Raw genomic sequence first — 72,089 nt, forward strand, 5'->3', positions numbered from 1 at the left:
TTGTTTGTTTCAAAACTTTGAGAATCTGTTGAAATAAATGTGACAATTTCTTCCTAAGGTTAGTGCAGCTGGTGGAGTTTACCAGTGTTGTTTCCTAAACTGATAGGTGCTCCTTATGTTTTCAGCAAAAAATGAAAGTATTTCAGTGTTTCAATCCATACAACTACAATGTTTGAAAAATTATTTTGTTTTACATGTGCTACTGATGTTCTGAAAATCTTAATTGTTGCTGTTGAAGTAGTTGCTTTAAAATTCATAGTGTATTTCAATTCATGGTTGAACTACCTAATCTTTGTTTGACATGAAGTATATTTATCCCCAGTCTTCTGTCAGCGTATGAAAAATATTCACTCTATTGCACAGAAATTACCATCATTATGTGTTTTTTTTACTCTAAAAATTACATTGTATATAACATAATAATCCTGAGGTGCAATTTTTTTATAGAATTGCTCATTTTTAATTCAATATTTTGTTTGCTCAGAAGCCTTGTCTATCCAAACTTACAGATCAAAAGTATAGAATGATTTTGTTTTAAGGCCGAAATAACTTATGACTAATCTAAACAGTTTTGAAAGAAACTGAAAATGTATTGTTTGAAATGTTTCTTTTATTTCTATACAGTATGGCAGCCAGCACAGTAGGTGAGTCTTTCCTATACTGTGGACACCTTTTGTTGGTAGTGGTGGTTTTTTTTTTTTTTTTGTCTGAAGAACAGGTCCAAGAACAGGTTTTCAAACCTTTCTTAAATTTAATAAATTTTATTGTAGCTGATTCAGATGCATTTCTATTTCTACTACCCCTGGAAATAGGAGAGGTACACTATTTCATAAATCAGCAAAGGCTAATTAATTTAAATTCTGGCTCAGTTTCACAGTTGTGAATTCTGCAAATAAATTCTAAGGAGGTGTTTGATTTATACTTCCTGTACCTGTTTGGCTTATTTGTCTTTTTCTCCCCCACTTCTATGAAATAACTGTCATATTATGATTGTATAAAATAAATGTATTCAGTATTTCTATTCTGCTTTTATCAATTTCCTGTAAACTTCTTTCAAACTTCCTATGAAGACATTGTTATGCTTGCACAATTTTTTTTCATCTTTTTCAGGATTCTACCTGTTTCTTTTAAGTCTTTAATGAAGTCAAATATTTGGAGCTAAAGAGGAGACTAATGTAAGATACACAGACGTGTATTAAGGGGTTTAATGACCCCTCACAATGTCTTCTCCAGTTCATCTGAAGTTTCACATGGGGTGAGAGGATGGAGTTGAACTCAGTATTTCACAAAAAAAAAAAACCAAGCAACCCAGACACCTGCTATTTTGTTTAGGCAGAGGAAGAGCTAGACTTTATAAGGCTAGTAGATCCCTAAGTTTGTCTGCTATCAGATTTCCAATAGTACCTGGTACCAGACGTAACTTACACAAACATTCGTAATCCTATTAGTATTCTCTCTTCTAGTTTTCTTGATAATATAATTGCATTAATATCTTTTCTACCTTGAAGTCTGTAAATGCATCAAGAAGCTGCCTCCAGAGAGTCTCTCCCTTTAATTGAAGTCATAGTTTCTAGCATTTGATCTCTATATCAAATCATCTGCTGCTAGTTGTGAGCTAGAATTTGGTGTCAACAACAAAAGAGAAATGAGAACAAGTTCTGTCTTGATTTTTTTTTTTTTTTTTTTTTTTTTAAAGGAGATATGTTGAAGATAAGGCACTCAGAAGAAAATTTCTGTGCTGCAGGATGTGATTTTTGGTGATGGGTAGTGGATAGCACAGGTTGGAGTTGGACATATTGAGTATCTGGAGCTGATACCTTTGTGAAGGCAAGCATAAGTCCTGGCTTATCATCCCCCTCTGACTTTCATGCCCAGTGTTTGTAAAAGTTGTTCTTGTGGATGCCCCATCCCTGGAGGCATTCAAGGCCAGGCTGGATGTGTCTCTGGGCAGCCTGGTCTGGTGGTTGGCAACTCTGCATGTAGCAGGGGGGTTGAAACTCAATGATCATTGTGGTCCTTTTCAACTCAGGCCGTTCTGTGATTCTAAGAAAAATGTGTTCTCAGTTATTTTAGCCAAATTTGAAGACAGATCCTGAAGATTAAATCTACTCTTTCTTCTGAGGAAAGAGATTTCATTTTTTCTTTTAATGTTGCTAATGTAAGAGTCTCTTTTACCTCAGCTCTATTTGCTTTTGCATGAATGCCTGAAATGCATATATGTATTCACCATATCATTTGGAATTGATATGCATAAAGAAACCAAATACTTCACCTTCTGAGTATGTTACTGATGTAAATGGCTTGAGGTTAGTAGGTTTTCTTTGTGTAGATTGATGTGTCCATCAATCAAGGACTATCATTTTCAAGATTAATATTTTGATTCAGCCTCTTAATCAATTTTTATAATGTATTTTTATATGCCAATATCTGAGGATAGCAGAATTAATGAAACAACATTTTCTGCTTAAAGATTAGAGTGACTTTATTAAGTACATGAACTCAAGATTTTGCATAACTATTTTCTCAGGGTGATGAATCCTTTTCATGTATTTTCTGCAATAGAACGTGAAGCATTTCATTCAATGTAAATGATTCTCTGAAATTATTTTAAACTAAACATTCAGAACTAGTCTTTCTTAAGTTTTTATGTTCCCTCTGTAAAGAGAAACACTGAGTCCTATTTGAGCGCTCTACCTGTAGAATTTAGCAAATAAGCTTTAAAATATTTTAAGATTTATGATGCTCTAATAAGATACTTTTTCCTAGTGAAATGTCTTGAAGGTATTGCACTCCCTCAAATTATCACAGTCTTTTCAGTGGTGTATGAAATTTCTGCTTTTCCTCATCTTTATTCTTTCCCCTTTTGTTATTCTCACTATAGTTTTGTATATATATGTATTTTATTCCAGATAATTTTGTAGCATATAATATATGCTATCTCTACATCACTAAGGGTGTAGAAGTAGCTGAAGTTTGTCTCTTGAACCAGCTGTGGCACTGCAGGATTAGTGATGGGGGAAGAAATGCACTCAAGCACATAAGAAAGTTGGGGGAAAGTTTCACAGTGGTTTAGCCACACATCTGTACAATGCTCTGGTAGTGGGACAGATTGGGCCGTGGTCAAATACTAAACAAGAAATCTTTGTCTACATATATGGAAGGTTTATGCTGGCTTTTATGTGAGACTACCTGTATGAATTCAGCCTGTCAAAAATATTGAATATATTTGAATTGCAGAATGAGTTTTGACTGGCTCAGTGCTTTGTAGCATGTGGCTGTAGCACCTTTGATTTGGGAACAGCAAGGCCTGCACCACTGAAGCACGGTGTGAGGCTGAGCCCACAGCAACACTGGCAGACCCTGTGCCAAGCCCTTTGCTGCACCCTGCTAGTAAGGAGCTGTTCTCTGTGTCTGATTGAGCCAGACCTCATCTTTTGGAGTGATGTAAGGAACAAAAACATGATGTGCTGGTACTGCCTGATGTAGTTAGCTACTGTATATATTGCTTCCAAATTACTTTTCCCTATTCATTACTACCTTGTGCATGTTTTGCATTGTTTACTCTCTGACCTTCCCCAGCTTGGCCTGTACTATATTTTGCTCTGTACCATCTCCTTTAAAGTTCCTAATCCACTATTGTCTTTGTCAGCCTTATCCAGTCATTCTTCTCTTTCATTTAATAGCATTTGAAATTATAACAACCTGGCTTTTCCCAATTGCACACTGAGATGGGGCCACATGGCTACCTCTGCTGCATGTTGCCTGGCCAGGGCCTCAGCACGACTCAGCCCCGCACCTGCTTTAGTGTTCTTTCCTTTGTGCTATTCCCAGTCTTATTTTCTCTCTTTAATACACTCCCCCCATCCCACCCCCCTTCTTTTATCTGTTCAGTGCACATTGCTCCATGAGGCAGATTCCATCATCTAGCTCTGCACTTCAAGCGATGCCACATTTTAAAATATGTTGAGTATCTACGTTGGCACTGCTGTGTGTGGATGGGGAGAATTCTGTTATTGGCAGAAAGAGTGACGTAGCGTCAGGGGCACAGACAGGAGGAGGAAAAAAATAGAGCAGACTTGTATGTTTAGGTAACAGCAAACTGTCCTTAACACAGTTTTCCTTTATGTTGAGCCTACAGCCTGAGAGTAGCATACATGCGCATGTCTCTAAATCATGAATTGGTTATTTACAGCTCTCTTCTAAAAATGACTGAATAATAATACCAGCCCTAGCTTTTCAGTTTTCTCTAGAAGAAGAAACTGAAAGAAAGTTGTCATACATCTTGAGTTCAGTGTGAGCCCAGAAATCTGCTGAGATTGCCTTATTCCTTGGAGGCACTGTGGCAGGTCCAATTAAGTAGCTCACAAAATCTCCACAGTAAGGGATATACAGCAGCAATACACATATCTGGAGGTTTTTTCTTTTTTTCATGCTAGTTCCTCTGCTCCCATGTTTATCTACTTGATTTGGAAGGCAGGTGAGGAGGAGGGCCTCCCTTGTCAGCTTCAGATCTTTTTGCTGTAATGAAGGCAGCCTGCTCTCCCCATGCTGTGTGGAGTGCTCGTCTCACAATTCTGGAGAAGAGACTGACTGTGCCTGAGCCAAAAGCATGGTGCTGGTCAAACATCATTTACTCTTCACCTTCAGTTCTGAAGTTCAGTTCAGTTTGCAAATCAGAGAGAAACCTCTTGTGTTTTCCACCTCCTGCTGGTGGGCTCAGCTGCCTCTGCTACAGTTTTGGGCTCTGTTTTCCATCACCTGTGTGGCATATGACTCAGGGCTCCTGCCTGGCAGAAAAGGCTCTGGGTGTGCTGATTAGCAGCTGGCTGAATGTGAGCCCACAGTGTGCCCACGTAGGTGAGTCAGCAGCAGCCTGTTGTGACTCAGAAAGGACTGGGAAAGCGATTGTCCTCTTGCACGTGGCACTGGTAAAATCGTACCTTGAGTACTGTGTTGTTTTGGGTCCCTCATTACAAGGACATTGGGTCACTTGAGTGTGTACAGAGAAGAGCAACAGAACTGGTGAGAGGATTAAAAAACAAGGCATCTGAGTGTGACTGAGGGATCTGAGGCTGCTTAGTTTGAAGGAGGTTGGGGGCATCTCACTGCTCTATCTGAAAAGAAGCTGTAGTGAGGTGAGTATCTTTCAGTTGACGAGTGATAGCATGAGAGGAAACAGCCTCAAGTTGTACCAGGTGAGGTTTGGATTAGATATCAGGAAGAATTTCTTCATACACACGTTGGTTGGGCATTGGTACGGGCTGCCCAAGGAGGTGGTGGAGTCCTCATCCTGGAGGTATTAAGAGATGATGTATGGGCACGACATTGAGGGACATAGCTCAGTGCTGGGACTTAAGTTGATGGTTGAACTTGACAATTTTGAAGGCGTGTTGACCTTAATGTTCAGACCCAATATCAGTGTTATTGAATGTGTGTATTCAGTACTGCCCCACAACGAGTGGAAACTAGCTCCAGAAGAGGGTTGAGCCATAATTTAAAGAAAATATTGATTCAGTATGCGTGTCTCAATATCCAACTAGATGACAGCGGTATTTCTATGTTTTCTAATGCTATGGTGGGTGGGTGAGGGCTCGCATCCCGCCGGCTCCTGCCAATTCCGATTTCTACCCGGAGGAACAGCAATGGGAGCTGGAGAGAAAAGCGCGGAGCCGCCCCGGTCCCGCTGCCCGCCCGCGTTGCCGTGGGAACGGAGTCGCCGCGGCGGCCGCCATGAGCGCTTCCAGAGCCGGGTCCCGCGCAGCCTCGGCCGCCCCTCGGCTCGTTCAGGTATCGGCCGCGGGGCGGCGGCGTCTGCCGGAGTGGGGAGGGCTGCGAGCAGTGGCCCCTCTGGGGTAATGCAAGGCGCGGCTCTGCTCGGGCGGTTTTGGCCGAACGCCTTTCTTGTGTCCGGTAAATGCGTTGGCTGTTTCTATGGAGAGGCGCTCTCCATAGCCGTAAGGCCGGTTGTGAACCGTTCCTACGGGTTATCTCTTCAATTATAAATTTATTTCGTCTCGTTCTTTTCTTTTAAACAGTTTCTGCAGCTGCAGGGCTTTACGTGTTGGTGGGCACGTGCTTCGATCCCACCTCCAGCCGATCGTTAGAGCTTATCTTTCCAAATTCAAGGACGAAAGTTTTCCTTGTTAAGTGCTGCAAAGGGAGGGTCTGTCACGGAGCAGGAATTCACGGTTATCTGGGAATTATTTCTCTGTGTTTCTTAATCCTTTGAAGTTGGTTAGCTGGCTTTGATGTAGGTTTAAAGGAGACGCTCCAGGATACGGCTTGGAAAGATCCAGCTCATTCCTACTGAGGATACAGCAGGAAACTTGCAGCAGTTTCTTATTCTGAAGGGACAGCTGTCAGTGCACAGACAGCTCAGTATATCCGAAAAGCAGAATGGCAATTGTGTGGTTGTACCACATTGTTCTGAGGCACGGGATCAATACACACAACCTCTGTTATGTAAGATTGACTGCTGTTCTCTTCAGTAGGATTGCTTTGACCTGATTGCAGAGTTTTTGTTAATGCTGCTTAATTTTAGAATTGGCAGTAACTCCATCGTGCATCCTGCTGAACTGAAGTCAGGCAGGCTGTGAAGGTAGTAATGCCTATGAACATAGTAAATAGTTGGTGCTCAGAAGTGTGTTGGTAACTATGTATTTATTAACTGTAGGACACAAACAGCAAATAAAACTGCAGCCCTCATCCATCTTGACTGTGTTTTTGTATGCACATCTAAATGTATCTCATCCCATGTTTGGCTTCTTCTGAATGCTGTAAAACACAATAGGTATCAAGAGAGAACTTGAAGAGAATAGGTATACCAAGAGAGGTATCAAGGGTCACATTTGCCCATGGTCTGTTTTTAAACATTTTTTTAGCAAATCTTTTACAAAAGTCGTTTACCTTTATTCAACATTGGTGAAGTAAAAGCAGTAGAACAAGCAATCTATGAAAACCACTGGATAAGCACTTAGTTTTGTTATACATTATTCTCCCCCTCTGTGTGTTTTTTTTGTTGTTGTTGTTGTTGTTTGTTTTTTTTTTTTGTTTTTTTTTTTTTTTTGCATTAGCAATTACCATTTTTACTATTCTGAGATGAAATACATCACCTTCTCCTCATTATTTGCTTTGGGAAAGCAGTGACATGAAGTGTCAGGAGAGACAAATTTGTCAATTTAGCTATGCTGCCAAATGGCAAAGTAAAAAAAAAAAAAAAAAAAAAATCTTAACGTATTAAATAATATTTACATCAATTGATTTATCTCTCTCTGCCTTGAGGTGACTGCTCTCTCCTGTTATAATTTGTTTTGTTTTGTTTAGATGCAAAGTCACCTCACTCCAACACAGAAGAAAATGAAGGATAGACATGCTTTAACTGCTGCTGCTGGTAGTAGAGGGTAAGGCTGCAATGTTCATCATCTTGCAGCTTTCATTTGAGCCCATTAATCAAACCTCCTCAGTAGAGAAATAACCCTGGACAGTGATTTTTATCTTTCAGTAATACCTTTTTAATGATTACTGCAAAGGGAGGAGGATAGGGCTAGGCAGTACCCTTCTGAAAGGAATTTAGAAAATCTCTTTGGTGATTTGTTTGGGCTGTTCAGGACAGTTTAGTTTTGCATGTTTCTAGAACAGCGCACCAGTGCGTAAAAACTCCACAGACATAACCAAAAGAGAACATGCACACCTCCTAGAGCTCAGGTTTTTAGAGTTGCATACACAAACTTCAAGCAGGGAGTTGAGCTCTGTTACAAGAATAAACCAGAGAAAGCAAAGAGGTCTTCATGGAGTGGGAAGTGATCAAAAGTAATTGGACATTTCTTAGATTTTGGAGAATATGAAGGACAGAGTGACAAACTGGAAATAGTTTTGAGTCATTACTTGTAACTTCTAAGATTGATGTTAATAAAGTGTTACTAATAGAAATATTTTGTGATCTCTGAAGGCAAAGCAAATTGTGCAAAGTGTTACTGAGAAAAAAGTTAACTTTTTTTTTTTTTCTTCCAGAAAATTAAGGATTAGATTCTGAATGGCAATAAAGTTTTAATATTATGTTTCCAACTGTAGTTGGAACAGATACAATCAAATAGCAGCCTTTAAGCTCTTCTTTACAGCAGCTGAGCCCATGAAAAATGAATTCCTATTATTCCTCTTTTGAAGGGAGCTTTACTCTCCCTCTTTTCCAGTAGCAGGTTTGGGACTAAAGTTTCCTTGTGATTTCTTAGGGAGTTACATTTGGTGTGGATTTTCTTTTCAACTTGATATTCATCCCAGCAATTTGTATTGGATGTTATCTTCATTCTGGTTGCAAGAAATAATAATGAGCTGTGCTGCTGTTATGAAAATGCATTGCATTTCCAGAAATTAGAACAATTTTAATACCCCCATGAGTATAATTTTGTATTAAAAAGAAATATTACAGATTCAGGGTTTATTTTGTTTCATAGAAAATGAGCTGTTATAGTATTTTTCAACCTCCATTGTTTTTTGTTGTTGTTGTTGTTTTGTTTGTTTTTCTATAGAAATGAAGGAAGAACAGAGTCCACAAAGGTTAGTGAATTGTTATTCACTTTTTTTTATGCTACCGCAATGTGAAAAAGAAATCCCAGCCCTGAGTGCAGTGCCCAACAATGTGGGCAAGAGGCAAGAAATAGGCTTGGCAGATCATTCAGCAAGTGGTCAGTGGTTAATTCTTGAGGGCTTTCTATTTTGGTGGGACTTTTTTTTTTTAAATTTTTTAATTAAATATAATTTGAGAAAGGGAAGCAGTAGTAGTAGTGTTTGCAAGGATTGAGATTAGCTGTATAGTGGGAAAGGATGTTGTTAATGAAGAAAAGCTGACAAATGCAGAATTGGAGTGACTGACTTGAACAGCTGACTGTTTTTGAAGTGTAGGGGGAAGTATATATCTAGTAAATGTTGAAGTTCTGTTGATTCCAAATAAAGAGAGGTTTGCAAATTACAGGCCAGGTTCTAAAATGGTGGAAGAAGCGGTTATCTGGTACAAAATGAAAATGGGGTAGAAAACCATAATAGCAACAATGTCCTTATGTTGTTTGTCTTCTGAGGAATTGCTAATGAAGCCAAAGGTCCAAGTAGCTACTGATCTTCAACATTGTAAATATAGGTTTACGTTCTGTTTAGCACTGGAAGTGAAATGAAAACTACATTTTCTTACAGGTAAATGGGAAGAGTTCAAAGGAGTCCATAATGTGAATGAGAGAAACACCCCAAACCCAGACTTCTTGATGCTGATGGAAGTATAATACTTGAAGGCTTTTTCTGTCCATTGCCTCTTATTCCTTTAACACTTTGTTCACTTAACTGTAATCAGTAAGTTATAGTACTCATGAGTTTACAAATCTGAATTTTCCAAAGAGTAACAAAAGCTCCACATGTGTAATATAAATTTTACTCCTGTAATAGTGTCATGCCCGATTAATTGCATTGTGTTGTGTATGACTAATAATGAGATTTATATGTAGCTGCTGGCAAAACATAGCTGTGTACTTAAATATTAAAATATGCATGCTCCCTGCCAAAAATGTTATAATCATACCAGCCTTTTGAGTGTGATGTCACAATGATTGGCTTCATATTTGCTAAGGCACTTGAGAATGCAGAGAACTGTTTCTATAAATCTCATTGGAGCAGTACGTATGAAATAGTAATTCAAGTTGACTTTTACACCTGACTCACTTTAAAACTCTTTTAAATCCTTCTTGGATTATGTGAATTCTTGAATATGTGTCTTTACATCTTTAACATGCTAATTATCTTAAAGATAATTGTGTGACAAATATGGGATTCGGAAATTTCAGCTCTAATGGGCTTTCTTACATTGATTATTGCTGATGAACAAGACTCTTCGTTCTTCAACCTTGCTCTGCTGTTTTGTTTTTTTTTTTATATGAGCTGTTTTGAATTTCTCAGAAGTGACTGTGTTTGTTTAGAGAAGAAAATTTACATCCATACAGCAGTGTAAACAGCAGTGTAAGGATAGTTACTTATATAAATAATATAGTGTCACTGTCTGCAAGCTCCCTCCCTGGTTTTGGAGCCCTGCTATATTACAGAAGAAAACAAAACTTGGCCTCAAAGGATTTCACCTGGTTGTACAGTGTGAAACAGTATGTGGATAAGGTGGTAAGACAAAGTAGCAAAAAAAGATGGTACATGCCTTGCTTACTCCCTGAGAACTGTGATAATGTGTTGAGAAAATTAGGAGCCCTTTCATCTCAGAGATTGCTGGCTGTGTGTGACCATGAGCTGTTTTGCCTGTATCAATTTGGCTTGATGAAAGTGGTGACTCGTTTGTGAAACAGAAGGGCTGAGCGTCCTTAAGGAGATGAATGTGATTAAACTTGATGGATTTAACCCAGTGTCTGCTACTGAAATGAAGAAAGATTAAAGAGTTGACCATATTATAAAAGATAATCCAAAGTAGTTTATCTTCTGCTGCAGTCTGAACTAGTAGTTTTGTGTTATTCCTCAGGGAATTTTGTTATGTTTCTTGATAAAGGGTTATTTTACTACATGGTCACCTGTTTAGAAGACTTTCTTTTTTTTTTTTTCCTGTTTAGAATGGATAGGAACTGAACTTGCAGTTTATCTCATCCTGGAAATCAGTGTCAGTGTAGAAGAAAGCAGAAGGGCTACATGTCACACTTTTAACTTCAAGATAATGTGTGCAAGAGTTAACCTCTGGTAAACTCTGGGTGCTCCAGGCTTCTGGCTTAATGAAACCTTAAAGAACTTGGAACTTTCTTATCAAGCTATCACATGGCTGTCTGCATAGGCAATACATTGCCAAAGCTGAGATAAGGAAAGGCATCTGAGCTACACCCTACTTGCTTTAAGAGAGGAAACTGCTGACAGGGAGTTCTTAGGAAGAGCTCTGTAACTCCATAGGGGACAATGAAGTTGAAGTAAATGTTACTGGCCACGGTATGTAAGCTGTCAAGACTGCTGCAGTACTTGAGAACTGAAGGAAAGAAAATGTGCTATTTTTTGTTTTGTTTCTCTTGAGTGTTTTTTTTTTTTTTTTTTTTTTTTTTTACGGTTGAGAAGGCTTTGAAAGTGCAGTGTTGAGTAGATACCCTGAAACACTGCCCAGAAGTTTCTGTAAAGTTTTAATAAGTTGTAAGCTCCAATTGTCAGTTTGTATGTTTTCAGATTTAACATGTATTGTTTTCAGCTAGATACACACTCTATTAATCAGATAACAGCAGCTGCTGATTATATCAAGCAGCTGGCATTTTGTGTATTTCCTAGCAGTCAATTGTGACAACTGTTACATGGTCGATGGGAAGTTAGCTATGTCAGCAGAATGTGTACTTTTCACACTTCCTGTAGATTTTGTTTTGGGGAACTTGTTTTCTGACAGTTGAAAAATAAGAATGAGCAGGGTTCCTTATCCAGTGTCATCTTTGTGTGTTATAAGGAATTACTCATCTTGCCCAAGGAGGTTATGGATGCCCCATCCCTGGAGGCATTCAAGGCCAGGCTGGATGTGGCTCTGGGCAGCGTGGTCTGGTGGTTGGTGACCCTGCACATAGCAGGGGGGTTGAAACTAGATGATCTTGGTGGTCCTTTTCAACCCAAGCTGCTCTGTGATTCTGTGATAAATGAGAGCTGTGCATTCTCTGCCTCCTTATTTCCATTTTGATCAATGTGCAGTTGTGATAATCAGGAAGCTGAGCTCTTTAATTACGTTATTCCCAGGTTACTGAATAAGGTTTTGCTCTTCCACCTCTTTTTCAGAACAAGGTTTAAAAAAAAAAAAAAAAAAGTAGAGAAAAGAAAGGGAAAACATCAAAACAACTGGTGTGAATTAAGCCAGGAGTTGTCTCCCTCTGGGACCTCAGACAGCTGTCTTTATCCCTGTCATTCTTAAAATGGTTTGTGGTTTAGTTTGTTTTCTATTCATGGTGTCTGTAGAGTGTACAGGAGTGGGAACAGGCTGTTTGTGAGAAAACAGTTCAGGCAAATTGCTAATGGTGTGTGCTCACTTTTTTTGTTGTTGTTCTAAGGTAAACTAATTCAGCTTCTGTTTCAATAAGGGTTATACGTCTTGTTACATAGTTCACTGAACAGCAACACTGCTTAATTTCTTTCTCAAAATTGAACATTTTTGTGAATTGTTCCTAGTTGTTTGTTTGTTAGTCTTTAGAATCCCAATGTTTTTAGGGAATGACACTCAAAAGTATGGCTTTTTTTTTTTTTGGTGTATATGTATGCACATATGTGCCTCTGTGTGCTAATTAAACTCACAGAGGTTTTGGAGACACCTGATGAATCAGATCTGTCTAGCTTTTCTCTGCTTCACCTGCCCTTTAATACAACATTTGGTTGTATTCTTAATCATATCCCTCATCGTTTTTTTTTCTGTTGCTCATTGGTGTTCATCAGGGTAGGGGTAGATTTGCATTTTACAATGCATACCTGCAAGCATTAGGATTGCAATTTTGTTTCTGTCCTGTGTGGGAGCTGATGAAATAAAAACCTCTTGTTCTGTCTTCTAATGTGTGCTTCCAGCGTCACTTAATAGACTTCTGTTCTCAAAATGTTAAATTACATCATTTGTAGTCATTATCAATTGGGGGGAGGGGGAAAAATCTAATTAAACTCCTATCAAGATCTCAGGTCTAAATTACACCTTGAAAAATTCAAATAACAAAGGCTGAGAAATCCACCATGGTTGTGCTCTACTTTAGAAGAGCCATGCAAAAATGAAAAAGTGTAGTAAGAAGATTCTAAAAAGCACAGCAAAAAGAATTGAATTCTTGCAAGTGAATGAGATTGAATGAGATTGTGTTGGGAGCACAAAGCCAGTGCCTACTGTCTGTTAGAAGGATGTAAGAATGGATGAAGAGAAGTCAGTGTGGTAATGGTGATTGCTGGGGAAAAAACACCAACGTTGTTCAGAAACCTGAAATTATGTCCGAACTTGATGGAGTCCAAAAGGACCTTGGCATACTAGAAGTAAGAGCACAACTGGGAAAGCCAGAAAGTAACTTTGAGAAGATCAGGATAAGGCATGGATTTGTCAACTTGGTAGGGAAGCAACAGAGGTAAGATATGAATGAAAGGCGCAAAATCATGAGGTGAAGACTGGCCTTTGCTTTTTGTCACCGTTTCTTCCAGTATAAAAATTAGAGAGTATGCAGGATGACTTCAGTCGGAAAACAAAAGTGGCTCTTTGTACAAGACACTTGAGGACTCTCTTGTCAAACAGTGTTCTGGATAAATGCTGACATGGGTCAAAGGAGGAATGAGAGAGGCTTGTAGTAGAGAGATCTTCAGAGTGTAGTTAGCTCATGTAAAGAACAGAAAGGCCTTTCTCTGACCAAGGGTACTTTTTTTGAATTTAAATATTAATCTTGTAACGACCATGTGAATGACTCTGCTGATGTACTCTGTACAGTTTAGAAAACACTGAAGCAAAAATGTTTAAAATTGCAATGTTTAAGAGATTGTCTTTCACACTGTCTTCTCAGGAGTCTTGTGATCGCTTTCTTTTGGATATTCCTGTCATCAGAGAGCAGATGAACCACTATCGAGCTGCAGCAGAGACTGCTCAGAGTGAACTAGCAGCACTAACAGTGAAGTATGACTGTGTCCATTCAGAGGTATACTTGAAACTATCTCCAAATGCTTCTCCAGATCTGAAGATTTTCTGTAGAACACTTTTGCAGAGAATAGAAAGTTTACAGAAAGTACAAAAATTCTTTGTTTTCTTACAAATTTTTTGTAGCACCTGAACCTTAAAAAAAAGAATATCAATGAAATAAAATATATTTTACCATAGTTAGTTGAGTATGGGAAATAAGAGCATTCAATACTGCAGAAGAATGAATTATTAATACAGTGTCCAGTCAGAACTACAGGGATGAGTATCCATCAGCTGAGCTTGTATTTGACCAGTTGATCCTGAAATTACTCCAGAGATCCTCAAAAGTTACCCAGGGTCATTTCATATTTGAGAACACATACAGGATTTCATGGTCACATAGAAAGAAGTTCTTACTGGAAATCTTGAATGACTTTAGTTGCCAAGATGACTGACTGATTTATAGACTCCTTCAGTGCTGTTCTTGCGAGGCAGAAGAATAGGCAAGAAGCAGCTGTTCATACTCTTGTTTAAGACCTTCATGACCCAGCTGAGGTCAGAGCCCAGTTATGCTGAATGCTCTTAAAATTCATGATATGAGATTATTCTTGTTTTTTTTCTTTCTTCTGCTATTGGAACTGACCACAGGGAGAATAGACAGAGTAAAAAAATATCATATTTGGCAAATGAGGAGTTGAACTACAGAGAAATGTTAAGGTTATGAACAATTTAAGCTACCATAATTGGTCCAGTTGCCAAATAAAGCAATCCTATTGTTCCTTCAGCTGTTCATTTTCTTCCCTACACCGCCCCATCCCTTGCTTTAGTACAAATGTCTGTGTTGTGTTGTGGTGCGCTGGTATGGGGAGCTGATCCAGCAGAAAGATGAAGCCATTCCTTCTGGGTTGTTTTTCAGTTGGATCAGTTTCCTGATCTATTTTACCTCATTGCCATGTGAATGTCCCTGATACTGCAAAGAAAAGAGCAAATTACCAACGTGAAGCCAATGAGATGGGGAAGGGACAAAGCTGCTCTTCTCAAAATCAGTGATGGCTTATGCCAGCTTCAAATGCAGTAACTGTTCAGCTGCCTTACCAGCTGGAATTTTACTCTGAGCATCTTGGCTTTGCTCATACTAGAAGCTTTTTTTTTTTTTTTTTTTACCTCTTATACTGCAGCTAAATGTCATAAATATTCACTGCCTTAATTTTTTTGCCACATATTTTAACAGAAAGAGCGTTTAATGTGGTTTAATTATTTGCATGCTAATCTTATACAGTAGTGCTATATGCGATATATTACTGCTGAGAACTGGAATTGTCAGGAGCTGAAAAAATTCTTAGCGCCTCTTGTGGCAAAATTTTCACTGTAAATTGTGTTAAATTTAACAAAGTAAGACAACTGAGCTGGTTTTTTATGTACCTGATGCATGTGCCAGAAGCTCAGTCCTTTAGAGAAGTTTGTAGCAGAAATAATTCAGTGGAAATTGATATTCTACCAAAATTGGGAAAGGAAGATAAAGAAAAACGAATGAACTACATGAGATGCTGGGAAGCTTCAGCATCATCTCTGGAACAGATTCTTGATGTTCGATTGTGGTCTTTCTCTTCCTCCTTAAAAGACTGTCTTGCTGTTTCTCTGTAAGTCTAGCTGTATTTCATTGAATTATCTAACAAAAACAGTAACTATTTGCTTAAGCTGAGAAGAGGTTGCCTTAGAGCACAGCTCTCAAAAATTATCTTTGCATTTGGATATGCAGCAAGTCATCAAAAGGCTCCACCCTCGCAAGAGAGGATAGTGTTACTGCAATAGCTTTCTGCAATGTAGACAGAGTAATTGTGCACCAGAGTTGGGAGCAGGGAGGAAGCATGCAAAAAAAGAGGGAGTAGTGGTGTTAACTGCTGCATTGTATTGCATATGCATAGATGAGGTGGGTTAAGGTTATGTGGGAGAACTAAATACAGGCACTTTCTAAATTCTGATTTTGTTAACAGATTTATCTAACAGGCAGAGATTAATGTGAGAAATTGTATGTGACATGACACAACAGTGACTTTTTATTTCTGTATATTCTAGTGATATGAAAATAAAGTTACCTCCTTCCACTTAGTCTCACGGTGGTGGAATCTTTTCTCACAGGACTGAATCTTTTATTCCAGAAGTATTTTTTCTTGTCATGTTATTGAAATTTTAATGTTTGTATTTTTCAGCCTGTACGAAATTATTTTTCCTTTTAATGAGTTTTCTCGTTTTCTATTTTATAGCTTCTTGAACTGAGGTCCAGAATGATCTCAAAAGAAACCTCCTTTAAAGAGCTGAAGTCTGAAGCTGAAAGCTACAGGGAAAACAATGCTAGACAAGCATCTCTCCTCTTGTCTTTGCAAACTCGAGTTCGGGAGACAGAAGAAGAGTTGAGTGTGCTTGTGGCTACTAAAAAACAGGCTGAGCTGACAGCTCAGGCAGCATCGAAGGAAAACTGGGAGCTGAAGGAGAAACTTCATGAGCAAAATGCCAGACTTAAGTAAGGTTAATGTGAGATAAAAATTTCTGATGACAAAAAGCTGCAATGGTCAACAGAAATTAAGGTGGTGGGCAGACTTAATTGCAAATCTGAGTTCTGTTGTGTTGCTTCGCAAAGCAAATCTGAGTTTCTGTTGTGTACTTGAGTGTGATTGAAGGTATTGAAATTTATATCTTGGTTTGAGTTGTTAGACTTGAAATGGGGCTTTGAGAGTTGTGTTCTACAGAGAAGAAACGATCAAATGAGTCAGCTTGGTTAAACCACAGTATTTACAAAAAATTAGTGTGGAGGACTGTTCGGATGCAGCAGAAGCAATAGGTATAGTTTCCTTATTCAGATGTTTCCAAGTGTGGCAGTGAGGAAAAAAGGCTCTCTGTGCCTTTCGTAGCACAGCTGTGATGTACAGTACCCTTAACTAAAGCTTAGTGCTCTGGCCTATCCTCATCATGTGCTGCATTTTGGACAGGTTACCTGTCAGGTGCATGGGCCACGTAGTGATGAGTGGTGGTGCTGCTGCCCCACTCTTGTCTCTTTCCCCTCATCTGTGTCATAGCTGGAACTGACACAATGCAAGTGAATTTCTTTCTCTGTATACAGCTGTCTGTGAGGAACAGTGTAATGAAATTATGGTATATTCTTACCTATACCATAACAGGGTAGGGTATATCTATTTAGATATGTGTAACTTGAAGAAGTTACATATTAACATATAATTACATAATTAACATATTCCCTTCAACTTTTAAATAAGACTACTTTCTTTGTCTGACTTTCTTCCTCCTTTCTGGATATTACATTAAGAGCTAGAAAAGAGTTAACCTGATGTCTGTGTTTCCCAGACCAGTATTTTGCACAGTTCTTCTAGGCTTTATGAGTTAGAAGTGGATAACTAAGTTATTTTAGTATCTAGAGGAATCCAGTGCAGTACGCTTGTCTATTACCAGCTGAATTGCCAAAAGATCTTCCTGAAGAGTGCTAATGTTGGTGGACAAAGACTTCAGATAGAATTCCAATATAAACAAAGAGATAGTAAAGCCAGAAAGCATATTAAGCAGTTTAGAAAACACCACAATCTCTAAGAATATAGTTGTTAAGATTCTTCGAAGAGTGTTTTTTCTTGTTTGCCTCACTCACTAGGAGAGATCTGTCAAAATGTGTCAAAATTAACCTGTCATTGCAGTGATAGCGTCAGTTTTGTGTAGCATAAACCTGTTCTGTATCTCCCAGTGTGGTCCTGTCATCTAGTTGGCTGCTCTCTTTTGCCCGTGTCACTTGTACCAGCACTTCCATTTGTTTTGCTGCGTGGTTGTCCAAAGGGTCTACTCCAAGAGAAAAATAAACTTAGTATAAAAAGCTTAATTTCTGGCTCTACCAATCCCAGGTCTAGTTAGCTGCACAACTTGGTGTACCACCAGACTGCTGGCACAAGAGAATGGTCAAGGGGAGGGTGAGTCTGTTCTTCCAGAAGGAACAAATGTGTTGGATAAAACTGATTGTGAATCTAAGCTTTCAAAGCTTTTTCTCATCCTTAACTGATGGTTGCAGGTGCCACTTAATACCAGTCAATGTATTAACTGTAGTTACTTATTCTGACCACTTTGGTTAACGTGTAGCTGTTCAAATTAGATGTTCAAGATTTTAATTCAAAACCACAGGTAAAAGGAAAGAGCAAGCCAGTAGACATGAAATACACATTCGTATTTTATACTTTTGGGATAGAGTTGTGTTTAATAAATTGTGTAATCAGCTTTCAAGATGTACTCCCTATTAAAAATGGTACTTTTCTGCTCAACATGTGTATTGCCAAGGTATTTTTAGAGCCTGAACTGTGAAGAGCTTTTTTCTTTCCCCTCCCCTTCTCTATGCTCATTAGTTCTGAAGAGCTAACAAAACTGTGACAGAGCTGTGTTCTTTTTTTACCTGACTGCCTGTCTTCTAGGTGCTGCCACCTTTAAGACTGTACCGAAGATAATTAGGCTATTTGTAGAGTTGTCAAGTATGTGCTTCGTACTTCTGATTGTTTATTTTTAGAAGCAGTCATAGTTTTGATGATGATGTACTTTGATTTATGGAGGGTTGGCATGGTTGGTAATCAGGCTAGTACAATATTCTAATATGAGCTCTGCTCTTGAATAATGCCTCCTATTTTATTATGTTGGCTCACAAAGTTAGAGGTGGATGTTGGTGGTATAAATGCAGAGGTTGAACCTTCCTGACAACATTCTGTTACGTTTTGTTGCTGTGTGACAGATGGCAGCAGAAGGGCAGTCTGACAAAATGGTGTCCGTCGTGGAAGTATGTATGAAGCAAAGGTGTGTCACTAAGTGGAAAAAATGGCACCCAGTGACATTCGTCAATGCTGATGGAACATTTATGGAGATCAAACAGTGGCTATCACCACAGTGAGGTGGTATGTTCTGTGTTGCAGCAATAGTGCTGTCCTAGCAGCTATGAAACTGTGAGTCACTTCAGCTGGTGCAGATTTTTATGAGAGATGTTGACAGCAATTGTCAACAGCTGATTTCCCTCCTAAGGCTCCAGTTCAAAGTTTTACAGCCATCTATAGGCAGTTAATGTGTGTTTGCATTCATGTGCTTTCTTTAGATGTCAATGCTGCTTTTTGATTATGGAGTGATATGAGTGATATTTTGTGCCTGTTTCTTTCTAGAGAGGAAGAAATTAGAAATATAGGAGGATGAGCCCAGACGTGGCTGACATGTCCACCTTAAGAACTTAGTGCAGAGCTTTCGTAGGTGCTTAACAGGTTCAGTAAAACAATTGCTTTAGTCAGCTTTGGTGACGATCATATCTTGCAGTTTGGTGATATATCTCGTTTTATTCCAGTGTTCAAGTCTTTGTGAAGACCTTGCTGTAGAAAGTACCTTGTTTCTCACCTGGAAACCTGATAATTTGTCTCTTGCTCTGAGAGTACTTTTACCACTGATTATCTCTCTCTCTCGGGTGTAATTGGAGAGTGAATCTGAACTGAAAGTTGTCAGTGTTGTTTCTATGTTGTATGGCATGATCTCTGAATGCTATTGTGATTAACAAGTGCTGTGGACAGCCTGATAGCAGTTCTTTCCTGCAGGATCTTTTGGCAGGTATACTGAGACTGATGTCCCAGGTGTGTAAGCTGTTCCTCCTCCTAATAAAAATGGTACAGGAGTTAATATTTGGACTACATAAATTATCATTCTAAGCTTTTGGGGGGGGATTATTTATGTTAGTTATTGTCTTTCTAGTTCTACAGGAGTAGTGCTCAGTGTTAACAGCATCATGAGCAAGATGTAGGTCTACATGTTTGCTATCTATGGCAATGCATGTTTTCCAAGCTGGTCCCCAACTCTGGCAATGGGAAGAGTATAAACAAACTTATGCTACTTTGTGAGCTGTTTCTTCTTGAAGGGAACACTTAGAAATGGATACCTGCTGGTGTTGTTGCTACCTTTAGCAGTAGGACAGATACGCGTTTCATGTGGGGTATCCATCCAAATGGTAGGCATCTTCTGAGTGCAATGAAACTGAAAACAAATAACTACTTTTTTGGCATAGTTTTGTGGCAATCCCTTTATATTTTCTTTCTTTAATGGATGTCTAACCTGTGTCCAACCTGCATTTTTTTCCCCTCTTCACTTGCTATTTACCCTGCACTTGTGGGCAGAATTCTCTGTGTACATTAAGGCAGTCTCTGCTTTTGCCAGTGATCTTCCCCTCAGAAGTCTCTGGATGTCCTATACTTCCCCTGCTGTTTTTTTTTTTTTAACAGCACAGTCAGTTTCATTAGAGGCAGATATGAAGTGCTTTTAGCGTATTTTTACTATAATTTGATTGATCTCTTCTGCTTTTTCTAAGCATTTGCATGCAACCTCCATTTCTAATATTGTGAGGGCTCTGTTCATTGATACTACCTGGTTCATGTCTTTTATGAAATTCTGTACTGAGAATGCAGTTGTAGAAGATGCTTTAAAGTGCTAATCAAATACAATTATAAGAAGTGTTCACACACGAAGCAACTAACTAAAATTATTTGTATTAATGTATAGAGAGAATTATATACCATGTAATTTTCATTTTGCTCTGTATGAAAGCCAGAAATCATCTTGGGATATGTTTGCCTAGAATTCTGTTTCAGAGAACATTTATCCTGATTTTTTTTTTTTTTTTTTGGTCTAATTAGCAAATATTTGAATGATTGTGAAGAAAGCAAGACAGAATCTTATAAGATGAGCAGGAAGTATGAAGAGCTTGTTACACAGCTTTCTGAATTCTTGGACACAGACATCAAAGAAAAAGAGAAACCAGAGGAACATTTAATGTTAAAGGTGATTATATGTAGGCAAGAGTTTTTGTCATACATATGGACAAGATTTATTAAAACCTTTTACTGTGTTTTAGGAACATATACAGGAATAACTAAATTAGCTTAATTAAAAAAATGGCCTGACAAACAGAATTCATCCATCATAGAGAACTAATAGAGGAATATTTGGTTATCAAAGAAATAATGCAAATGATGAAGATGGGAATTTTTGTGTTAATATCATATCACTTAAGACAAGTTTTTCATGTTGGTCTGATTTTTGAAGGTGCTGAATACTAATTGACTTCAGTGAACTCAGTTTGGTCTTATCTGTAAAATATTTTATCAGCCTATATTTCCTAAGTATAACCTTGATTAAATATATGGTTGAAAGCTCTTGTGAAAACAATAACAATGGAAATCACTAGGTGACATGTAAATTCTACTGCTTATTTTTAACATCAATCTCAAGCTGTCATACCATGAAGTAGAAACATCTGAAATGGTACTTGCTAAGACAACCTTAATCATACCCTTTAATGGTATAAATCACTACATGGTGTTTTGAAATGTGAGCATAAAACTATATTATTTCTTTTGAGAATATTTCTGAAGTTCTGAAAACAGTGTTTCCATTTAGGAAAATTATTTATGTACTCTTTCAACTCTTCTAGATGCTGTTGAAGGACAATTTATCTTAGTTTTATTATTTTTTCCTATGTTCTATCTACTCTCTCCCTATTTTTCTTCACTTGGAAGCACACTAGGTATTTTGAGAATTTCTCTTTCATTAGATTCATACTGTACGTGTTCTGGTTATAAGGATCACTGAATGAATTAAGACTATCTAAATATGTGTCACAATGATTTACTATGGTCCTTGCCCTCATAATATTGCAAGCATACTCTAACTATAACAGTGTAATGAAACTTGCGCGGTTATCACCAGAGGCAAAGATATTTGTATAAAGTTTTATCTCTTACATGCTTCAAATTAATCAAATAACCAGAGATTTTTAAGTATATATTGATTTCCCCCCTTCCCCCCCCCCCCCCCCCCCCCCCCCCCGATGTACTAATAGATTTAGTTGAGAAATCGATTTACAGCTCATTAGGAAAACTTAGCTACCAGTCAAGGCATGTTTTTTTTCTGTATGCAATCTCTGAAGTGCCCACACTCATCTTTCTTAGAAATGTACCGTGCATAATGTACTAAAATAGCCTCAAAAATCTTACTGGAACTACTCTTTTCTCCAAGGGGCCAGTTGTTCAGCACTGCAGCCCAGCAGGTATTTGGCCCTGCCCTTGAATATGCTCAAGAAATAGCTGTTGCTAACTCCAATTGCCCTTTGCCTAAAGCGTTTCAAGCCTAAAATACAGCTTTCAGTTTCCTATTCCAAATGAGAGGCATAAATCTTAGCAATCCAGACCAAAACAGTCTGCTCTTCACATGAAGATGGTTATATGATCTGTTTTCATTTTCCGACCTGCTCCACGTCAAGTGTGGATACTCCTAAGTGTCAGTAGCTCTCTACCCTTTACGGACTATGTGGGAGTAAAGCTGAATTACATTACACTAAACAGATGTGGGTTTCTGTTGGAAATATGGACCTCCATTGTTTTTCTGCTCTTCTACAAATAAATAGTAATAAATAGAACAGCACAATTATAAATCTGTCACAGGGGCCTTGGAAACACTGTGTCTGTATTAGGATGATTAGGAGCTGTATAGTGTGATGAATAAACATCATTGTTAAATGCTTTAACAAAGTTACCAATTGCTGAATTCTCTCTCTAGGCTTGTGAAATATATAAAGAAAATCTGGCACTAAAAGCTCAGGTTGCTGCCCTTCAAGATGACATCAATGGCCATGAAATGGAATCCAAGGCTAGTAGAGAAACTATCATGAGGCTTGTTTCAGAGGTGACCAAAGAGCAGAAAAAGGCAGCAGGATACTGTGAAGACATGGAAAAACTTAGTAAGGTACATAACTGAATGATGTCCATGTTTGTTTAATTTGAAATTTTGAAGTGAAAACTAATTTTTGATAGGTGTTGCATGAGGAAGAACTACTTCTGATAGATTTTCAGTGATGAAGATCTATTCAAATTATTTTTAAGGTTATTCTCAACTTTTTAAAATTTTAAGGATATGCGGAGATTAAACATCGACATGCAAGATAGGACTAACTTAGATTTGATGTCTCCTACATTGCATGCAAATTGAAATTTTTGCTTTCTTTCTGTTGTTGTAGCCTTCATTGCTTGCACAAAAATTAAGCAGATGCTTTTCCAACACAGTGTGAATGTATGAGTATGAATGTATGTAAGGCACAAGCATAGAACAGTGGAATAAAAATGCGCTTTAAGTAATATTTAAGTGACATTGCAATTTTTCTGAGGATTCTTTTACTCCGTTTCTTCAAAAATTCTAATGATATTCGAAGGAATTAATAGTGTTCTATTTTATTCTTCCTATTTCTCTTAAGAGTCTGGAAGTAAAATGTCTTGGCTTTCAGACAAGCTAGATTATCTCATTTCACTGCATAATAAACACATATTTCATAAATATTCAGTTGACTCATGCTCAGTAGGTCTCTTGTAGAAAAGCACTTATTTAGTATGAAAAGCCCACAGAGGAAAACCATTCAGTAGGAATGATGCTGAAATGAGAACTGTAAGTGAAGTTGTAAGTCAAGTACTTACTGAATTCATTTAGGTACAATTTGGAAAGAAAAGGATGTGATTTAAGGCTTTAAGTGCTCCAAGAAAACTTGCCATTAAAAATTTTGGTTCGTTGTGAAGGGTGGATGAACAAAGTGAGCTACTGCAGCAGTTTTCTTTAATGCTTTGTACTTTGAGTGATATCTGCAAGAACAGTTCATTAAAACTATAGTGAAAACTTCTTGCAGGTACTAGGGCTAAAGCTGATGACCAGAACTTAAGAATATAAGATGAAAGGCTAAAGCTGATAAATATATAGCTGAGTTGTGTAAATGAGTTTGTAGAGGTTTCAGCATAAATAAAACCTTGTGCAAGTAAGTTTTCAAAATTAATATACATTAACATTTTCTTCATCCCACCATTTTTTTTTTCCCTGAAAAAATGACCACAATCATACACTTTAAAGGATAAAGTGTTCTGATTTTGCTGTAGGCAAAATACTTAAGAGATGAAACAGAGCTGAAAGCATGCTTTTGAGAAGAAAGAATTTGTTGTAGGGAAGATAAATGCTAAGTACCACGAGGGTCATAAATTTTACTTACTGCTGAAAGTGTTTCTTAACAACCTATGTAAAACTTCCTAAGACTCAAATTGCAATGAGAGTGAACCTGGACTGAAAGCCTAACCAGGCCATTCTGAGAACCTTTTGTTCCCGTATAAAAAAAGGGGAGAGAGAGGTGTGTGCTTACTAGGTAAGCCAGAATGGGGAGGCACTCTAAGCAAGGATGAGGCTTTGTTTATAATTTCTTTTGCAAGTTTGCTCTGACTGCCGAAACTTTTCCAGAGTTGGATCAGTTAGCTGAAAAATATTTTCCTGTCATTACTGTGTGTGCCAAGCGCATAATTTAATCCATTCCTACAGAAATGTCCTGCTAAATTATTAGCATTGCCTTTCAAATGAAGAGTGTGTGATCCTGGCTTACTGAAAGGTTGCAGATTCCTACAGTGCTTTTTCAGTTTAGCTGCTTAAATTTGCAGATACTGAGCAAATCTGCTGAGAAGGTTTTTGTATTTAAAAAAAGTATATGAAGAAATTCAGTATGAAAAACTACGCGAAACCCAGATTTTTTTGTTTTCATATGTGAGAGTGCATATAGCATTCCTGCTTCTTCTGAAGGTTCTCGTTATAAAATCATAGAATCATAGAATAGCCTGAGTTGAACAGGACCCCCAAATCATCTAGTTTCAACCCCCTCCTGCTGTGGGCAAAGTCACAGCGTCCTGTGTTATAGGAAGAGCATCCTCAGTGGTATAGAGTAGGTCTGACTTTTTGCTTATTGCTTAAATAAGTACATGGATAGAGTTGCACACTGTTCTATGTTCACTTGTGAAAGACCAGCAGAAATCTGTACTGTCACAGATAATAAGCAGGTGTTCCTGGCCTAACCGCACATTAGCTATCTTCTGTATTACAGATAAGGATGGTGTTCCATTTGCCCCAGCTTTCTCTTTCAAAGTTCTTAGGTGTACAGGGACCAGCACATAACCTTTCTGTTCAGCAGTTCTGTCAATTTTCTCCAGCAAGACGCAGCTGCATTCCCCACCTCCTCTCTGAGCTGTTGCTAGTTTTTCTTGCTGATTTCTTGATGTTTCTTGATGTTCCTTGGAATGTTTCTGCACTCCTTCTCTTGACCAGTTGCCTCTCTTTATGTCCCAGGAGGAAGCATCTGGCGAATGAGCAAATAAACAGATGATACAAATTCTTGATGAAGAAAATAATATCCAAGAAATATTAGCAGGATATAAGTTGTATATGTGAGAGTTATTCAGAGTATCTTTAGTATATTTGATTCTCCAGTATTTGTTGCAGTCAGTTGGTTTTCACTGGAGAAACATTAGCAAGTGAATGATAATTGTATGTGTTCATCTGTCAGCCTCGATGCATTACAACTTCAAAGCACCAAACAACATAAATATAATATCAAAGCTAATAAAAAGCAATAGGTAGCTACAAAGCTTTTTTTTCCCTTGTATTTTATTACTTTTATTTGGAATTTTTAACTTCGCAAACTGCTGACTGAATATTCTGAGAGCTTCCTCTTGCAATTCTGTAAACATTGTGCATATACTCATTCTGGTAATGCTGGATATCACATTTGACTTTGATAGAACATTGTTTTTAAATGCTGCCCAGACTGGAATGCCTGTGGGTTTTTTTTTTTTTTTTTTTTTTTTTTTCTTTCTGTGTTTTCGGGGAGTAATTACTGGTTATTAGTCACAGAACTGCAGTGAAGAATCATAGAATCCTTAGACTTGGAATGGACCTATGAAGACCTTCTAGTCCAACTCCCCAGCAATGAACAGGGACACCACAGCAAGATCAGGTTGCCCAGGGCCTGATCCAGCTTTGCCCTGGAAGTCTCCAGGGATGGAACATCAACCACAACACTGGGCAACCTGTTCCAGCGCCTCACCACTCTCACTATAAAAGATTTTTTTCTCACATAGAACCTAATAACATTCTTTGATCATGTCTGTCAGTCTTAAAATAAATAAATAAAAATCTCTAACCAAGATTCTCTCTAATGCTTAATAAATACACAGTACTACACAGTACTGTGTACACACACAGTATAGTTAAACTATAGAAGAAGTGTGTATTCTACCAGATGGATTTGCCATTCATAAAGCCTTACCACTGATGAGCCACAAGAAATGGTAAATTTGGCTTGTTCTTTTTTTCCTCATCTTCTCTGATGGTTCAGCCTGGAAATATTTGTGTTTCTGGACTGTTAATTTAAGCATCTGTTTTGCAAAGATGTGTGTCATGCAATGTCTGTAAAAATAACATTTGGAATATAATCAAGAAATACAAATGTATCTGTATGTGTTGCTGATGCAAAATTAATGTCAAAACAGCTTTTTATTCAATAGTAACTTGTATTAAATTTTTAATTAAATGTATCTAAGTAGTATCTTACATGAAATTATTAAAATTGATTGTGTGAAAACATAGTCAATTAAAATATATTTTTTATTATTTAAAGAATTCAAATTGACATGAAAAACATACGTCCTTTTCTCATATACCAAAATATTTTGATTGTAGGATATGTGACGAAATGATTTTTTTTTTTTTTTTTTTATGCAAGAGATAATTGCTTTCTCAGTTAGAATTTTTAAGATGTCACTAAGGAAATAAATACTAGGGACATGTTTCAGCAGACTTGTCAAATATTTTCAGTTTGAATCATCAGGGAAGATGGAAGATGAGAACATGCTAATTCAGAGGCCTTGCGATATTGAGTGCAACAGGAGATATGGCTAGTTTGAGAATTCATCTGAAAAACACTGGCATTTACTTTTATACCTACTGTTCTTGTCAAAGTAACTTGCTTTTTTTTGTATTTATAATTGATTTAGTATACCATGATCCTTCATGAGGTGCCAATATTAATAGTTATTATGTAAGTTCAAATATTTTCCTCTCTTCTGAAGACCGTTTCCACTTATTTAACCTAAATGCTACCCTCTTGGAAGAGATTAAAGTCAAAAGGCCCAAGCTTTCCTCTGCAAGTATAACAAGTTACTGACTTGTGGTTGTGACAGGGGTTGTAGATGAACAGATGCTGGTGAAGGAGAGCAGTTATTTAGGAATCTGTTGCATTAGGCCCAAAAGTCAATGTCTAAGCTGTGAGAGTGGCCAGTGGCTGGTGAGTAGGAAAGCATCCAGCTTCTTACTCTCTCAGCTACCTGATTCAAGGGTTGCATTTCCATGTTAACAGCTAATGTTGCTTCTACATGGAACAATAATTGTTTCAAATAAAATCTCATTAAATCCCTTTAGAAAATGATGCTGTCAGTGTTAGTTGCTTTTTTTTTTTTTTTTTTTTTTTTGACAAAAAATTAACAGTAGTTCCTGACGTTCTTTATGTGAGACAGCTGCATGGCAAAATCCAGTCAAGTCTCTAGACACTGTGTATGACTGTTGTAATCAAGTATGTCTGAACTTCCAAGACACCCTCAGCTGTTTTACAAGCTTTCAGGTGGGTACTCACCTTCTTACAGTGTAGAATTTCTCCTAATGCACCCTTATGAACTATTTCTCTTGACACCCCGTGCCTGTTCAGTGTTCAAGAGACATTTGGGTAATGCCCTCAGTGACTTGCTTTGACTGTTGGTTATCCCTGAAGTGGTCAGGCAGTTGGACTTGATCTTGGTAGGTCCTTTCTGGCTTAACTACTCTACTCTTACCGTATTCATCAGAAGTGATAAACTTGCTTTTCTTTCTCTGCTAAGTTGTTTGTTTTTCCCACTACAAGTTTTCAGTTTGACATTTCCATCTGGTTGAAGTACAAGTTATTTTTAAATCTGTGGAAAAAATAAACCCCACAATTTCTTTACGCTATAACAATGCTACTAAAAGTGTCTGAATTTCATTGTTTTATTCTACAAATAGTGGAATCTTGACTTCACAGAATAGGTAAAATTTTCGTCAGAAATTTATATGGATTTATAATTTTCCCTAGATTCTTTTAGCTGTAAAGCTGATACTATCTATGAAAATAGTTTTCAGTAGAGTTAATTCTTTGTAATTATGGAAATAATAATTTTGTTTGATATTTTAAAAATGTCATTCAGGGTACACAATTGAGATGACATATTTTAATAACATAAAAAGTTATAATTTTGATCAATAACCTAGCAAATAACCTCATCTAGGGGAAACTTTGTGAGAACTGACATTTGAATCAGGAGGTAAATCTATTCCTCTAACACCACTGGTGCAGCTTTCTTATTGCTTTAGACACAGCTGAGATAATTGATGGTGTTGGGTAATGCAGCTGTGTGATGAGGGACTCTTTATTGTAAAGTCTGGCAAGGAGAAGGCAAAGAAAGAAGTCTGACATTTTCAGCACTGAGTGATGATTCAGTTTCCTTTCCAGTGAGAAACTGTTTTAAGTGTTGCTCCATGAGTAGAAACAGTGGAAGACAGAAATGAGTGTAGTTGGTTCCAGAAAGATTGCTAATTGATGTTTCACAGCTCTTCTCTATGGATGTTCAATGGCAAGATCTGTGCAGTGCTTCTGAAGCTAAATGTCAAACTTGCAAGCACCTGTGATTTGTTTAACATATAAATGGAGAATAAAATGTGGCTGGATACCTTCTGGCCCACATATGTTAAAAATTAAAGTAAATCAAAATAAATTTACTCAGTAGTATAAAATTCAGCAAAACCATTGTTAAGGCAAAAAATTCACAATAGTCAGTACAAAAGGATAATTTTTCTTCCTTCTTTTACTTTTTTTCTTTCGAGGCTAAGATGAGAGCTGATGCTGGAGCTAAAAATCATCATCATGTCATTTGCAAAGCCACAATAATGACTTTTAAATGGGGTGCGACATACTTCTGTGATGTCACACATGCACAGTAGGAGAAAAACAATCTTTAATATCCTGTTTTAATCTGATGGATTAAATGAAGGCAGAGACTTTCTTTTTTGCAATACATGGTTAGGTAACTGAGCAATTAAGTTCATGTTTATTTATACCCATAACAAAAAGCTCAGTGCTTTTGGGATGTGAACCTATTGTGTCGTCTTTGAGTCTCTTTCAGCTGTGGTGATGTTTTTTTTATTAGAGAAATAATATTATTTTAAAGCAATCATGCATTGTAGATATAACTAGAATTTTGTAAAGGAGTTGGTTAACATGCTGTAGTGGAATTGCTAAGCCTTGGCTTGAAGAAGTGATTGACCACCTGGTAGGAAGGCAGAGCCAATCCAAGGGAACTCAGGTGCATGCAATGACTGGTGCTGACTGGTCACAATGTATGGAGCCTGGATCACCCCTTCCCAGAGCTCATTTAAGAGTTGGTTGTAGAAGCAAGGGTATCTTGCTGGAGATCCCTCCCTAAATGAGGCATTCTGAAAGTAAGAAGATTCTTTTGTTTCTGTGCCTGTGGCTGTTGCATTTGAACAAGTTCAAACTTCACTTGCTGAAGCATAGGACCTTGCTGCTTTGTTATCATTGCTGCGCTTTTGATCGTGTTGTGGCATTACACGTACGTAGATAAATACATGGAAAAGGAAGCACTGAATAGATTTATATGTACAAAACAATTGTAGTAAAAAGCAATTACACATAATGGGCTCTGAATTTGTTGTTATACATTAGAATGAGATCTTGATGTATCATAACTCTAGAACAAAATCAGCTCAGCAGCAGTAGGAAAAATAGAATATTATAAATCACTAGGAGGTAAGAGAAAATGCTATGATATCATTGCTGAAATTTGTGGTGTGGCTACATCCTGAACACACATGGTTAAAAGAACATCTGCACGCACATACGGAAGAAGGAATCACTGAGTGTTGTAAAATAGAAAAGAGCATTTCTATATCTGTAAGTCTGAGTTGCAGTTATTTTGAGGTGAGAGAGAATTCCAAGGAAGCAATTTATGCTTCCTTGGTTCTTCCTGTCTTTTTGAGACGGCTGTTACTGCTTGCTGTTGGAGGCTGGCTGTTGCAATAAATAAACCTTTGGTCTGAACGGAAGTAGCTTTTCTCAAGTTTCTCAACCAGGTTTCGCTTTGTGTGAATTAATTATATCTCTAGAGAGGGATCAATAGAGTGAGAACATGTATTAGAATATATTATTAGCTGAAAGACTTTTAACCCTTCCCATTTTTCTTCTTTCATACATCTGTTTCTCTAACACAGTCACATCTCCTTGGCTGTTTTGCAGTGTTAAATGCAACTCTTTTATCCTTTTCTTGTAAAATAGTCTCTCTCTTTCTATGTTTGTAAAGTAGAAATAATTTTCCCCACCTGTTGTAACTTGAGTGCAATCGACGTGAATACACCTGAACTGTTACTGACTATGTTAGTTCTCAGGAAGCCTTGCTGATGGCTTGTACAGTGGTCTGGATCTTCTTCTATCTTCTCTAATCTCAGGTGGAGCACAAACAGGTGAGCATTAATGGGCTCCGTCTAGCTATGAGTGGCCAGCTGCAGGCACAGCACTGTGCTGCTTAAGACCTTTTGGGTCACAGATAAAGTAAGAATCTCTGCTGCTGCTTTCTATGCCAGCCAATGAGTGTTTCACATGTGCCACATCTTGTGTCTGTCAGTCAGCCACTTGATACACTCAACTGTGTGTGTTTACAGATGTTCACAATTTGAAAACGAGATCGTAATTAGGTAAGCTCTCTGGTACAGGCAAACTACATTTACACTGTCTTTCTGAAAGAAATATTACAAACTGCAGAAAAATTTAATTGATAATTCAAATGACTTTTTATTCTTTGCTGTAGTTTCCATAGTGTAATTCTCAGCACAGGTTGGAATTTTCTATTGATAGGTCTTCCTTAGAGTAAAGAAAATGACAAGGAATCATGGCAACCTTTGCTTTCCAAGATTGTTCTAAGATTATTTTAGAAAGGTCTGGTAACAAATAATGAGCTAAAATGGAAGCATTTGTGTTTATGTTTAGATGGTATTATTGTGGCCAGCAGGTCAAGGGAGGTGATCCTCCCCCTCTACTCTGCCCTGGTGAGGCTACCTTTAGAATACTGCATACAGTTCTGAGCTCCACTGTTCAAAAGACAGGGATCTCCTAGAAGGAGTCCAGTGGAAAGCCACAAGGTAAAGGGCCTGAAGCATTTCCCATAGGAGAAAAGGCTGAGTAACTGGGGTCTGCTCAGCCTGGGAAAAAGAAGACTGAGGGGACATCTGATGAATGTTTATAAATATCTGAAAGGTAATGGCAGGGAAATGGTTGAGACCAGGCTCTTCTCGGTGGTGCATAGTAATAGGACAAAGAGTAATGACCTAAAACTTGAACATAGGAAGTTCCATAGTAACACGTTGGGAAACTTCTTTACGGCAAGAGTGATAGAGCACTGGAACAGTTTGCCTGGAGAGGCTGTGGAGTCTCCTCTGGAGATACTCAGGACCCATCTGAACCACCTACCTGTGTGACCTATTGTAGGGAACCTGCTGTAATGGGGTTGAGGGTTGGACTTGATCTCTTGAGGTCCCTTCCAACCCCTGTAATTCTGTGATTCTGTGAGCAGCAGATAAGGGCGAGTGTAGGCTCTGTGAAGGGACACTGACCTTTACCTCATCAGATGAATTTTTCTTCATGTTAAGGGCAAATTTGCTTTCTTATATCATATAGAATAATTTTGTTTCCTTTTCTTTTTTTTTTTTTAGGGGAATTGCAACCTATTGTTTCTTCATCTTATTGTCTCTTTTAACACAGCATTTCTTATTTGATATTCAATTGATATTTGAGCATTTGCATTTTCTTTTATGCTGTCTTAAATGCTTTCTTGTTTTTTTTTTTGTCTCGCATGTTTTAATGTATAAATCTCAGGACTATTTTTTGTCACGTTGCTGGTAAGGTATTCTCAGAAACAACTTATAATTTTGCTAAAAACGCTATATTCAAAGATATTATATGTCTTCATCTTTTCCTTCACAGGTTTAGTACTTTGGCTTTGTATTATATTTTATTGGACTTAAAAAGCCAATGATTAATATAAATGAAAATATAATCAATAGTTTTGTAATCCAACATCACTTTTTCAGGTGCAGTTTTTTTTTTTTAATTCTACTAGTTCTTGCAGGTTACTGCAAGATGTTGATCTGTGGGCTGATTACAGCAGGCTTTGGGTTCTGATAATGTCACTGGGATTTTTCTTGTGAAACTTCTGTGTTGGGCCCTTGTAAGCAGCATAGATCTGATTTTTCCCTAACTGCAGTGTCCACTTCTGATATACCCCCTGCTTTGTGTGTGTGTGGAGGAGGGACTCTATAACATCTTAAAATTTCATTTTAATCTTTTTTGTATTTTAGGATCTTGACAGTGCTAAAATGGCAAGACAGAGTTTGGAAATGGACATCAGAAACCTCCAAGATAAGTTCAAGGCTAATCAGAAAGCCTGGGAAGCCTCGAAGCAAGAACTTCATAGTCTGAAGAAATCTTTCAGTGAGCTGGATGGAAGTTTGAAGAGCAGCAAAGAAGAAGCCAAGACTGCTCAAAGCTCTTTAGAGGCTTTCAGACAGCAAATCGCTACCCTTCTCAGTAGCAGCTCGCTAACAGTTATACCCTCTGAGAAGGACATTTTGAAGAGAGTCCAAGAAATAAACTGCAAAGAGAAGAGTGAAGAGAGAGTAAGTCAGCACTACTGCACTGCTCCAGAGTGTACACTTATTTTCTTTGGCTGTCTTTTCATTTTTCAGTAAAATCACACAGATTTATCTGAGTATTTTTTTCTTCTGCTTAAGTTTTGAAATTACAGAAACTTTTGATTTTGTTGACTGTTGATTTGAGATACAGAGCCAAAAGCATTTATTTTTTATTAAGTAGAAAGATGTCAGAAATTAAAGTAGCAATAAGTTTGTTAGCAGGAAAAGGCAAGGATCTTTCAATAAACTGTCCAACTTGAAGTAGAAGCTAGCCAACATTATACCCATTTACAAAAATTACATGAGAGAAGATGCAAGAGGCTGCAGTACTCAGTACCTGGAAAATTTGTGGTAAGATTGTCCTGGGTATTCTTGAAAGGCAGTTGAAGAACAGAGCCAATATTGGACATACTCTGCATGGATTTATAGAGGGAAATCCTGCCTTAGTAATTTGATCTCATTCTATGATAAGGTTCATGCTACACTGGTTAATGAACTGGCTCAACAGTAGAGCTTAAAGGGTCATAGTGATTTGGGCTACTTGTGGCTGGCCACTAGTAGTGTTGCCAGGGTTAAACACTGGGGCTGCTTCCATTCAATATTTTAATAGTGATATAAAGTCAGGAATGGAGTCCATCCTTAGCCAGTTTGCTGATAATACATCAATTTAGATGTGCTGGTGACTCTTTAGAAGGACACGAGACCTTACAGAGTGGGATCTAGATGCATTGGAGCATTGAGAAATTAGTGTCGGCATGAAATTCAACAAAGGAAAATGCCAGGTTCTGCCCTTGGAATGGTGTAATGGTGGGCAAAGATACAACCTGGGAGGTGAGTGGCTGGAGAACTCTCATCAGAAAGAGATATGGGGATGCTGATGACAGTCGGTTCAGCATGTGCCAGCAAAGTGTTCTGGCAGCCAAGAGGGCAAACTACATTTTGGGATAGCCAGACAACCAAAAGAGATGGTTCTTCCACTATATATAGCATTAGTGTGGCCTCACCTGGAATAGTGGGTGCAGTTCTGAGTTACACAAATAAAAGAGGTGTTAAAGTCCTTGAAAGCATCTGAAGAAAAGTAACAAAGTTGGTAACAGGGCTAGAAGGCATGTCCTGTGGGCAGCGGCAAAGGAAGGATACTTGAGTTGCTCAGTCTGGAAAAAAGCAGACCAATGAGTGACCTCACTACTCTCTGCAAGTGTCTCGCTCCAATTTATAGGAGGGAGATGAGGTTCTTTAATATCTGTATACCCGGTGTGAGATTAAGAAACAACGGTTCATATGTTGTTGCATCCAGTTTATTACTAAGATCTAATCAGGGAGACGGGGAAGGGAAGGAGGGCGATAGAAAAGATGGAAAAGAAGCAGGAGTTGCGTAAAGCGGGGATAGTCACCAGCAGGATCCAGCAGCGGTCCCGTTGCACGGTGTTTGAAGGTCACGGGCAGAACGCAGCAGAAGACGGGGAGCAGCAGCGTGGCCGGACTTGGGCAGCAGGCCGGTAGACGAGGAAGTCGAGGAGCCAATTCTTGAAGCAGCAACAGCAGTCCGGCAGCAGTCTCAGGAGAGTTCCACAGTATGCAGGAATCACCTCAATCTTCAGGAATCCCTCTATCTTCCGGAATTCCTCTCTCTCTCCCCAGGAGGAATCTGTTGCCAGAAATCCTCCGTTCTTCATGAGGAATCTGTTGTGAGAAAACCCATCCGTTCTTCATGAGGAATCTGTTGTCAGAAACCTGTCCTCATGGTTTTCAGTTCCTCTTTTATCTTCCTTGTTCTCCTGCCTACGTGACAAGGATGGGCTTCGAGCAAGAGTCATTGAGTACCCTCTAAGATGGCCCATCATCCTGAGATAGGTCCACACAAAGGAGCACTTCACAGCTATTTAGCTGCAGTTCATCTCGCTCTCGTTGCCCCTGGCCTTGCCCATCTGCGTTCCCCCAGACAAAGGATTTCACAACCTTTGCCTAGGGCTTGCCTGGACTTGTCCATCTGTCTCCTTAAGACAAAGGTTTTCACCGTCCTTGCTCGGGACTTGTCTGGACTTGAACAAGTCCATCGGTGTCCCCAGCAAACTTTGAGACACAGACGTTGACAGAATAATATCTTACAGAGTAATATCTTACAGCAAGTTCTTGAGGAAAGTGCTAGTCTCTTCTCCCTGGCAATCACTGGCAGGACCCGTGGGAAGAGAACAAAGCTGCACCAGGAGAAGTTCAGACAGGATATTAGAGAAAACTTCTTCACCATGAAGATGATCAAGCACTGGAATAGGATTTCCAGAGAGATGGTTGATGCTCCACATCTGTCAGTGTTCAAGAGGCACTGGGACAAATGTCCTCAATAATATGCTTTAATTTTTTGCTCAGCCATGAAGTGGTCAGAGAGTTGGAGTAATGATCTCTGAAAGTTCAATTGAATTGTTCTGTTCTGAATGGGAGTCATTAAATTTATTGGCAGTTTAAATTGGTCTGCAGTACTGCTGCTGCTCAAGATAGGTAATTTCAAGATTAGCCCTATTGTGAGTACAACCCAGAAGTAAGAGCAGGACAGGTAGATATGAGTCTAGCAGCTAAGTATCTTGATGCTGGAAAGTAAAAATGTGCTGATGAATCAAATCTTGCATAAGGGAAGAAGTGTTGGAATTAAATTTTTTATTCTCTGTCAGGATGTTTCTATAAGCAGCTTGCACTTGCAAACTAGATAATTAGGATCAGGAAAAAACAATGGAAAAGACAATGCAAAAACATGGGAGGGAGAAAAATACATTTTCGAGTTTGAGTCTTTTGATGCCTACCCTAGAAAGCTTCTTTTGTTTTTACAAAAAAAAAAAAAAAAGCTTTTGTTTTTTAAATCATTACTGCTTCTCCTCTGGGCATCTGGTGTACGGGATCATGCTGTCAGGGCTGCCGTCAGCAGAATGTTCAACTTTGCATCTGCTGTGTTTGACTTACCCCTGTATGTGCACTGGTCAAATGGACCTGTGAAGAGTTGGAATTTTAGGATGCCAGTGAGAAATTTTATTCACTGTATCTGCAGTAAGATTTTCTATGAAATCTGAAACGCTCTTGAAGATTGTCTCAAATTGTGGTGATTTAGGCATCTGAACAGCTTCTGAGATCTTAATAAGCTGTATAGTAGCTGTTAACATTAATTTTTTTAAAAAAAGAATCCCAGCATATACTGTAACAAGGTCCAGTAATAGATATTCTGTTGCAGGGCTAAGATACTACTTTGAATCGCTATTACAGCAGTTATAACAAAATGTACATTGAATGTTTGGACATCTCTCAGGTTTTTTTTGGTAATTAATTATTTATGACATACCAAAAAGGTTCATAGGGAGCTAACATCCATGGCAAGCAAATGTCATCGGTTCACACAGAACTCAGCACTGCTATGAGATCTCTGAGCTCAGGTTCATTGCAGATTTATTGCAGCAAATTCAATTCATATGGTTGAAATTATTTCTCTTGACTACCCACCTATCTGACCTCAGATAGGAATGGCTGACCAGATGGTGGATTATTTCGTTTATATCAGTTTTTGCTTCTTGATATAACAGATGACTCATAAGTGCTGGAACTGATTACTGTGCTGAAACTCTTATTACTGTGCTCATTACAATCTTCTATTCTCTCATTAACAAGTCTTTTAATGATTTGTCATGTCATTTTCATAAATACATATTTAATATTAGGATTTACCTGCTTTTCTTTTGTTGACACAATATTCCTGTACTGAGAATCAAGATTTTTGCTATACACAGGAATGTTTGTCAACATTGCAATTTACAGTACCATCTTCATAATATTTTGAGGAAGATGGGCCCTGCATGTGCTTCTTTCATTGTTCTAAACAAAAGAATGTGTGGGAAATGAATTATATTCATGCACACAGAGTAATGTGCACAGTGGCTTCCAGCTGACCAAAAAACCCTAACCAAATGGAATATGAGAAAGTATTAGGACAAAAAAGTTAAAATTTAAAACATAATTATGCTACAGTATATATCCATGGCTGCTGTATTCTATGCAGCATGTAAAGTTATGATAATGTAATTATTTTTAAAAAGGGCTTTTAAATAATGCAGGAAAAGACTGTGATTGTGTCTAGAGGCTTCCATGCAGTACAAGATGAGCTCAGCTTGGGATGGTGAGTGCAATGCAGAATAGAGTTATCAGCTATGAGAGGAAAAAAAAAAAAACCCAACAAAAAAACCCGTGCATATAAAACAGGAAGTTTAAGATAACATCTTACCAAACTAGAATAGTTCCAGTGGGGATGAACCCAGCTATCCCCAAGATGTCTCTGGAAATCTTGAATTTCTTGTAACTCAAGAAACAAAAGGAACCTTTCTAAAATAATCTGGTAGTTATACCAGGAGAAGGAGCAGGAATTGTGCATGGTGCACAAATGATGGGCACAGGAGGTTAAGATCATAGAATTATAAAATATCCAGAGCTGGAAGGGACCAGCTCCTGGCTCTGTGCTGCACCATCCAAAATTCAAACCTTATGCCTGAGAGTGCTGTCCAAATGCTTGAACTCTGTCAGCTTGGGGTCATGCCCACTGCCCTGGGCAGCCTGTTCCATGGCCATTGCCCTCTGGTGAAGAACCTTTCCCTAACATCCAGCCTGACCCTCTCCTGATGTAGCTCTTGTGCCATTATGGGGAGATCAGGACCACAGGAACAAAAAATGTATCCTAATTAACTGAATACAGGCACAGGATGCACCTCTGTTTTAGGAAATACCCGAACTGTTGATTGTTCCTGTGTCAGGGATGAAGGTTACTCTTGGATGCTCTTGCAGATAAACTAACAGTGTTGATTTTGGTCTGCTTCTGTTTCTGTGGTCTCTTGGGACCTTCGTAACCCATGTGGCCAGGCTGTGCGCACAGCCCCTCTGCAACCTGGGAAGGGATCCTGTGCCCACAGGAAGACACTCAAGCTACTGAAAACAGTTTATTCTGCCGGGTGACATACAGTGCAGAAAAGTGTGAAATATGTATAAGTGTACTTGCAGTTTTATTGCAGTTTAGAGTTTACTGAAGTTTAGTATTTTCTACTGCTGTACAAGCAGCAGTAATTTCTCAGTTGTTTCTTAGATAGTTAGGATGTAAACTATTGTGTGTATTGAATTATGATCTAAGTTGGAAACCTTTCTGTGCCATTAAAATTAATGGGAGTGTTGTGTGCGTGTTATTCATTTTATCAGTGTGAGGCAAAGAGGAGTTTAAAATGAAGAGACAAGTGAAGAGGAGTACCTGAGTTACAAACACAATGTAATAATTCATCTAAGCAGAGGCTTATATGACAGTAGGAAAAGGAGAGATGGAAAGAAGGAAGCAAGCAACTTTTTGGATGAAATTAAGCCTTCCATTAATTGGCAGAAGTGTAACCAGATGCTTTCAAGTATTATATTATTTATAAGTAGTTTAAACTTAAAAGCCATTATGTTTTAAGTAAGTTCTGCAGAGTTAACATAGTGCTTGAAGTGTTTTCAGAAGGACTAATCTAGTTTCTTGTTGTACGGTTATATGCTTCTAGCCTTGTGTTTTGGCTAGATTACAGAAATCTTTTTTTTTTTCTAAGCAAACTTTTCTAGTTAAAGACAGGTTAACAGCTGAGAGGCACTCTTCTGAGATTTAGCTATCCATATCTATGTTCTCACCTACATGCTGCATGTGTTTGCTAAATTGTTTGTGCATGTTTTTCCCATTTAATTCCTTCATAACTTGTGAGTTTTTGGTGCTACAATGTATTTGCTGGTTTGCTAACAAATCTGGATGGGTTGCATCTAAGCTCTGGGTTGCAGCTCTAAGCTGCAAATTTGGTTTGACTCATCTTAAATATTGTGCTGTTTACTTTTGGGTGTGTTACATCACCAATTTTGCCATTTGCTCTTGGTGGATACAGCAGATTTTACAGCTTTTTTTTTTATTTGTATGTCTGTTTTTTTTAGAATTATTTTATCCTTTTTTAATAATTTGAGGATATATCTTGTGCACCTTTTTAAACCTACGTAATGCTGTATCTTTTGTTGACTTACTTGCTCCATAGGTGGTATCTCAACTTGAAGCCCAAATAGCTAAACTGACTGAAACTTTGGAAGATCAAACCAGATCATACCAAGAAGCTCTGGAGAGAAGCAGAAAAGTTGAAAAACAATCTGAGACTTTCCAAGATCAGTTGAAACACTTGGAAGAGGAGCTGCTCTCTTTATATATGATACAAGATGGTTTGAAGCTTGAGAAACAAAAAGTTGGTACACGTGTTATTTTATTTTGCATAAAAATCAGTAAAGTCTGAGATAATATATCTAACTATTGCATCGATCACTTGGGTATTACTCCGCAGTGCAAGTAGTGTGAATTAGCAAATTAAGGCTTTGTGCAGCAAGTCATAATCTATTTTCTTTAACTGACCATTCTAGTTGGAAAAGGTGGGTTCAAAATTGATTTAACATGGAGGATGGAAAAAAAAAAAAAGGAAGAGATCAAAAGAAAGTCTCTACATATATCAGAAGTCTTTCCAGGTTTTTTTGAATTCAGAGCTTTTCCATGTTTCTGTAATATATCATCTGGTCCACAGTCTATAGAAATCTGCAGTCCTTGGTCCTCAACCGTTGCTTTATTAATTGCATGAAAACACACTGATAGCTTGAAACACACTGGCATACTGAGAATTTGAAAAGTGATAGCTGAACCAGCAACCCAATGCAGCTAAGAAAGACAAAGTGCATGGCAGATGTTAGCATATTACCAGGGAAAGATCAATGCTAAGTGAGTTGAATTTGCCAAAAATCAACAGTTTGATGCTGTTTTGTATTGGTAATGATGCAATAATTTCTGTATGAAGCATCCACCATCTTAGGAGTGAACTAGAAAATGGAACTGTTCCTTCCCTTCTGTTTCCTCTGTGAAGAACACGTGGCAGTAGATTCTTAATTTCTCTCAGGATTTTACTGCGATAGAAAGATTTTTCTCCCTTGTTGATAATCAGCTTTGCTGCCGCCTTCTGCTGTCTTTTTTACGCTTTTTGAGCCAGAAACATCATGGGGGAAAAAGCCTGATTCTTGCTATGTTTTATCATCTTCAGTTCAAGCAGTAGTTATGAAACTGTTTAACTGTTTTTTTTTGTTTTTTTTTTTTTTTTTAACCTGTTATTTATTTACAATGGTTATGATCTGCAACAGAAGTAAGAGAAAACAAAGGCGAGTAGAGTTCTTAGTGAGGAGAGCTGCCACTAAGTGGGATGCAGCTGCCCCTTCTTCCTCCTCTCTGTCAGCACAAGGTCATAGGTAGGAAATGAGGTCAAAAGCGAACACGTGCACCTAGTGCTTCTCTTGCTGCAGAGGAGCAAAAGCCAATCTAGTCTGATAAGAAAATAAAAACATTAGGTCTAAATATTTATGAACAAAAATGTTGCCTATATAAGGACAAGTAAAGAATTTGAAGATTTTTGGGGTGTACAAGTTAAAAATAAATTCTTTTAGGAGTTTGGATATGAGTCTGTTGGCCTTATATAATTGGTTCCGAGTAGGGGGAATTGCTTTTAAATTATTCATCAGGAATTTTAATTAAATTTTGTTATTCTTTTTCCCACTGTTCCACATCTCTTAGTATATGAAATTTCTGGAACAACTTAATGAAGTGATGAAGCTGAATAGCATTGCAGCAGAGGTTGGATTTGATATGAATGTGAATGCAATTCTGGCTCGGGTAGAGCAATTAGTCAAACTGGAAGGTGATGCAGTGATTGAAAACAAGACTGTGACATATAGCCTAAGAAGGAAGGTAAGCAAAAAACACTATTACTTTTTGTTTTCAAGGCAAGACACTGTTATGGCTAGGTTTGCGTGGTGGCTTGCTAAAGGTAAAAGATTGAAACTTCACAAATGTACATGGAATACTGAAGATGTCTATTACTTTACATAAAGAGAAGATAAATATTTGCAAACTATGCAAATGAGTTGCATATCTGAGCAAATAAAAATGCTGCTAGTTAAATGTATGAGACTGTTTTTCTCAGTTTCTTAAAACAAACATAATATGTCTATTTATGTACTTTTAAATACATCATTACAATATACTTCTATAAATAACTCCTATTTATGTTTAAAATTAAAAATATCTAATGGGAAGGTGTTGATATTTAAATCTAAAAGGATCTGGTGGGAAAGAGGGAATGTTACGCAGCTTCTCTAGAAGCAAGTAGAACACCTTGATAATCTGTGCAGATTTATTAGACACCAGTCGGTCACCCTGTTGTGACAGAATGAAGGCTTCTGATGTTAGGCTTATAGTGGTTTGAAACTTAGAATGAGTTCTATTTAAGGCTTAAAACCACTTATTTTTTTTTCTTTTCTTTTCTTTTTTTCCTTCTTTTTCTGGATATAACTACCTCTCTGAGTTAACACTAACATTCCTCTCAGGGTACAGCCTGACAAATTCAGTTTTGTAAGCTGAAAATAAGTCACTTCCTGAGCACCAAAATTACAAAACTAAGCTGCTGAACTTTGTATTGGAGTAGTGGATGAGTGTATTCTTACTTCTGTGTGATGACTCTATTTGCACACTAGCCTTAATAAACTGGTTAAATGTGGAAATATCTTAAACTACTGCAGTGGAATCGCCGTCTGCCTAAGGAAAGTCTGTTGTATCTTTCATTTGACAAGTTCCTTATATCTGGGACAATCTCTGATGTTCTGAACTATGCACAAGTGTTTGTGTTCAAATAGAATGCGGTCTGCACGTAACTACATTTTAAAAGGTAGTGCTCAAGCTTAGGGATAGTATAAAAGGTACCAAGTTAATGTACATAGGTACATACTGCTTTACAGAAGCAGGATTAGGAGTTCAGTGTAAGCGTGCTGCAAGGAGATTGGATTTACACAACAACCTATGTAATGCCATTTACTTTCTCTCACACAAATTTCCTTGTGATCATAAAACTAGTTGAAGACTCAGAAAGAAAGACTTGAAAGCAAGGAGTTGCACGTGAAACTTCTGAGGCAGAAAATAACCCAGCTGGAAGAAGAGAAACAAATAAGGACATCACTAGCTATGGAGAGGGATGAGGCCAATCTTACTGTCAGAAAGTTGCAAAAGATGATAGAGAGATTACAGAAGCAGCTTGATCTGGCAAGGGAAACGAATACTGATCTCAAAGCCAAGCTGTCTGAAGCCAATGAACTTAAGGTAAGTTGAAACATTACATTTGTGTTTCTACCCATGTTTATGTTCCAACTGGATACAGCTGGAGTTCATTTACAATAAATGCATTAATGGAGAACTGCTAGGTAGAAATCCATGTAGAAAATTAAAAATAATATGACAGTATATTTAGCAATTTGTCTTGATATGTTAAATAACAACTGAAAAACACCATGTAAATATTCAGGTTAGTGTAAGAAAAGTATGATACGTGCATCCCTTTCTTTCTCATCAGCATGTATGTAATCCTGTATTTCCCATGCATTGATCACAGCAAATCTCTTCTTATAAGAGTGGGGAGTATTTTTTTTTTTTTTTGTACTGTAAAACAGGCATGATAAATTTTCATTATTTCCACGTTTTATTACCTTGCAATAGGTGGAAACAAGTACTCTGTGGTTGCTTGTCACCACTGGAAGTAAGGAAGACTTATTTTATACAACAGTGTCTTATAGCTTGTGGATTAAAACAGATGACTTTCAACTGAAAGATTTTCACCAGCCAAAACTCTTTTCCTGTATTATTTTCCCAGCAGCTAACAGACAGTGAAGCCTCACTTTGGAGTTTTTTTTCTATGCAGGTACATCTTTCTGCAAAACCTGCAGAGAACTAGCTGTTTTTTGAACAATAGTCTGCTGACTGAGTTGACACTGGCCAGTTTGCTTTAATAACTTCTCAGTCCACACATGCATGTCATTTCCTCAAGAATCTGTATTAAAGCACCTACTACTGATATCCTTACTTGCTCATACTACACAAAAGTTGTGGCAAATTTAACATTATTTTACAAATTGCTTGTTGCAGATCCAGACTCTAGAGCAGAACAGAACAATAGAAGAACTTAATAAGTCTCAAGGCAAATTGGAAAGAATGAAGGAAAAAGCTGAGAAACAATTAAACTCTGTCAAATCAGAACTTAATCTAAAGGAACAGAAAGCTACTGAAGAAAAAGAAAAAGCCAAAAATATGTTAGAAGTGGTTTCCAGTGAAATGAAGGTACTTAAAACAAGCCTTGCGGAATTAGCAAAAAGGGAAAGACAGGTAGGTATCCAGCTATTCTACAAGTGTTGGGTGTCACTTAGGACAAAAGAATGTGATGTAGGTGGAGCAGTTATCCAGCTGTGCTGACAACTTGTGTGAATAAGCAAGACAATATTGACTAGTGATTCAAAGAAGCAGAGCTCTTCCAGTTTAAATGCAAGGCAATGAAAAGTAAATATATTGCTTTTTTGTCTTTGTGCACTGCAAAACATTCAGTTTACATCACATTTTGGAGAAGTGTAAAAATGCTTAAAAGTCCTAGTATCTTTAAAGTATGATTTTTTTTTCTGTATATAGTGGTGATAAAGCCTGCTTACTTTTTACCAGGTATATGCCACACAAAGGATTTTTTTTTTTTTCTTTTTAAGACAAGTGATATTGAATGCAACTGTTTTTAGTTGATTTGTGACACATTAGCGTTCTCAAAGTTTGAGTGAGGAAAAACTTTTTTGTTACTCATCCATAAGAAACACAGTGAGTGCGTATAAAGATTATGAGGTGCGAGAAATTGAAGTGGGAGACATGCTAGTAAATGTGTTCCATAATAGTTTCAGTAAATTAGGAAATATGAATGTAATTGCTCCATCATATTCTGTTTAATAAAAACACAGCATTGTTACTAAAGCCAATGGGATATTTACTTAACGTCAATAATATGTCATCTTAAGATTCTAATCCCAGTTGCTTAGAACGTTGTCAGTTTTTCTAACTAAAATTCTTACATTAGTTTCCGGTCTTGACAACAATTCTGGATTATATTTAAGAATGCTTTTTCCAAAGATGAATCTGAAAAAAATATTGTTTTACTCCTGTTGGAACTAAAAAAACAACTGAGGATTTTTCTGGAAGGGTTTAGCATTCTTGTTTTATAATGAATGTTGGAAATTTGGCAGAGAAATATCATTTCTTTGTTTGTCTCACGTGGTAGCTAAGCATCCTGCACACAGAAAAGGGCATTAATTATATTCAGAAAATTATACTGTGTAGTCATACATTGAGTACTCGTTAAAATGACACAGATGTCGAATTTGTACTGAGTAAACATGAGGCTTTTCAGACCACTTGAATGCTATTGAAGTGTTCTTTGGCCAAATGTGAAAAACATGGGAAAAGTGAGGTGGGGTACAAAATGCAGAATGCTTAAGCACAGCAAATTACTAGCTCTTCATTAGCCCAGAAAGCTTGACGAGGAATATCAGCTTGTATTTCACTGATGTCTGTGGTCACCTGTGTCACAAGAATGTTTCAAACACTTGCAGGTGGAATCACACTGCTAAATGGGGAGCTAAGCTGTTTGTAAAACCTGTGACTGATGCTTATGTAGCATTGATGAAAATTAATGCTATTTTGCTAATAAGAGATCTGCCAGTAATGAGCATAATGTACTCTCCTGCATCCTAACAGTTTACTTACTAAAATGTCTCCTTGAGGTAAACATACTGTTGCCAAGTCAGATAATTACAAACTCTCTTGCTAATAAGCACTTCAAACTTCTGAAACATCACCCAAGGAGAGCACCTTCCATATCCCCAACTCAAAGTAATTTTTTACCTGCTTTAGACTTGCTCATTCTTCCTTGCTGTGGACACTAAGCAGGGACAAAACTCTCTCTTGTTCAGTAAAAAGTAATGAATGCAGATGTTAAATTTTTCTCTCAGCACACATGCATGTATTTAGTGAGAATATAAGCACAGTATATCTGAATGTGTATGTTAAGAAAGGTACAAGAAACTGAAATTACTGTTGCCTATAGAACTGTTCATATGCTTAGGTTGATTTGTACGTGCATTCGAGTGTTTTCTTTCGTGTGTGTGTGTGTTTTTTTTTTTTTTTTCCTGAGGATATAATTACGTTTAATTTTGCATCACATTGTAGTATTGAATAGATATTTTCTATTATGTGAAAATTAAAAATATGCAGAACTGCACTACTGCCAACTGCTTAAGACAACAATTGTTCTTGTGCCCAGAACATACCCAAGCGAAAAATAAGGTTCAGATTGGAGTAGTTGAAAATGAACTGGTACTTGGAATTGAACAGTGTTGAATGTTCTTCACTGTGCTTTAGACTAGTCTAAAGTCTGGAAGATGATAATAAATTAGGAGATGCCATTGACTTTCTTATGGGCAGAGAGGTCCTGAAGAGGCATCTTGACCAATTGGAGGGTTGAGCCATCACCGTCTGTATGATGTTTAAAAAGAACAAGTGCTGCATTCTGCACCTGAGACAAGGTAGCAGGGATCCTGATGGGTCCCTCTGACTAAAGATATTCTATGATTCCCGTTAAGTTGAAGAGGAAAAATTACCCTAGGTATTTCTGAATTTAACCAGTAATATGCAGGATAAAACTGAATTTTCACAATAAAAGGGCAAGATACTTCCAGATGAATGGCAATGCCAATTTCTAGGAAGGTTTCAATAAAAGATCTTCAGCAGAGGTAATGAAGCGTATTTTAAATAATGTCTTTTAAGGTAGAATGAACAGACACACAAGAATTAACAAGCTTGAAAGGAAGAAAGCAACAACAAAACATGGAAAACTTAGGCCAAAATTTTGGATGGGAAAGGAGACTTTTTAACATTGTGGGTGGAAAGCTGGGATAATCATGTCAAAGTTTATTGAATTCCTCTTCTTTATGCTAAAGACTTTTAAATGTTTAAGACTTCTGTGCGTTGTTTTTAAGGGTGAAATATATTTCTGATTTAATTGTTTTTTATGTCCTTATATGGTTTAGTACAAGCATTTAAAATTGTTCATAATGTACTTGCAGCATGGCATCTGCATGGGAGTATAAACATGCATCTTGCTTCACGTACAACACATGATAGATTACAAAAGATCATCCAGCATGTATCTCCTCTTGCTCTAGTTCATAGTTTTTAAAATTCAGATTTATGTCCCCTGGCTGGGCATTCTTATGTCTAAGAGTGCTGGCTGTGTTTGTCAGTTTGTGTGAGAATTTCTCTTTTCAGGTAACCTGTTTGCTACATTTCCACAGACGTGTTTGTTTTTGAGACAGTGTTGTTCTGTTAATGTGGAGAAAAAAATCTTCAATTTTAAGTTCACACAAATGGATGACTTAAAGGATTTTTAGGGGCTCTGTGTTCTTTCCTGTTTAGGCTATTTGCTGATGAAAGTTGCTGAATTCTCTCCAGATGTGTTGTTCATTCACTATAGTGAATTAAAATAAATTATCTTTGGCTGGAACACTATACCACATATCTCCTGGCTTGGAGCTGGGGAACTTGAAGTTCGAATAGCTAAGCAAATAAGCACATTTCCTTGAAAAGGAACATTTTCCTCTTTTAAATTGTATATGGATCATAAGGGTTGTTAAGGTATCAATCGTCTGGGTGGTGTAATTTCACAGAACATTTAATAGCTATTGAAATGTGACTTATAAGCTGCCTTATCCTGAGCTAAGTAAATCAGTGTTCATATTTGTTTGCTCTTCATGTTTTTGCCTTTTTATTGTCACAGTCACTAGTGATGATATTTACTTGTGGATGTCTATCCATTTGGAACTGATAAGAGAAACTGTTTTCTCTAAGTACCTTTCCCAAATTTCTTCACATGATATAATTTCAGTAGCCATGTACGGAAGAGCTATGCATTTATTTCCCAGGTTGCTTGAATTTTTACTCTATCCTGATTCCAAGTCGAAGTGAGATACTGAAATGTGCAAAGCCTCCACCTTTCTTCTTTCTTCTGCTGCCATTTCCACAATGAAGTGATGGGTAAAGAGCTGTGGTAGTGAGAGGTTGGGAACCTAAGGTCAGGACCAGCATCTTCTTACATGCTATGATGCATGCCTGCTAGTTTCCAGTTGTCTGTATAGTTAACTAGACCAAATACAGTTCCTCTTCCCATCGGTTCCTCAGTTTTCTCTATTTAATGAGCAGGGAATATATAATATGAAAGATGCTAAAGTAACACTTGAAATTGTGGTTTTTTGTTTTTTTTTTTTTAATCCTTAGCATCTCAGCTCTTGTTTCATTGCTTGAAGTATCCCCTAGTCCTTTTCAGCCCTCTGCATTGATGAACAGCAGAAATTTCGATATTTTGCACTGCTACTATAAATGCTTGTGTTTGTATGTATGCACATATGTTTTTTTCCATGTGTTCCCGTTCTTGGTAATTAATGCATTAGTAATTCCTCTCTGTTTGCTCTTGCAGCTGGCAGACTTCCGAGAGGTCATCTCACGGATGCTGGGCCTTGATCTTGCTAACCTAGCTCTGCCTGACTATGAGATCATTACACGTCTGGAAGGGCTGATTCACTTTCATCAGCACCATTTTATCCCCTGCATCTGTGTCAAAGATGTAACAAGGACAGAAGATGAGTGCTTGGATAGAAACATACAGTTTCTTCATTGAAACAAACATTTTTGAGGAAACTAAAGTCATTTTTTCTTCTTCCCTGCCTACTAGACCAGCATAGAAAATAGGTCTTTATTTTTGTTCCTTCTTCTACAGATACTTGGGCTGATTTTCAGTGTTTCAGAGAGACAGTTAACAGCCAGCATCCTAGGGAGAGCAAACATATAATATTTTAGACATGAAAATGATGGGCAATATGTGAAAAATGAACAGCTTTCCAATTCCAGTGCAGAGCCACTGATGGCATGAGCTACCTGAGATCTGTTAACAATTTGGGCAAATACTAGCTGGTGAACATCAGCATTTGTGATGTTCCTTGTGCTTTACTTCTTGGGTGACAGTGATGAAATGAAGTGGGGGCCATCCAGTTGCTATTTCTTTTGCAAAATGGGACTTCTCTGTGCCTTTTTATGCATAAAAACTTCAGTTTCAAGGCACCTGGAAAGCTGGCTGAGGGCTATCATGGTTTTGGAAAAAGGGATTTTTTTCTGTCATTTTTTTTCTTTAGTCTGCTCTTGAGTAACAAAAAGTTATGCTTTTTCAGCAAAGGCTCTTTCACAGACTCCAGTCACATGCCTGGCATAGATACACAGTAGAATTATCTATAGTAAAATTGCATCATGACACTTTGAAAGTGTTTCTTGTACCTGCTGTGCTCCTTGGACAATTAATCCATAGGCCAAATAAGCATCAGTTCTGACTTAATACAAAGGTATTAAAAATACCCTCATCCATTACAGAAAATAGTTTCTAGTCTTGATTTTTCAGAAAAACCCAGATGATATGTCCAGAATTACCTTTTAATCATAAAAGCTACTTGTCTATTACCCTTCCTGACTGTTAAACTTCATGATTTTAAGACTTTCAAACAATAAATATATTTTAATAGTACACTCAAAAATGATTCCGTGTTTTCAGTTGTCTCTTCCCATTATATATTTCATGCGGATAAGTAGAACAGTACAGATGACTTACCTGTGTATGTATGACCATGGTGGACTTCCTACGGTACCTCAACAAATAATCATTCACTAAAACTGAGCACTATGCTAAGACAAATGAGACTTTAATTTAAGAAGAAAAAAAAACCATTACATTATTTTACAAAAGAATATTGAGACCTGGCTATGAACTTGGAATATTCTAGATTGCTTTTATTATTATATCTCTGAAGAATCATTTCTCAGTGACTTGGCTTACAAAAAAAAAAAGCCATGAAAATATCCATTCTTTTGTGTCATCAGTGGCTTTTTTAGGAAATGTAATAATTTATCTTTATGCTCCTATGTCTACTTGGATTAAAGTCAGTTCTCTTTCTTGTTTTAGAATGCAACATTGCTTTTCGGGTAGAGTTTAATAGAAGGAGTAATGACAAAATTGAGTAGGCTTAAATTTATGAAAGCACTGCTTTCCAAGTACAATAAATTGAAATGTAAATACTTTTATGCATTCTGGAAAAGGATGTAGAAATTTGCTAATTACATGAGAAAACACAAGTGTGTGTTTTGCTGATTCTTAGGGCATTCTATTGTTGTAAGTAACCAACAAATGTGTGTTCTTCACACACATTAAAAATATAAAAAATATATTTTATCACATTATACGCATTTAATAAACTGCATTAAGAAATTAGGTCCAGTCAGTCCAGATAACAGCTGTAACTTTAATAGTCTCTGAGCTCGCAAATCCTAAAGTATGTGTGCATATTTGGCCATAATTCATGGTTAAGTTAGATGATTTCCTAACGTCTGCAAAGAGGCTTCCAATCTGCTGCCATGTGCCATGCTCCTGTATTCTGCCCTCCCATGACCGCTGTGGCACCAGCTGTCACCTTCCAGCCCCACCGGAGCCACCAGCGAAGTTCTCCCAGTTACTTCAGAGGAGGTGGGTATTCACATGAAGCTGATGGCAGCAAAGCTTTCTTGCTCTCTTCTGCGCTATGTCAACAGAAAGTAGAATAAGGGCTTTTTTATAGTTTAGCATTCATATTTCAGAAAATAGGATCTAATGTAGTTCATCAAGGACTATAAGCTCACAGCTGATTGTTAATATCCCCTATATTTGCATTACTTTTGGAGGAGCACTGACATCTTTGTTCCTTTACCTAAAGCAAATAGCAAAAAATAGTTTGACGTGAACAAAGTTCAGGTGATTTTTGGCCTGTGTAATGTAATTAACCACTGATCAAAGTTAAAACTGACTTACAAATTTCTTTTTTAAGGTTTGTTTTATACAGTTTGTTTTGAAGGTAGTCATCCTTGGGGAAAAATTAACATCTGATTCATACATTTTTTTTTCCAAACCAATGAGAAGGTGTTTGCCCTCATGGCCTGAAACACATGCTTTAATTGCATCATTATTGTTGGTGGGTTTGTTTCTATCAATCACAAGTATGGGATAAAGAGTTTATCTTAATATCTCTTTTGCTTTGTTAGTTTGCTTTTGCTTTTACTGGAAATACATGTTAAAAAATTATAACAGAGAGAGATGATAGAAAAATTCTCCTAGATGCCATATTCCCCAAAACTTAAGTCATATAAAATTGTACTTTTGAAAATATACTTCTGAAGTTGACCATTTCTGTTGACTGCAAAAAAAAAAAAAAAGAAAAAATAAGAGAAAAAAAAAAAAAAGGAGAAATGAAACAAAATGAATTGGAATTAACTATGGCTTCAGAAAAGAAAGATCTCTTATTTGGCTTCCTGTAATCCAATAATATCACAATTTATTTAAAATGACTTAACTGTGTGGAAAATAAAAATTGGCAGGAATGTTCAAACAGATTTTCAAATGGTAGACTTCAGATTACTTTGTTCTTTTGTTGGAATAAGCAAGAATCCTGTAGAGCAGCATTTGTTTTCTGGAAAGAATGAAGGATGAATTTATAAAACCGTACTCATAATTATTCAAGAGTAAGTGAGTCAGAAATAAAAATCTGTAAATGACAATTTTGCCTGAACAACAACAATAACAAAAAGATGACTTTTCTGATAAGCTTAAAATCAACATTATCGAGCCATGAGGCAAAGGACGACACTTGTTTTGAGATAAATAAAGCTGCTGATATGCATTTGCTTAGTTTTTATTCCTTGTGATTGCTTACGCTTTTGCAAAGTAGGAGAAATAAGGAAAATAGTATCGCATTGTGAGCAAATGAGGTTTGAGCTGTTCTATCCCAAGTAGAGAAATCCACTGCTAGAGGGCTTGTGCAGTTCTAATAGTAGAGATGGTGGGGGCTAACTGAGCTGCAAGCTGGGACCTGTAGAGGATTAAGTCCCTGAGGAGTGTATGTAAAGAGGTATTTTTGTTAACTGATGAGGTGCGAATTCACAGCTTGTTTTTTCCTTGGAAATCACGAGGCTGCCTGCTAAGTGCGGTTCCTGAACTGGCAGTGTCCCCACCGGGCAGTAGATGGAGCCCACAGGTGAGGGTGATCAGTTCAGGCTGTGTGTCTGGGTATTTATCTGCCTCCCTGCCTGCTGGCAGCCATGCGCAGCTGCGCTGCTCTCGGGCCACGTGCGGCAGCTCTGGTTACAAAACAAAGTGCGGTGGCATCTGTTGGATGCCTGAGGGTCTTTGGTGTTTATATGAAGAGTGCAATGGCCAGCAGAGCTGACTCAACGTTTTTCTCTCCTGGCCAAGTTTCCATACCATGGAGAGTAATCTGGCTGTGGAGAGAGGCCAGGGTGAAGTGGTGAAGTGACAGCAGCAAACTGATGCAGATGTTTGTGAAGCAGTCCATAGTTACTATTACAGAGGTACTATGGCCACTAGAGTAGGTGAAGGAACCCTGCAGGTTGTGGTACGAAAGTCTCTTAGAGACTTCTTAGGAGATTGGTCTGAGCCAGGCTGCACAGAGCAGTGCTAGACTACTGCTAAAATTATTGTGGCATCGCTGCTGCATAACCATTTTGATATTGCTTGATTTTACATGCACTTATAACAATACTTATGTGGTGTCACTCCAGTGCACGACAGTATTAGCTAGAGTATTAGCTAGGTCTGGAGAGCATGGATTGAGAACAGTCAAGTAGAGGATGGACAGCAGTGTTTGGGAGTGTCCATTAGGAATGAAGGGAACTTGTGAGGTTCGTGCAAACCTGCAGTTATTGGTGATTTGCAGCAGCTTTTGAGGGTTTGTGGAAGGATGAGTCAGTGTTTGAGATGCATCTTGCAGGAATGGAGCTGAAATGGATTGACTTCATGTGGCTAAAAATATACTTGAAAATGACTTCCTTCTTTTACTGTGAGCAACTGTTCATTGCAACAGTTCAAACTAGCAGGCCTGAAATGCCATGTATCAAAAAAGAATAAATATTTAAAAAACTGTCAGTAAACACAGATGCATTTAGGCTGATGACCTAAGCAGCAAATAATGTTATGAGATCAGTATCTGTTGCCCAGAATAACTATTTGGTGATAAATCTTAACTGCAAAGAACTTCTGATCTGCAGATAGGCTTTGGGATAGAAATAGGAGAAGCTGGAAACCCTTGGAATTCTGCCCTTGATGCAGAAGAAAAAAGGGAAGCTGGAGCAGGAGGGAGGTGGAGACTTGCCTGAGGACTGTGGCCCAGTGGGAACTCGAGGTGAGGCAAGCAAGCCTCCCTTCAGCTTCATGAGGCTGGAGGAATGGCAAGGACTGTGCTGCTGCTTAGAGCTGGCCCATTCACACGCAACATGCCTTACTAGCAAGGATAGAGATTCTGTGTCCCTCATTAGAATATCCACTTTTTTTTTTTTTTTAGAATGGCATTTTTATTCTTAAACAGTAATTTTCAAATGTTGCTAATGTATTTTTTTTTAATACTGTCTTTGTGGTGTGCGAATCAGGGATTATATTCCTCCAAAAATGTTCCCTCTCTGTTTTTCCTAAGAAACACCTGACTGGTTTGAGAGTTCAGTTTACATCCCTATCTATAGCATCAGTATCATTGCCTGCAACACAATTTGATGCTTCTCTTTACAAACCTTGGCTTATATATATTTTATAAATCCCCTCCCACCCCCCCATGTGTCACTGCTGCCACTGTAAGCCTTACAAGCATTAACGCTTGGCGGCACCGCAGTTGCCTGCTGCACCCCATGGTGGCAGGGCACTGGGCTGGACCACCCTACAGTGCTGGTACCTGCCAGCCTGCTCGGGCTGCCAGGGAACAAATCTGCCAGAGGCACGACTATAACATTGATTATTCTGTTTGAAAAATGGCAATGTGTTCAGAGAGTGACTGCTTTTGTGTGACGATTGTGAAAGAATGGCCTTTCCCACAGGAAGAAATTCTGACCTGCTCCATTCCAGTAGTGGCTGAAGGTGGGGAGAAGCAAGAGCATGAAGATGTCGTAGGTGTCATGCGTTGCTGCTGCCTCAGTGAATCTGCCTGGCTTTGGTTGGTTGAACAACTTAATTGAAATTCTCATTTCAGTAAGTTATTCATTCCAGAAGGTCTGAGGAGCTGAGAATCTTATGTCTCTCCTCTGTGTTGGTGAATTTTTTTTAATAGTTTCTAAATGAAACAGAATGCTCTTCCATGAAAGGTAATTATAATGATACTGTCACAAAGACTTGCTCCACAACACAAACTGTTACATTCATAAGTTAATGCTTCTTGCAGGAAGGAAAAATAATTGCCATATCCTTATCAACATCACCTCACAAAATATATAATTGCAATTTGTTCTGCTTCTTTAAAAAGGAAAATTCCATGAATGTTAAAAATTCTTCCCTTTTACAAATGCCAGTGCTCTAATAGACAGCTATTTATTGTTTGCCCACCTAAATCCTGCGACTAAGCCATCTTCATTGCAGTTACACGTGTTTAATGGCTTAACACTTGTGTGAAACTTTGTGAATATCAGGATTTCCCTTTTAAAAGGTGTAGGAGATATTTTGTTATATACTTTGGCCTTTATTCATGTCTGTGTGAACTTACATATTTTTCTGTGACAAAAAAATATTTTTTTATAACAGGAGGATATGTCTTCCTGTTTGAGTTCCAAGGCTCTGGTTCTGGGGAGGCTAAGTCCTGAAATTCCAAATTCTATGTTTAATGGGAAGGCAGTTACAGTTACTTACCCACCTTTACAAAGGTCTTTACAATTTTTTTGTAAGCGAAGTACTGGAGCATTAGAAAATTATATTTATTTGTGTATATAGGACTCTCCATAATATGTTAGGTTTTTTTTTCTTTTACAAAAGTGGAGAAATATCCTTCTGTTATTAACTTCTGTTTTTACTTTTAGCTTATAATAAACTGTAATGACGTATATTTCTAAGCCAGGTTGTGATTTTTTACATCACCAAAATCGATCACAATTTCAGTGTCAAATTGGGCTACCTTAAAGGAAAAAAAAATCTGGCCACAGTAAGCTTTAAATAAATATTTCACCAATGAGAGCACACTTGATGTAGAGCTGCAGTCAGAAGTTAACAGTTCTCTTGGTTTTACTACTTTGCTGTTTCTTGGCTGGGTACGGGTTAGTGATCTTGTTATTCCATGTCAAACAGAAAAAGCCTTCTCATGATAACCTTCATGTTACTTTTGTGAAAGTGCGTGTGAGAAAAAGCAACAGCTGATCAGATGCCCAAGACTGTTTCTTCTTGCGCTTTGGGAAGCTGAAGGAATGTTCCTAGAGGAGAATGGAGGTTTACAAGGAACTTGGGTGGGATGCTTGCCAATGTTTTCCATGTAAGCACCTTGATTACTACTTGAGAGCCTGTGGGAGACTAACTCTTACTACTGAAAACTGTCATACTGTCCTCCCCTAATCAGTGCCAGTCCTGTGGGCCACAAGTTCAGGTCTACGTCAAGTCCTCTGTGTAAACAGAATTAACATCTGGAGCAGTGCCAGAATACAAAACTATTATGATCAGAAAATACCTACCCTGGTGCCCATAAAATAATAATATTGACCATGAAAACAAAATAAAAATGCCAAATTATTTCTAGTAAGCACTTTTCTTAATAAATGAATAAACTAGATTATTAGATAATAATTACAGTATATTATATTGCAGTAAAATAAACAGTAATTGCTTGTCATTTAAATAAAAGTATTATTCTAATAATAAGACTGCTCTCTGATGTAGTACTTCCTGTGATAAGACCTCAAAATGTTTGACTGGGGATGCTGGCCCACTACTTCCAACCTTGATGAGAAACTGCAGCAGAGAGGGGCAACTGGTTAAGAATACCAGCACAGCAAGAGGTGATTGCTGCCTCCCCTGAGTGCTGCCCTAGTGCTGAGCCATGGGTTGTGGTAAGAAATCCCAGGATGTAAGGAGATGTAGAGATATCAGGAGAACAGGAGCCCAGCAAATTAGGCCGTATCTGGGATATAGCTCTTAATGAGTAACGTGCTTGTTACTGGCAGTGGGAGCCAGGAGTAAAGTATTAAAATCTCTTGATTATCTCAGGCTGTACTGGAAGCTTTCCAGCTAGGTCTGTTGGTTTTCAGTCTTCCAGAATGGAAAACAATTGTGATTTTTAATATATATATGCTTTGCAAATGAAGCAAAATGTTCAGTTGAAAGAAGAGTTTACATTTTCACCACAAAATATATTTTTTAGTAAAGAAGAGTTGTAAGATCCTGTAAGCATCCAACATTATAAGGTAAATAAGGACTGGTTCCTCTGGCAAGCTCTGTGTGTTGGTCAAGGGTAGTTGATGCTAGTGGTGTCAAGGTTTGCCATGAAAGGGACCCAAACAAGGAATGGGACTGGGCTGCAAAGTGATGACATGATGCTAATGTAAAATCTGCATGAATTACAGAAGTCTCCAGGTGGATGTGATGTAGGTTCCTCATATGCATCCAGCTGTTTTATGGTCATTCCTTATAAATCTGTGATGATCCCTAACTGTGAGACTGGTGTTTGCTCATCAAATAAGGTAAGGTGGTGGTTACTACTTTCTGTGCCATCGCTAGCTTAGGTATATGCAGTTCACTAATTAAATCAGTTCTATGGGCTTTTACCATTATTGGCATCTGGATAAATGATGTCATAATAACATATTGCAGTAAATTTTTGGTGCCTGTTTTTAACCACCACACTGAAGTTAATTCATTTATAATCATCAATTCATGTTTCTCTTTAACATACTGTTAGCAGAGGAACAATAGCAGATTGCAAAAGGATTGGTAAAAAAGGATATTGTAGGTCAGTAATACATAGGCAGAAAAGGAGAGGCTTGTTCATTGAAGTGGTTGTTAGACTGGAAAAATCTGTGGTGGAATAGGATGTGACAGAAGTAACAGTGGGACAGATGTGTCTCTTCATGCTTGATGAGAACCTGAGTTCTTCCATCCAGAAGTACATAATTGCATCTTAGAAATCTGTCCAAAGTTGGTAATCTTTTCAATAGTATAAGTAGGTAGCTATAGCAATATTTTGTTTCTATCCTCAGCTTTGCATTTAGAAGCTAGAGCTCAGTGTTTTATTTATAGTTGTTTTTAAAGTCTTACCCATAACAGAGTAATATTTCAGCTTTTGAAAGAGCCGCAAAACAAGCTGTCAAATTGAAAACGCAGGAAATTATATTCTAGCAGTAAGTTATATAGTTTGGCTGCTGTGGGATTTCTTATTTAACTGCCTTTAAATGTTCTTTCCTCTGCTCAGGAGGGTCCAGAATAAGAGAAGTACAAAATCCTTTAAATTTTCAAGTGTAATTTCAGTAACATTGCTTTGTATGTAGCCTCTTACTAAATACCAGCAGGAAACTAAAGTGGATACTTACTGTAGATGTATTTTCCTGACCAGACTTGTGTGAAGAGCTATTGCGAAACAGGGAAATGTGTTAATAGTGTGAGAAATAGTGTAAGAAGATGAATACCCATGCATAAAACAATGTATGAGCTGACCATGTAGGAAAGCACTTCAGAAAAATTGTTGCTTTGGTACTAGTGGAAATTTTCAACTCAAGTAGGTGAGCTAATATATTAAGTCAGGGTGATGCTATAAATTAGGAAGTAGGAAGCAGCTGTTACACAAAGCAAATTCAGAACCATCGACAGGATAATGCTGGCTGGATGAATAAAGAACAGCCAAGAAGAAGACAAAACACCGTAGCTATCATTCAGTGAGACTTAGGTGCTGTGCATCGCATCTTTTGTGTCAGTATTCTTGAGGATGCTCTGTAGGTGTTTCAAAATATTGCCAGCCAAATATGGCCACTTGATCATGATAGTGGAAGATCTTTTACATGATATACCAACTAGCTGCTTTTTTGATTGCTGTTAGTTTAGATCATCTGCTGGATGATCTTTTCCAAAGAGGTGTGTTTACCTCTGAAGATTTGAAGGAATCCAACTCCAAACCTGCAAGTTTGTCAGGATTCCAGCATTTGCCATGTTACAACCTGGTAAGTTTAACTGATGAATTGATGAAATCTTTTTTATGTACCAGTGTAAACAGAGCTCAATTATGGAGTCTCATTTCTTTCACCAAGAAAATCTGGGCATTAATAAAGACAGATAAGTTATCAATAGAATAATTTTTTTTCAGTAGCCTGCAGTCTTTAATCCATCCTATAGACTGTAGCACAGACATCTTTTTCTATCTTTGGTATAAATTTTCCAAATGCAATTATTGATTTAAATTGACTTTAATTTCATTGTCAGTAATTTAGCTAAACATCAAAGTAAAGAAATTTGATGTTACTAACTGCAACAAAAATAGAAAACACCAAAAGGATATTGAACAGAAATAACATGTACTGACCAACTAACAGTTTTCTTCTGGGGCCAAGTAATGGACAATTACCTTTAGCAGTTTGACCAACTATCAGCCAAGCTGATAAAGGTTGGCTATTGAAAACCCAGTCAGTCAGTACACACTCCAAGTGACCTGGACAGCCATAAGTTTTTTTTGTTGACTTGGAATGAAAATATGCTATTTTAATACGTGTGTGTTGCTCATTAATTACAAAATCTTTAATGAAATTGTATGGTGGAAATATTAATATCAAATTTCCTAGCCATAGAATCAAAAAGTGACTTGAGTTGGAAGGGACTTCAAGGATCAAATTCAAACCCTCCTGCTGTAGGCCAGTTGCTAGTCATGGTACTTGTTCACTAGGATGTCTTTGGGTATCTTGACAGCCAAAAACTTGGCTTAAACAAAATGGTATCTTCAAACCATTTTAAGATTGTCCTAATTTCAGCTGAGGCTGAAGTGTTTTAGCAGACTGATGTTTTGGTTGTTGCTGAGTGATGGGAGCACAGATGGGGCCAGATCAGGCTGAGCTGCTCTGCAGGAAAGAGCCACCATCATAATGGCATGGCAGCAGGGGCAGCGTGGAGCCAGGGCAGGAGCCTGAATTAGGCAGAGTTACCCCGTACTATGTGACACCATGAGGAGAGCCTCAAAGCTGTGGGGATTTGGCAAGGGGGCAGCTGCTACCTGTGGCATGTAGGGTGTTGGCTGGCAGGAGGTGAGATGTTGCCTTGTAGGGCATCAGTCAGCAGACAGTTGTTATATTAGCTAAGTGTTGATCAACAAGTGGTATGTAGTTGCACTGCCATTGCATTTTTGCTTCCATTTTCCTTTTTGTTTCCATTTTCCTTCTGTCTTAGTAAATAGTTTTTATCTCAACCCCAACTCTGTTTTGTTTCCCGTTCTCACCTTCACTCCACTTGGGAGTAGCAAGTGAATGACTGTGCGGTGTTTTTCTGATTGCAGGGTTAAGCCATAACAATAATGTTGTCTATTTTTACTTCAGTTAAACAACTCTTTGTGACAGTTAAGCTGCCTGAATGCAATAGACAAAGGGAAAGAAGTGGAATATGGATATATTCCTAAGATAGGGAACTATTTCATGTTGAGGCTTATGTATGACCTTTAACTGCTTTTTGTGTATCTACGTTTGAAAAGATTTTGAACTTTCTCTAGGGAGATGGCCTAGAAAGTATGTTTTGTGGTCTACCATAGCAAAGCAGACTGATATTCTCCGATATCTGGTGTCAGGCTATAATGGCCTTTCAACTGAGAAAGAAATTTTATGCATGGATTCACAGAATAATTTAAATTACTGCAGTGTGAAAGTGAACAAAAAAAACAGTAATAATGCTGAATATATCTGCTTGCATAATTCTTGTAAATAAATGAGAATACTGAAAACATCTGCTAATTCTTCAATTGCTGAGTTCACATGGTACCAGTAGCAACAACTTGAGGATACATTTGGTTACTAGGTTGGATACCAGGAAAATCTTCTCTGAAAGAGCAGTGAGGCATTGGCACAGTTTGCCCAAGGAGGTGGTGGAGTCACTGTCCCTGAGTATTCAAAACCATGTAGATGTGGACTAAAAAACACAGTTTAGTGGGCAACATTGGTGGTAGCTTGGTGGTTGAACTGGATGATCTTAGAGGTCTTTTCTAAGCCTTATGATTCTACATTTGTTGTCATTTGTTGAATTTTGACTTTTTTTCTTGATTTATTTTCTACTTGTGTTTCCTTACGAGGCTGGAGACTAACACAAATGTTCTTGGTTTATGTGCCTGTTTGTGAGCAGAATCCTCAATAATGTCAGCATTGCTGTAGAAGAGAGGTTTGCTTTATGGCCTGCAGTTATTAACAAGCTGATATTTTCCCTAGATTATATGGTGGGACTGTGCTCTGCATGCATGTGTGAGTATATATACATACATTAGCAGTGTGTAGCACTAGGAGAATAGTGTATGTACAGCTGTGGTTTTATCTAAGGAGATATACACTGCTCATAATTGGTTTGACAGGAATGAGGCTGGTAGCATATCGGAGCATAAGAAGCCCTCAGTTTTACCCGATAATATTAAGCATGCTCTTCCTACCTCCCTGGAGGGGATGCACAGGACATTTCTTTGGCAGTTTTCTCTACCCCGGTTTTCCATTGACCAAAAGGCCTCTGTGATTTAGTTCCACCTTTCTTCCTTCCTTTCCTTTCTTTGCCCTTAACATTACCAAAGGGATGTGGGGAGAGGAGCTGGCTGTTGGAGCTCTGACTCTATTCTCATAAGGACACTTCACACACCACTGTGAAGGGAAAACTTGGATGCTCTGTTCCTACTCCAAGAATTGCAGTACTGTATTGTACCAGGTGCAGTTGTGCCCCCCTTAGCAATCCCAGAGGCTTGGGAGCATGTGACATTCCCCAGAAATACTGCACTGAGACAGAACAAGCAACTGCAATGCTTAAAATCCTGCTGGTACATTTTTTTAGCCTGACTTTTGAATTCCTCTTGTGTGTGTGTGTGTGTAGCTGTTACAGTGGCTGAAAGGGAAGAAAAACAAACATCTTAGGCCCAACTTCAGAAAGTATTACTGGCTGCTTTGTGGCATTGGCCCATGGCTTCATGGGTTGACAACTTGGGGAGATCATACATGAAAAAAATAGAGCAAGAAAACTGGTCATCTGCTGCCTGTGTAATATAGTCATATTTGAAATGATGCAGAAAACAATCAGTTTTGGGAAAAAATAAATGCTTTAACAAATATAGCTGTACCTTGAGGCAAGTGACAAAAAAATTTGAAAATGTTTGAGAATTATGATTGGAGGGCTTTTCTAGAATTTGAAGAAAATAAAGATCATTCAATAATGATGTGAAATCAAGGTACAATGAAAAAGTATTGCTTAGGATCTGAACTGATTTACATTGAATGACTGTGATTTCTGGGTAGGAAAAATCTAAGGAAGTCCAGACAACAGAACTGGAAGAAATTGGATGATACTGAAATCAGAAATTTGGATACTAAAAGTGGAAACGAATGTCATAACAGCAGGGAGTCAGACAACTCCTGACAGTACATCCCCATGTCATAGGCAGAGTTTTAAAGGTGGCTGTAGGAGTGATTACACAGTACAGAGAAATCTGAGGGAGTCAAAATTTTGGAGGAAAAGAAGGCAATGGCTTGAAATCCATTTTGATTCAACAGAATTGCATAAGCTGGATAAAACATATGAAATAATTGAAAATACCTGAAACTACCCCAAAAAACAGCTTAAAAAAACCTGATCTGTCCTCTCTTGCTTTTTGCATTGTCTACTATATATGAACAAGATACGTTTCTTCTGTTGTTTTGTGTATCTAACATGAAGGCCTCAATCTGTGCACATGAGAGTGGTTTCTGTTAATTCCTGTAGGATCACATGGCGTGACACCAGCCCAATAGGAGGCCACTGCTCATAGCAATCTTTTCTCATTTTTGTTCTGTATCACAGGATGTGCTGTCATGTCTCAGTTCTGTCTGTTATAGAAGTAAACCTAGATGATGCTTTTCTAACTCACAATCATAGTGAGAAATTGTTAAAGAATCTTGAGACTGTGAGAAACTAGAGGCCACACTGTTACCCGTGCCCATCCACCAGCTCTAGGAATTGGATTTTGGAAGCTTTTGGATGATGGATGGGGTGCTGTTTGTTGAAAGATTTGGCAGAACAAGAAATTCAGCTACAGCTTTGCAACTGCAAACTTGAGATGGTGAATGAGTCTAAACAGTTTTCAGAAAAGAGTTAAAAAGCATTAGAAGATATTTTTCAATTTTTCTTCCTCACACCCCTCTGAACTTACCCTGCATTGAGCTGATATTGAATAATATTGTTATGAGGTGGAGCAGCTGTTTCTTACTCTTTTACTTCTTCACACATCTAAACCAACAGAAAATCTGTTCTTTATTATTTTTTTATTGTTTATTTTAATAGAATAATAGAATCATGGAATAGACCTTTAAGGTCATCTAGTTCCAACCCCCTGCTATAGGCAGGGACACCTTTTAGACCAGGTTGCTCAAAGCCTCATCCAGCCTGCCCTTGAGTGCTTCCAAGGAAGGGGCATCCAAACCTCACAGCCTATTTCCCAGATTTTCCATTATTTTTATTTTATTTTATATTTAATTTTATTTTATTTGAATTTAAATTTTTAATACATAAAAGAGGAACCCAAGTAAAGAACTAATACAGGACTTTAAAAAACTTTGTTGAAGAAATATTTACTACATCGTTTGGGCCAGCAATAATGTCTTTATAAGAGAAAACTTTGTTAGCATATCACTGCAGTAGAAATGCTTCCATCAATTTTCTACTAACTAGTAAATGTAAAGATACTTTTGTCACACATTAAAGCATTTCCCTCCCATGGGAAAATTTTTCCTTGAAAAAAAAAAAAAAAATTAAAAGATTTAATGCATAATTGCCGTGAATTGATGTTTGTCATAGGCAAGTCTGTTACTCAATTGGAGCAAAATTAAACTAGCAGATAGCACAAAACACAGAAGCAAATTAGATTTTAAGAGTCTACATCAAGTCTGTTAATCAAGTATGTACTTTGTAATGCAGCTGTAGCAATCTGTTTCTTTAAAACTATCCTTCAAACTCAGACTGACCCCCCCCACCCCCCAATTGCTTAACCAAGACTTGTGCTGGTTTTCTGCTTCACAGGCCTCTTCTACTGAGAAGCAGCAGCCCTAGGCTGCTCCAGGAAGCAGGAAGAAGGCATGGGAACACCATGCTGCAACAGAAGGGGCAGACAGGTGAGATTATCCAACTCCTTAGCACTGGGATGGTGGGGAGCAGCAGGGAAACATGAGATTTCCAGGGCACAGTAATTCTATTAAGCTGTTTCAGTCCACCTCTGCCAGCTGCTGTATGTTCGTTGCCAGTATATGGTTAGCTCTCAGTAAAAAAAAAAAAAAAAAAGTTTAACTCAAATAACTAAAAAAAACCCACGAGTGTTGTATGAAACTGTTTTTATATGTAAAGATTTATGGTGCTGGGAATAAAAATCATCATCTGGACTTTGTTAAGATTTTCCTGGCAAATAATTAATGCTGAGAGGATGTTTTGATCAAGCATCTCTTATAGCAGCAATGGTAAGTGAGTTAAAATCAGCTTGCATTATAGAAATAGGTCTTCACAATCCCTTAAAGTTTCTGCTAGTTTTTCCAGCCCTCAGCAAATGGTGGTGCTAGCACCTTATTTTTCATCCCTGTGTTTCCTCATTTCATGGTCATATCAGCCTCTTGGTGACTGCCAATGAGCGGATCTCATCATAGCTGAAAATTCAGGAACATGTGCAAAGAAGCCACCCAAATGGGCAAGAAATTTTAATATTCTCTCTCCTGTCTTTTTGCTTTAAAATGAGAAGACTGCAAGTATGAATCTATCAAAGTAGGTAACCTAATGTTTGTTTTTTTTTTGCTATTGTTTCTGTTTTGATTAATATGTCGTGACTTAATTGCATGCCTATATTTATATGTACAATGGGTTGGTGTATGTTGTACGTTTCTCTGTGCTGTACCTATTGTGCATTTGTGTTCTAGATTATGAGAGCAGGACTCTCTGAGCCTGCTTTTGACAAAACTGGCTTCTGGAACAATAATCAGTGAGATGTAGAGTGCCCTTTTCCCAAAGCAGCAGTGACAGCTTCTCTACTGTACTCCAAACAAAATGTATTGTAATCATCTCCCTGTGAAGTTCCACAGTGCAGCAATACCCATTGGCATTGTAGCAGTCCTACAGGCTGTGCACTGGGTTGGGGAAGTACATTTGAGACATTTCCCCCTTGGTAGTGCATAGTAACCATTAGGTAGATTAAAAGTCTGTTTACAGAGTGTATCAGTGACAGTTCAAGAAAATTTCTGTTAGTTACAGGCTTTAAGTTTGAAGAAATTTCCAGAAATTGCTGATGACTTAAACCATTTAGCGTAGCGGCAAGAGCATAACTGCTGTTAATTTTGCCCATTGAAAATCACAAGCTGGAAAAGCCGTTACGAGTTGTTTTGTGAGGTTCGTGTTTTATCATCAGCTTGAAATTGTGCTTCTGGCTGTTAGTCACCAGGCTGCCAAAATTCAAGTGGCTTGAAGTAATGGAGCTACTGGATCTGCAGGGTAATAACGGGAAGGAGGTTATTTTATGGCTGATCTCCCTGCATATGTAGTGTGTTTCCCTATGATAAAGCAGTTGTATCAGCCCCACCTATGATTAAAGTTGCCTGACACATCCCATTGTGGACTTTGTTTGCAGATGCTAATATATAATATATAAGATAATATTGTCAAAATATAACTGTCTGTGTTGAAATCTGACTTCTCCTTATGTTGGTCCACATGACCGAAGCAGGTGTCTTTGCATAATTCTATCAAAAATAATTCATTTAAAATGAATTGCAAGCAGTTCCATCCCCATCCTCTTCATATATATATATATATATATATATATATATATATATATATATATATATATTTTGCCCAGTGAGACTGAACGAATAGTTTTGCAGTGTGAAGATAATCTTTTCTGTGTGGAACTCCAAGCGTAGCTGTGGGACAGTTGATCTTCAGGTCAGAGTTTTATGATCTCATTAGGGGGAAGATAGTCAGCATAGGCTTTGTATTAGTCTAAAAAAGGTGGACTCTAATGGAGTTTTGCACATATGCTGTGTGGGCTGCCAAAAGTCTTTTCAAGTCTTCTTTGGCCCTTGCTAAAAAAAAAGCTTTCTTGCTTGAGTATGTCTGTGCTTTGAGTAAAGACTTGACTGACAATTGGCCACAGGATAAAGAGTGACTTGTCTCTGTGCAATCAGGCCAGATCCAGCAAAGTGATAATCTGTTTAAAGATCACACAGTACAAAAATTGCTCATATTTGCTGGATGTTTTCAGTCTTATTCCCTAGCATTTATCTTTGTGTGCCCAGGCAGACCTCTGTTGTAACTGAAGATCCTGCAGCGCTGCTCGCTTAGCTGGCTCATCTCTATGAAGAATAGGGGCTCCCTTTCTTCATTACCTATGTATTATTTAGAAAGAAGCTGCCTAAAGTTGGAAAGAATAGTGGAGGAGAGTCTTACCTTGATCCAGGGATCCAAGCAATAGACTGGGACACAGGACCTCATCATAGAATACTGTGAGATACTTAAGGCATGCAGAGGAGTGGAAACTAGTTAAGAAGAGCAGGATTTAGCAGTCAGGATGGGATGGACAAGTAGATTATGAGGAAAAGCTTGAAGAGAGAGATGGCCAGAGGAAAAATGAGAAGATTGATTTTTTTTTTTTTCAAGGCCTGAACAGAATAAATGGAACTGGCAGTCAGATTGAAGCACACCCAGGTGTTTTCTGTGGGAGAAACAAGAAAGATGGAAAAGATGTCTCTTCTAATGTTTATGAAGAGGTCAGAAAGCTAAGCAGTAAGGATCAGAACTACATAAGAAAGTCAAAACAGGAAAAATTATGTTTGAGGAGGCATCAGCATAAGAGTGGCTGTCAGAGAAGGGACAGAGAAGGTTTTTGTGATGGACCCATGGTTCCTAGTTTTCCACAGGAATTGAGAATGTCAGAAGGCAGTATATAAAATTTAGTTTTTTACAAAAAGTAGAGTGTTTGTGCTTCAAACCAAGAAATTTCTATACAAAATCTTTTTAAAAATACATTAGCTATTTTGCAGATCAATATCTCAGCGACTAGATTCCGGAGATAAAATAGTTTGTACAGCCTTAATTTTGGACTTGTCTTCATCCTGATAATATTTCTCATTGCCTAATGCATACACAAGAGTGAATAGTCCGTGCAAGTTCATGTCCTGGTTCTTTCAAAGTTATTGTAAGATCAACAGCAAAGAGTTTTTATGTATATATCATGCTGCTTGACACCTACGTAACCTATGTTTAAAACAGATATAGGGGAGAAGGTGACAAAAAGCTTCTTGTCCTGACCTGAACTGGATGTCAGATTTTAGAACAAATTATAAAAATTGATAATTAAAAAAAATAGAGCTAATCAGCTGGATTCAAGAGGAAAAAAGAAATTGATATTAAGATGTATGCAGTGAAGTGGCAATGCAGATGTACAAATGGGAGCAATAAAAGCAATTGGTTTTGGATTTGACATTCCTTTACCTGTGAGTGCCTGAGTCTGCAAGTTTAAAAATGTTCTTTCAATTCTAATATTAGAGGAAAATGGTCAGTTTTGTTCATGAGAGAAAAGTAATGGTATGGCATATAGTATGCATGCAGAGGAGATTATAGGAAACTAGCATTAAAGCATGAATTGGGCTGTTACTATACTGTTACTGTAAAGGTGTTTAAGAAGGTGTTATAGCTACTGGGTGAATTTGAATTATCATCACAATCCCTAATGAGTAGTTTTTAACTGCATGATCAAGATTTAATTAAAGCACTTTAAACTGTGATTTTTTTTTTCTTCCGTACAATATTGACAGGTATATACATTTATTTAAATTCTTGAATCTGGAAGAATTAAACAGTGTAACTAAATTTTTGCAGATGTTAACCTAGACCTTCTATTCTTATGTTATCTTACTGGACAGTTTGCTTCTGTTTCTACTTTAAATGAGGCCCTGGTGGAGCAAAATTTTCACATAATATTTTTAACCTGGCATTGGCAGATTGTATCCAAAGGAGAAGGTTCGGGCTTATAAATTAAAGCATTTTATTTAGGTGCCTATTAGAAATCGTATCTTTCTGCTTTTTTTCTGCTCAATGGAGAGGGTCTGTAGTTTGGGGCCTACCTCTCTTCGCTAATTATCTGAGAAGCTGAAATGAGACAAGAATACTAAGAATAAAATAACAAAATCAAATTAAAGAGCACCAGTGTGATATCTTTCTGTAATCATCCGTTAGTGTCTAATGAGGCAAAGTCTTGTTCACACTGTATGGGAACTGCTGAATCATGGCCTGAACCTCTGATTGATCGCCTGAGCTGAGCAATGAGTCAGCCATAGGAGCACAGGTGAAGGCAATTCACCTGTGCTGCTGAAGGGGTGGAGCCTGGCTGCACCTCTCCTAGACCTATTTAAGAGCTGGCTACCAGTGGGGAAGGGTCTCTTCTGGAGATCCCTCCTCTGGAGTTTTGCAGTGGGCCTGGGGCACGTGTAAGCATTCTATCTATTCTCTGTTTGTTATTATAACCTGCTTAGCCAAGCTCTCTGGTGTATTTTGTAATTATAACATCTTTATGTTCATTGATTATACACGCACATTGTTACCAAGTTGTCATGAGAAGGGTTTAGGAATGAATCTAGCTTTTTTTAAATGCAGCAGTCCATGATCATATACTTCTGATTGCAAAATCAGAGCAAATTCTGCCATGAGAAAACAAAGTGTGTGGTTTTATAGTTTTATGAAGAAGCATAATGGTTGTAATACTGGAGAATATGCTAAAGCTTGAGCTCCCATTAAGTCATACCAATTGTTATAGTAAGCAGAGGGGGGAAAAAAAAAAAAGCAAAAAAACATGCTTTATTTGGATCAAAATAGCAGTTTAGCCTATTCCTAAGAACAAATTCTGTTTGTATTGTCGTGAGAGCCCCTTGATACGCTTAGCAATTTGAAAATTTTGAATTCAGAATAAGAGCTTCAATCACACTGTTTTCCCACTGTGTATGTCTTAAGCAGACTGAATCAGCAAAAACTGAATAGGTAGGATTTATTTTTTTCAAACCAAATAACATACAAATGAAACCATATGACTAGGAACAATAGCTCTTGTGTCCTATTCCTGCTGTTTGCAGGTCCATATATTGGTCTTTTGGCTAGTTACCAGAACTCGTAAAATGCTTTTAGGCAGCTGTATCCCATTAAAGCCACATGTTACATCAATGGGGAACCATTGATGGGATGAAGAAGGATTTTGGAAATTCAGTTATCTATATGGACTGGGGAAGGATTAAGCTTGCCACCCTAGTAGATATTAAAAGCCCTCTGGGAAGAAGATTCCAAATCTCTTTAGTGAGACTATTTGGCATTTGCTTCCTCTGATTATTAGGAAACTTTCTGTAATCTCTAACTCATCTTGCAAATTTTGTTTCTCATGGTGGCCATGTAAAGCTGTTGATTATTGTCCTCCTTATAGCAGCAGCGTTACCTGTGGTAAGATCATCATCATGTTTGTCCCCAGCCTCTACTTCTTCAGAGAAAATAAAACCAATCAGTATAACCTTCTTCATCTTTTCACCTCCTCTTCTATTTAAATACTCTAATATCTTTACAGTCTTCTGGATGCTGACTTGTTTGCATTTTTCTTGACATTAATTATCTATCTAACAATCCATCAGTGCTGAATACAGCAAATTAGTGCTCTTGTGAATAGGTGGGATGCTTTGGTTGACTAGCCAAATATTCACTGTCTTCTGCGTTTGTTGTGCGTTTGATTTAACTATATCTATGACTTATGACTTTATAGCTTGGTTTCCCTTAATGTAAAATGAATATAGAAATGAAAATCTGCCATTTGGCTATGTTCTAAACAAAAGACGCTGTGGAATAAGAAGACCTGACTATTGGAAACAACAACAAAAACATCACTTGTTAACAGCATCTTTGTTAACAATATAGAATTATGCACATGAAAGGAATAACTTTGTTACCATTGTCTTTAAGTCTTACATATTCATCAGTTCTGCTTTAAGGTATGTAGGCGAGGACTCTTGGCTATGAAAATAAATGAATGATCTAGGGGCATTAGATAAATCTCTGCAAAGTTGTGAGCAGCAGTCTGTTGTCTTTCAATGCAAGGAAACTAATATAGAAGCCAAATTAAAAACAAAGAAAGAGATGTTTTTCATGCAGCAGACAGGAAATTCCGGTCAGATGATACTGTGTATAATTCAGGTGTGATAGTTTACATGTATTCAAGGGCAAGTTGATAAATACGTGGAAAGCAGATCCGCTCAGAGTTAGTAAACAGATAAAGCAGATCCATTTCAGAAAGTACTGCATCTGCTTCTCACTACTGCCAGAGATCAGACACTAGAAGAAACAGACCAGCTCTCTAAACTAGGGAATCGATTATATTGCTGTCCTGCTACCATAAACCAAAGCAGTTTACCAACATTGCATTTTTTACCAGAAATTTGAAAGGAATTATTATTATTATTATTAATATTTTGCTTGAGTGGATATACTTTTTTCCTTCCAGATGGGCACCTCTGCACGTTTTTAATTCAGGGTTTCTTTTGACCTTCTTTCAGGAGTTATTTTGGGATAAAAGTTCTTGGGCAATTAATGAGGGGCATAAAATGAAATTAAAAACTAGTAAATATCACTGTTATCCTGTGGGAAGAGAAAGAACAAGGTTACTCCTTCAAACACAGAGTTAATACTGGGTTTTAAGTAGCAGCAAAAATTATCTGTAGAAAATTAGAAGAAACCAAATAGGATAAAATCCCAAACATGACAGTTTATTCTGCATAAGCGTTGTTCAAACAGAGAGCAGCATTACAGAATTAGGTGCTACCATAATGAACATATCACAAACTTGGCTTCTATTCTGTTCTCTCATATTTTTTTCTGTAGAATACTGATAGTATGGTGAAGAGAATCTAGCAAGGGAAGGTAGATTATGCTTGAATCAGAAAACTCAGAAAGATTCAACTCTGAAAAGTGATTAAATGAATGTTTCTCTCTTTGCTGGTTAGTATCTTTTATAATTTGAAAAGTGGCTATATCTTTGCATATAAATTGATTGCTGAAAAGTGCTACAACATTAAGATAAACTCTCTAAGCGAAGGCTGGGAATTGAAACTAGATTCTAAGAAATCAACCCTTTCCACACGAAAAAAAGAAAAACCAAGAAAAAGCCCTAACCCTTATTTAGCAAATAATGTCTGAATAGTGCACCAATGGAAGGCATTGAATTTGCATTGAGGTCAATGGCATGCAACATTACCAAAAAGACATCTGTGTCTCAGTCCTTGGAAAAGAGCACTTTAAAGCATTTGCCTGCACTCGTGAAGCTTGATGATGGATATGGGGGAGTTGCATACAAAGACTCCTAAAAAAAAATGCAGAGAAAGTAATTATTGTGTCAGTAGAAATATAAAGAGAATAGTAAATCATTCAAAGGAGCAGCCTTTTCTCTCTCTGGCATAAAGGACAAACAGACTGGGGCTGTCATACAGCGCATGGTAGAATATTCAGACAGAATTTGAGTAAAAGAGTCTATTTTTAAATTCAGGACAGAAGACAGAGCCCAGGATAACTATTTCTTAGCAATCAGATAAGAGGAAGATTGTTCATGGTTATATGGTGGCTGTGGGCGCTTTCAGATTTAGAACTCAAGGTCCTAGAAGTAGCAAAGCTGCTCTACAGAGTGAGTTATAGTTTAATCCTAGCAGTAACAGGATTAGGCACTATTTATTTATTTGTAATTAATTTATTTAAATTAGATTTTAAAAAAAATCAGATTCAGAATAATAAAAATAGGTTCCTACTATGGTTTCTATGTTTGGTTAAGGAGTAATGCAGTACTTTTTTTGAACAAATGAAAGAAATTAAGAGATGACTATCTATTTCAGATTTTCCACAGCTTTGATTGTTTTTAAGTGTTTGACATGCTCTGGATTTAGAAACCCAAAGACATTGTTATGACTGATTCGGAAGACACCTTCAGAGTTGGGAATTCTTCATTAATTCACAAGGGCTATTCCTATCTTTTCTTTTTATTTGAATCCCACTTATTATTCTTCCCACCACATTAAATGTGTTTTCTTCTTCATTGGCACTATTTAAATTTCCTACAACTGAAGCAGTCTTAACACTCAGCCAAAATAGATTTTGTGAGGTGTTATACCTTTCCTTATAGGTCATGCGTGCCAGCATGTTTTTGCTTTTATTTCTTCTACTAGACACTCTTTGTCAAGATCTTTTGGTCAAAAAGGTCCTCCAAAACTAACATATCTTGATGTCCCAAAGTCCTTAAGAGAGTACCCTCTCACTGTAGATGTCTGCAAGGTAACATGTTTCTCCAGTTTCTTGCTATGTGTTTGAAAAGATCACATCCTTCCCCTCACAAACTTAACATCCAGAAGAGAAGCAATGCCTGAGCTGAAGAGGACCATGCTAACATATGCAGTGACAGCTTCTCTTTGCCATCTGCCTCTCAATTCTACTGTTCTTTGGTTAGCTGATTTCTTACAGATGTCTTAGTAGCATGGACTTTCAGTAGACTTTATATAGTTGATCCAGTAGAGGTCCTCCACAAGGCATTATAATAACGCTTATGTGGCCAGTTTCTCCCTCTGCCATGGCTCCCTGTACACAGCCAGTGCTGTCAGACACACGCTGTCTGCTCCAGAGATAGAACAGGATGCTATTCTGGTTTCCTTCCCTTCCCCTCCCTCCCCCCCCCCCCCCCCCCCCACACACACACATCCCATTGTTTTCTCCTGGAAACATACACAGATTGTGGTCAGCAGGTGGTAACTATGGGCAAGCTCAGCTGAATCATTTCTAAACCAAAGGCTAGAGAATTTTAGATATTTTTGCCAGCAAGCAAGTGGTATTTCAAGGGGTTAGTGCATGGTTTGCGGGCCCAAAGAGGAACGTGACTACACAGTGGGAAAGCTGCAACATCTGATTATGTCCACAAGGGATTTAAAACTGTCTTAAATATTATTCTATTACAGATTGCATTCTGCATTCTTTGCAGATTTTGAATGTTTAGAACAATGTAACTATAGATAACCACTTAATTTGGCAATGTTGCTATCCAGGTCAGCTGAAATTAATTTTTTAAGTTATGATTTTTGTAAGACATCAAATGTCTTTCATACTGTCACATGCTAATATATTCACTTATTTCACTATTTTTTTTTTTAAATAAATGAATTTCTGTCAAGTTTTTTCGATGTTCACACTGTTTGACTCACACAAACTCATTGCTAGCCAGTAAATATTTTTTTAGTATTTGTTCCATTCCTTGTAGACCAATAAAGATAAACTTACAGGAAGATTACCAGAAACACTTTCTGGCTTTCTTTTTTTTTTTTTTTTTTTTTTTGGACAGGAGTATTTTACTCCCTCTTATCCTTTCCTCTGGTATCTCCCTAGATATTAATAACTTCTTAAAAAGATTGGCAGCCCTTCTCCACAAGATAATTCTTAGAATTTACTGTGGGATTCATTGTCTGTACTCTTGTACAGATGTTATAAAATTTCCACTTACCTCCAGCCAGAGGACCAAAGAGCCTGCAGTTCTGGAAAAAAGTTTCTAAAGCCTTGGGGAAGCTGAGATCCAGGACTAGTTTTAAGATCAAGGCAGCTGATAACTGCAGCCCCAACTCTTATGCTAGATATTAGATACAGACTCAGTATCCCTCACTGTGGCTAGAAGGCCAGGAGCAGATCTAGTGTCTTCATGCTGAACCGCTTAATACCAGGCATTTAAATATGTCTAATGACCAAAGTCATTCAGAGTGTCTTGAGTCTTGAACTCAGAATCATTATTTTACTCTCTTTAGTTTTCAAGGTGCATCAGGCCCAGCATTCTCAGATGTAGGGTTTGAGTTTTGGGTGGTCCTTTGTGGAGCCAGGAGCAGGACTCAGTGACTGATCTTTGTGGGTCCTATTCAACTTGGAGTATTCTAAGATTCTGTGACTTACAGGATCAAGTTATCTGTTCCATCACACATGACCTAGTACCTTGCATTTGCTTTCAGTAATCTGAAAGTACTATCCTCTATGAAATGATCAAAATCTGTGTATGATAACCAGCTTTTAAATCCTTCAGGTTTATGTCCCATTCTCTGATGGACAGTATGATCTAATCAGTGTGATGAGCAGAAACAATGGTGAGGATTTTTAGTGACTTTTTTTTAAAAAAAATACTTTTTAAACTGCCCTGATGCAAGCTTAACAAACCAAAGATTGATTTTGCTAGCTGAAGCTGTGACTTGGGTACAAGCTATTTCTAATAGTTGTTGATTAACATTATCCTCAACTACTCGTGAATTTGAAAATTCTTTCCTTCTTACCTGTTATGAAAATGCATCATTCTGCTTTTTCCCCTGAACTATTCTTTTCTTCCTAATAATCAATATTATCTTCAATATTATCAGTTCATTGTGACAAAAAAAAGAGATTTTTCAACTGGATGATGTTTTGTGCTTCAGGAGAGTCCTTCCCATGAATGACTTCTTGTTGTCAATGAAATACAGAAATCACTTATTTATGTTGGCTTTGATAAGGGTCTTAAAATGTCTTCTCCTTTGGGACTTAAGTCTAAGCAGCAAAGCTGTTGACTTGCACTCTCCGTGGCCCAGAAATGAAAAAATAGATGGTGGACATCATAGTTATACAGGGCCTGGTCTGGCCTGGATGAGCTGCTAGAGGTGCAAATGCTGTTTGGGGAAGGCTTGTAAGGGCTATGAAGGGTTGACTTGAGCACATGTTGGGGCAAC

At 37.8% G+C, this 72,089-nt stretch overlaps 1 protein-coding gene across 1 annotated transcript; it reads left to right on the top strand.

Annotated features, from left to right (window-relative positions):
• Positions 1–5,642: 5,642 nt before the first annotated feature.
• On the top strand, positions 5,643–46,929 carry CCDC170 (coiled-coil domain containing 170; the record flags this gene model as incomplete). The annotated part of the gene is made up of 11 exons (XM_079550330.1): positions 5,643–5,954; positions 13,503–13,634; positions 15,880–16,136; positions 20,314–20,458; positions 22,235–22,420; positions 31,961–32,278; positions 38,356–38,556; positions 39,918–40,091; positions 41,253–41,495; positions 42,315–42,551; positions 46,729–46,929. 11 exons carry the CDS (start codon positions 5,643–5,645, stop codon positions 46,927–46,929), a joined length of 2,406 nt encoding a protein of 801 aa, XP_079406456.1.
• Positions 46,930–72,089: the final 25,160 nt, after the last annotated feature.

The sequence above is a fragment of the Tetrao urogallus genome (assembly GCF_951394365.1).
Source record: "Tetrao urogallus genome assembly, chromosome: 2".
Lineage (NCBI taxonomy): Eukaryota > Metazoa > Chordata > Aves > Galliformes > Phasianidae > Tetrao > Tetrao urogallus.